The 72,089-nt window shown below is 34.0% G+C and overlaps 4 protein-coding genes and 2 long non-coding RNA genes across 6 annotated transcripts; 3 read left to right on the forward strand and 3 right to left on the reverse strand.

Annotated features, from left to right (window-relative positions):
• Positions 1 to 15,221: 15,221 nt before the first annotated feature.
• On the forward strand, positions 15,222 to 20,009 carry LOC105970443 (polyadenylate-binding protein-interacting protein 8). The gene is made up of 10 exons (XM_012995265.2): positions 15,222 to 16,075; positions 17,357 to 17,467; positions 17,575 to 17,619; positions 18,122 to 18,194; positions 18,286 to 18,398; positions 18,505 to 18,564; positions 18,661 to 18,708; positions 18,798 to 18,866; positions 19,598 to 19,659; positions 19,766 to 20,009. Exons 1-10 carry the CDS (start codon positions 15,719 to 15,721, stop codon positions 19,824 to 19,826), a joined length of 999 nt encoding a protein of 332 aa, XP_012850719.2. The 5' UTR covers positions 15,222 to 15,718; the 3' UTR covers positions 19,827 to 20,009.
• Positions 20,010 to 24,726: 4,717 nt separating this feature from the next.
• Positions 24,727 to 24,996, forward strand: LOC105970267 (VQ motif-containing protein 10). Its single transcript, XM_088821347.1, has one exon. It carries the CDS (start codon positions 24,727 to 24,729, stop codon positions 24,994 to 24,996), a length of 270 nt encoding a protein of 89 aa, XP_088677473.1.
• A 4,359-nt stretch (positions 24,997 to 29,355) lies between these two features.
• Positions 29,356 to 34,635, reverse strand: LOC148768789 (uncharacterized). The gene is made up of 2 exons (XR_016033263.1): positions 34,243 to 34,635; positions 29,356 to 29,628 (listed from the first exon to the last, which is right to left on the reverse strand). It is a non-coding gene; the product is annotated as an uncharacterized LOC148768789 (long non-coding RNA).
• A 2,831-nt stretch (positions 34,636 to 37,466) lies between these two features.
• Positions 37,467 to 38,981, reverse strand: LOC105970266 (stemmadenine O-acetyltransferase). Its single transcript, XM_012995076.2, has one exon. It carries the CDS (start codon positions 38,925 to 38,927, stop codon positions 37,563 to 37,565), a length of 1,365 nt encoding a protein of 454 aa, XP_012850530.2. The 5' UTR covers positions 38,928 to 38,981; the 3' UTR covers positions 37,467 to 37,562.
• A 12,698-nt stretch (positions 38,982 to 51,679) lies between these two features.
• Positions 51,680 to 52,156, reverse strand: LOC105970470 (uncharacterized). The gene is made up of 2 exons (XR_001173953.2): positions 52,033 to 52,156; positions 51,680 to 51,715 (listed from the first exon to the last, which is right to left on the reverse strand). It is a non-coding gene; the product is annotated as an uncharacterized LOC105970470 (long non-coding RNA).
• A 17,180-nt stretch (positions 52,157 to 69,336) lies between these two features.
• Positions 69,337 to 71,289, forward strand: LOC105970349 (polyphenol oxidase I, chloroplastic). Its single transcript, XM_012995158.2, has one exon. The coding sequence runs from the start codon at positions 69,337 to 69,339 to the stop codon at positions 71,098 to 71,100; it is 1,764 nt and encodes a 587-aa protein (XP_012850612.1). The 3' UTR covers positions 71,101 to 71,289.
• Positions 71,290 to 72,089: the final 800 nt, after the last annotated feature.

Genomic DNA, 72,089 nt, shown 5'->3' on the forward strand with positions numbered 1-72,089 from the left:
ATCAAGAAATTAAAATGTGAATACTAAATATAAGCACAAGGCAAAATGGTTGGTGCAGAAAAGAACACATCTCTCATGTATTTGTAATAGTGATGCTTCAAATTAAATCAAGCCACTTGGAATTCCACCCAATTTCCCATCTCACATTAAATCAAGTCATGGCAAAAAGTTAGAGATTTTTCTTCTTTTTTTTCTTTTATATAATTTTATTTTGAGCATCTTAATTAAAATGGTGGTATAGTCATTTAATAAGTCATTTTATGCTACATTAGAGTTATCTGGTGTTTGGCTAAACTTATATGTTGTCTAAAAGAATTTATAAGTTTTTTCACAGTGTTTGATAATTTTTTTGAAAAAAAATTTTAAAAGTTCAAATAAAGAAGCTTCTAGAGAGCTAATAATATATTTTTAAAAAGGTAATTGTAACCCACATTTTTATTTTAGATTTTATAACGAGTAAAAATATTTTATAAGCTCATCATACAAACACTTTTAAAATCTTAAAATATCTTATCTTAGCCAAACATGCCTTACTCTTAAATCGATCGATCGACTGTCGTTTTAGTTTCGAATGCATAGTGAAAAAATTGGAATACCACCAATTGAACTGGTCAATGTTGTCTAATAAATATGGTTGAACGACTTTCATAAAAAAAAATATATTGATATGGCACTATAAAGTTTCAATATTAATACCATCTAACTCTCTTATGTATTAAAAAAAAATTCACCTTATTTAAGAGCAAATGTTATTTGGTGTTAGTTATATATATATGCCTTTTTCTATGATTAAACTTTATTTAATTGCTTTTCTTTTTTTAATACTTCCTCTGTTCCATAATATATTTCTCTTTTGATTTTTTTGTTCCATATTATTTATCACTTTACAATTTCAATGCTGCATTAATTGCTTATTTTTCAATTTTACCCTTATTAACTCTATAGCACTCTGTCTGCATTAATTAATAAACAAGGGTATTTTGGTCTATTAATATCTATTTTCCTAAAATCAAAACATATTTATTGAGATTCTTATAATTTGTGCCAAGGTGAAAAACGACACCTATTTAGAAACGGAGGGAGTAATAAATAAATGATTAATTGAAGTCAAAAGCACAATTTTATTTCCGTAGTAATTCTTCCTTTCCGGGCCTGAATTGGGCTCAAATGCAGACAAGTATTTTTGTTGTCTGCCTTCTGTCTGGGGGCCCACTTTTCTTTCTTTGACCCGACACGTGTCGGACTAGAGCTCACTCTCAAAACACAAGTTTACTTCTGTTTATTCCCACCTGAAACAAATATAAACTTATCATAATTATAAGTAACAGAATCTCGAAAATTCTCGAAAATTCTCGAAAATTCTACATAGTATTCATTTTAAATTTGTAAATCTACTCTTAGGAAAACTCATAAATGTAACATTTTATCTTACTTCAGGAATACTCATAAACTATTCATCGTTTGTAAGTTATTTAGAAGGTATTTGGCTAAGCTTATAAGATGTTAAAAGGAGCTTATAAGCTCTTCCAAAGTGTTTGATAATTTTTTAAGAAAAAGATTTTAATTTTTTTTTCAATAAGCTGTTGGAAAGCAAATAAGATGTTTTTAAATAAGTATATCTACCCAACCTTTTTTTATTTAGGATCTTATAATGAGTAAAAATAGGAAATAAACTAATTATCCAAACACTCTAAATTGATCCTAAAAATAAGATATAACAACTTATCAGCACTAAAAACATCTTATCGGACGTAGGAACTTATCAGCTGTTTAAAATAAGCTTAGCCAAACACCCTCTAAATAAACACTCTAGTTTTATCTCAGGGGATTCGTAGTTTATCGTTAAAAAAATAACGCGCACACACATATATATTATGTGTGAGAATCAATAGTATAAATAATTTATGAGTAATTAGAAAAAAAAATATAATCAAAATGCATATTATTGAAATTATTAGTCGAGTATCCGAATTATTTGCATTATTTAATTAGGAATAACGTTTGACTGATTCTATAGCACGTTTAATAAGTGAGTTATTATGTGAGTGATGTCTTCTTATGGTCCAATTTATGTGGTACAGAATTCATTAATAAGCCAATAGTTCAGTTTGGACTAATAACTAAACACTGAATGATACTTTATTTAATCAATGATGACGTGGATGCATTATGCATATGATCTCTCAATTGTCCAAAACCTTATTGTTGAAAATAGCACACATGTTGGATGTGTTTCATGATTTCAAGAAATTTGCTATAAGTCCTAATATAACAGTTTCTATGTGTGTAAGTTCAAGTAATAAGCTCCAATTTTCAATAAATATATTTATTTTGATTTGTCAAAAATGCCCCCTAATAACTAATGGAATAAACATATCCTGAATAATAATCCCATAATTCTCTCTCCCATAAAGAATCGAATTGTAATTTTCAAATTCTTCGTTTGGTGTTTGTGAATTCCACTTCACAGCCTGAACAAAGCACCACGTACCGAAAACATCAATAATCGCAAAAAATGGTTCACACACGTATGAGCGAGAAATTGCAAACAAAAAACTTCAAATTAAAGTGAAAATTAACAACGGCAAACAATAAAAAGAAAGTAAACTTAAATCTTTTTTATTATGTTTGAATACTTTCAATTCAAAAATACAATACAACATGAAGAAAATAAACACATTTGAGAAAGCAAGACCCACCGTTTCAAAATGTGTGTCTTAAATTGAAAAAGAAAAACGAAAAAGAAAAATCAATTATTTGAGAAGTGTGTGTCAAAGGGAGAGAGCCCAATCAATTAAAATGGGCTTTCAAATATCATAATTAATTTATAATTCAATAATGGGCCTTTTAGTAATCTATATTTAAAGAATAATACATTTGATTCATTATGATTTACGATAAACTTTAATGTTAAAAACTTTAAAATGTTAAAAATGTAATTATCCTCGTGTTATATATTAGTAGTAGATTTTTTGATATCCGTAAAAAGTTTAATCCCACTTTGCATCCTGAAAATATATTATTTTCTTTGAAATTCTGCACCCTCGAAAAAAATTAATAATTACCTTGCATCATCGAAACAAAACAAATCATGCCCCGGATGAATTTTTAAAGCTAGCGAAGCTAATTTAATATTTTTAGTACTGTTTTGTTAGGATGTCAAATATCAAATCATAATTTTTAAATTCATCATTCCTTTTGAAACTATAAAGTTTAAAATAAATATACATCTCACCAACATATTTAAAAATTATATTCTTTTAATCACATAAACATATTTTACAAAAAAGAAAAAGAAAAAAAAAATCATTTAGCTATTTTGTTATCAAATACTTGGAAATTGTATTTTATTCCCAAATTTATCCAAGTATTTCACCAACTACGATAAAAGATCCATGAATCGTATAATTTAATGAGAAACAACTAAATCTTTTTGGTAAGAAAATTTTGTTTTTTTAAGTAATTCAATGTGTTCTTTTTTTTCACACTTACGCTCGTAATTATGTTTGATGTAGAAACATATAAAAAATTTATTTGTTATTTTGCACCCTGGAAATAAAAGAAAATAAATATAAAATGAAGTTAGCCGCATTAAGTTTAAAATATTCAATTAATATTGCATTGTGAATGGTTCATTGTGTTCTGAGGCTGCTGAATGTTATTATTATTTTTAAGGATGCAGAATGCTAAAATGCTACATTTCAAGGATATAAAATTAGATTAAGCCTCTATAAAATTGTTAAAATATTGAATTATGTTATTTCAATCTAAACTTCTTCATCTAATATCTTTATATATAACATCTAATATCTTCATGTATAGAAGAAGTAAATTTTTGGCAACCATAGGGACAACTTTCGTAAAAAAAAATTGTAGCCCTTCGTGTATTTTGGTTAGCGGTGGAAATCAGAATGAAATTTTCGATTTTTGTCGAGTCCGATTTGAGATTTTTAATTTTGCAACAATATTTTTCAATCTGATTCCTAAAATCCGACTTCTTAATTTTTTCGAAATTATTTGGCTCGAAATTGGAATATATATAAATTTTGATTTCCTGTACAATTTAAGTTCTGGAAATAATTACTAAAATTCTGATTAAAGTAGTGATACGAATATGTAGAACTTGTTACTAGACTTAATACGTTACGCGGAAGCAAAAACATGGAACGTCCAAAACAAAAGATTCAAGTTGGCGGAAGTAAGAAATACTGACCCTACAGCTAGGAACCATTATTATCAAGGTGAAATATAATATTGACCCCTTGGTTATAAAGAACCAGAAACCAATATTGTGGCGCTAGAAAAATTAAAAAAGTTCACAAGTAAAATCCCGAAGTTTACGTAGAATAGCGAAGGAGAATTATGTTGGGAATCGGGCACGTGTACGTAACGGAATTTTTTTTTACGTGAAATAAAAAATTTAATTCACATAATCACATGCTCGATTCGAATTAAAACAATTAATTACGTACCTTAACGATTCCAACAAAAATTAAAATTACATCATGCTTATTAAATCGATAATTAAAACACATATCATGCTCGCAACGAAACGTAATAGACATGCATATAATTTCATGAAAACGATCAAGTATAACATACATATCAATTCATGAAAAACATATAACATATAATTTGATCTAATTTAACAAATCGTATTAACTAACGGATCCGAAAGAATACCTCTTGAAGCGTGATGCGAACTAATGAATCGAAGCGAACTGCCATGAAACCAATCCGTGCAGTCGGAGGAGCAGCGGCGGCGCGTGGAGTTTACGCGGTCTTCGGGCGGCGCGTGGAGGCGCGTGCGGCGGAGGCTCGACAGCGGCTTGTCGGTTGTTCGACTCCTTGATCTTCCTCCTCTCGGATTTCACCTCGTATAATTAGATCTACTAAATACGTGGCACTAGACACGCAAAATTTAGAATAGACGGAAGAAAAGACGAAAGGAATGAAAACTACCAACGACGGCGATGGTCGGCGGTGGTGGCGACGGCCGTGGGTGATTCGGCCGTGAGGTGTTAGATCCGAGCGGCTATGGTTTTGTGTAATGTGTTGTGTGTTCTTAAGTGTGTGTGCAAGACCTATAAATCTAGTATTTATAGTGTCTTGTATTAAAGCCCTAACGGGCTTAAGTTGGACCGGACCCAACAACTTAAGTTCGTTAGTTCTTTACTCGCTCGTTTCTCACAACTAAATAATCAGAAAATTGTAACGATTACATTTTTGGAATCATTGTAACGTCCTCGTCATTAAGAGTGCCAATTCTCGATTTCCAATTTCTAAAAGTAGAAAACCTAATTAAGTGGGCTTTCTAAGTTTGGAAACTTCCCAATTTAGAAAGTTCACTAAGATGTTCGCCTATTCTTTTCCTTTTCTTATTTTCATTCATAATTCCAAATTACGAATGTTGGAAGCAATCACATTGGTTTACAGTCATGCAAAGATTAAACATTTTTATCTTTGACCGTTCATTCAAAGATCTCGAGTGCACGAGCAGTGTGACCCTCGATGGTTCAAGTGTAAGCTAGTCGTGGGTCCACATCCCTTTGTGGTCTAAACTCGTCCCTTAGAAATACGATTAAGATGAAGCTCGTTTCACCTTAATCACCCAACGAATCAAGATTGGCGTTTAACAACTACGCGTTATGATTCCCTAGACACAGATAAAGTGTCTGCAAGAACCTTTTGACTAGTTAACGTACAGTACGATCCCTTTGATTCATATGTCCCGATTGAACTAGAGGCATTGGTTCATCGAGACCTCCTTAGTAGTTCAACAACTGTGCGATCGTTCTAAGTGTTGTAATCGGTACGTGCATGACTTAGAGAATCGAATTCTCTAATCATCACTTAGTCAGCTCCGGCCAGAAACTTAGATATTACAAACTATGAGAACACATAGGACATCCAAGACTATTCTAGCGATTGAATCCCCAACTATAACGCACAGACCTTCCACTAGATTTCGGACTACACGAACACTGGCCCTTGGGGCGGTCCTCGGTGGAACTCAGGGACAGGTCACGATACAGCTGATCCTCTAGTGAAGTTACGGTGATGTCTAGGTCATAAGGACTAATGGTGTACAACTATATCATAGATATCTCTACTCGATTATTGAGAACCACTTAGAGATTTCTAGAGTGAGGGAATTCAGTGAACTCGTCAACTTACGAGCACCCATTTATGCATGCCGATATCACAATACCATTTACTGATGAGATGCAGTACACATACACTAAGTGCTAGTCTCTTAATGGGAAAGGCCGATGTCCTCATTGGTGGCGTAACCCTTCGACTAGGAACATGTTTAACAGTTATAATACTAAAGTAAATATCTCACGATCCTAAAAGATCAATTACTAGTACTTGTAATAACTGTAAGGACTATATCTATGTTTGTGACAAATGGACAAAAATATGGAATGCAAATGTGTTTTATCATTAATACGAAAAATGATTATTTATTACAAGAATAAATGGAAAGACCACAGCCACAAGTTGGCTTGTTGGTCACCTACTCTAACAAATTAATCTCACCAAATACTCAAAATATCATTAAATTTGTCCATTATAAAAGGCCATATTGGCAACCTATTTATAAGTGCTAAAAATACTTTTTTCACAAGGAAAATGATTCATACCTAAACTATAATAAGTAAACTTATAACTAAGATAATTGTAACCATAAAATAACTCTAAAATAATAAAAATAATATATCCTAAAATAAAAATGTGTATAATTAAATTAAATAACTTAAGCTACAAGTCGACTTCCGGAACACCCTTCTAAACTCGTGTAGATAATTGTTTGGCAGTGCACGGGTAGAAACTTCAAGATCGATTCCAACATTGTTACACTTCGACTCCCTAGAGTATGGGACGAGGGTCCAGATTGGAAATATCGAGCCGATGATATTTTGGTTGAGAAAGAGATGGAGTAGATCGAAACCTTAGCTCAATGAAATTGACTATACCATCCTTCCAAGTTAAGAGTGATCCTGAGGCGTACATTCAATAGGAAATAAAGGTTGAGCTCATATTCGATTTTCATTAATATTCCGATAAGAAGAATGTGAAGCTCATCGTCGAAGCGTTCATTGATTATGCAATTATTTTGTGGGACCAATTCGTCTTAACTAGGTGGCGTTGTTGCTAGCCACCAATTGATGATTGAGAGTCGATGAAGACGGTTATGAAAATGAGGTTTGTTCCTTCACATTATTATAGGGAATTGAAGATGCAGAGCTTGAGGCAAGTTACTAAGTTAGAAGAAATGAGTTTATCGAGTTGAAAATCACATAGGAGATCTTTAGCGAACCAAACATGAGAACAATTAGAAAGGCCCAAATTCAAATCCGAGGTTCAATTCGAGACGAAAGGACAAGGTAACTCAATTTTACAGTCTCGTAAAACTTATGATACTAAATTTTTTTGGTGTTTGGATTTTGGTCACGTTGCTTCAGAGTTTTTGAACAAGCCATTCATGAATTTGTGGTCGGACTACGAGGAATTGAAGAGAAAGGGTGATTCTTTACCATCACCTGGAAATGATGATACTTGTAAATATTTTGAGGACGAGAACACTCAGGCAAATTTAGGAATTGTTGATTCGATAGTTGACGAAAGAGGTAAATGAGAATCATAATGAGATCAAATTCGAGGTCGTATCCTTTTGAAGAGGTGGAGAATGATATGATCTAGCCATGCATTGAAGCTAGTGCAGAGCTAACCGGATTACAAAATCTATCAATGCAAGCCGAAAAAAATGGTGACATAATGCAAAGAAAGAATATTCTGCATTATTGGTGCCATGAGGATGAAGGCGGTTATTTTAATGAGGGATGTGACGACATCTTTTTCTGAGGGCTAACAATGAACTTGCCAGCAATGATAACTGCTGGTCATGAACAAGGACTTACATATACTCCTTTTGATATTTTGTTCGGATACGAGGACGAATCCTTTTAAAGAACGGGAGTATGATACAATCCTGACAAGCTCCAATATGAAGAATTGGAAGAAGCGAAAGCGTAGGAGTTTAAAAGTGTTAGTCAATTGTCCTTGAAGAATAAAGCCCGAATCAAACATTTGAAGAGTCCATGGTGTGGCATTGGAAGAAAAGAAAGAGAAGAATTCATTGGAAAGCTGAATTCCATGCATCCGAGATTCTCACCTATTTTTGGCATCCTTTCCATTCGAGTTATATTCTCACATCTGATGTCCATTTTAGCTATAGGATCATGATTCTTTACTTCCGCCAACTTGAATCCTTTGTTTTGGACATTTCGTGTTTTTGCTTCCATGTAATTTTTGTATCTCGTAACAAGTTATACGGGGTCGTATCAAGTAGATTAATATTTGTGACATTTGCAAAAACATGCAAGTTTTAGAAATAAACATTTAATTATTTAAAACTTTACTAATAATTCACCTTTTTTGAAAACATTGTTCACGTACACCAATAACATATTACCGTAAATTTATGCATATATGCATGGACAAATGGTAAATAGACACATGCAAGCGACTTAAATGCACACATGTCGAGGCAAAAAACAGTCTCGTAAATAAACTCATCCTCATGTCTTTTGTCTAAAATTTTCCTCAAATTATAATTTTCATCAGTTCCATCCATTGCACTTTAACTTCATCAATATTTCACATTGACCCCGAATTCGAACAAATATATCACATTAACCCATATGTTTCATACTTTTTCGAAAAAAATATTTTTTTAGAAAATAAACTTTTTATGAATTTTGTTTCCGGCAAGATTTCGCCGTTGATTTTTTTTCTTTTTGAAACTTTTTTTTGACGCTCTAAATTATTATGTTAACAACAAAATTATTGTTTGAGACATTAATATTGAATGTCGAAACAGTAATATTAATAATATGAACGTCCCAAATAATAATATTACTAATACTACTTTCCTGAATAGTAATATTACTGTCTCGAACAATAATATTACAAATATTACTGTCATGAACAGTAATATTACTACATGGACAGTAATATTACGGTGGGAGACAGTAATATTACGGTCGGAGACATTAATATCACGGTTGAAGACAGCAAAACTTATAGGCGAAGACAATAAAATTCATTAATATAGTAAAATTAGTGTTTGGGACAGTAATATTACTGTCTTAGATAATTAAATTACTGTCTCTGAGACAGTAATATTGACGCATGCCAGGACACTAATATAATGAAAATATCTTTTTAAGAAAAAAAATAAAAAAAAACAAAATCAACGCATGAGACCGACAGTTGACCTGCCGGAAAAAAAATTCAAAAAAACAATTCGATAAAAAAAGTTAACGCCGGTGACCGGCAGTTTCCCACTGTGGCAGTCAAAATTGGAATAAGGGTCGCAATTGGTTAATGGTTGAAATTGAGCTAAATTGAGGTGTAATAAATCATGAAATTGGAGTTGAATTAGGGTTTTGAAAAAGTTGGGGGTAATTTTGGTATATATAAAAGAGTTTTCCTTATTTGCAAATAAGTTTTAATGAGGTGGATTTATTTGCAATATAAAAGAATTGAATATCCCCTTTTTAATTAAATTCTCTTGTCATGGGCTATTTCTCATTTAACCTATATACATATGAATATTGTTTATAAAAGGATTATTGCATTGTAATTTGTATGTATATGTATGGCTTAATCTAACTTTGCACCCTTGAAATGGAGCCTTTTGGCGCTCTGCACCCTTGAAAAATAATAATAGCACTTTGTATCCTTAAAATATAATAAATCATTCACAATGCACCCTTAATTGAATAATAAATGATAATTTATTTTTTATTGGCTTTTTTTTTCGGGAGTGCAAAATAACAAATTAAATTATTATTTTCTTCAACCTCCAGCCTAATTACGAGCGCACAATGGGTGAAAAAAATAAAAATCACACCGGATAATTGAAAGAAAAAAATATTTCCTCGCTAAATTATTCGATAAATAGATCTTTTATTGTAATTGGTGGAAATATTAGGTAGAAATATTTGGAAGAAATATGATTTTCAGATAACTTGATAACGAAATAGCAGGAGGATTTTGTTTTTTTCGTATTATATTTTTTTTTTTGATAAAAAAATATAATTATTAAGTACCATTAAAAATATTAACCTTTATTAGCTTTAAAAATTCATGTGGGGGTACATTTTGCATGATATATTGTGTTCCGATGATGCAAAATGCTATTAATTTGCTTTGAGAGTGTAAACTGCCAAATTTGTATATTTTAAGGGTACAAAGTGGAAGTAAGCCTATATGTATACGATTAAATATATATATTATTCGACGAAATATAATATCTGATATAGAATAGAATAAACCTAATAAAAAATATATTATATATAAGTACATAATCATATTAGTTATGAAAATAGTACTGACCAACATTGCTTTCGACCCATCACAATACAATACTGTATACATAATGAATCCACCATCAATCTTATCCCCACCAATAACCCCACTTCAACCCTTAAATAGATATAAAAATCAAACGTAAATTCGGATTTCAAATTGAAGTGAGAGAAGAAAAAAGAAAAAAAGAGAAAAAAGGTATAAATATATTATATTGTGTCTAATTAGTTTCTTTATTCTTTGATTAAAGGTGTAAACAAATTGATTCGAGCTGAATACAACTTGTTCAAACTTTTGAATTTTTATCGAGCTTTTAATGAGGTGTTTGAGCTTGGTTTTTTTAAGCAATTGAGTCGAACTCGAAAGAACTTTTATCGAGCCGAATAACGTAACACAAGTCGAGCTAGAATAATTTGAATTTCTTGTGCATAATTTATCATTTGTGTTAAATTGAGTTCGAATCGAGTTTCATGACTTATCGAACACAATCATATGTTAAAGCTTGGTTCGGTATATTAAAAAACCGTGCTCAAATGAGTTTTTATTGAAAGAACTCGAATGGAAGATCAAGTAGTTCGAGTTAATTTCAACTATACTTTTGATATTTGAGGTTCGACCTCTATAAAAAATAAATATTTTTATTTATTTTCTAGGGTAAATTACACCTACACCCCTGAAGTGTGCCAAAATAACTTAAAGATCCATGTGGTATTGCAACCACATTCCTGAAACAATTACCGGAGCCAAAATCTTATGTTCTGGGGACCGATATACACTATATTTATTTTCCACGGGGCCGTTAATGTTACCATAGACGAAAATTTATAAATCTTATATAAAATAATAAGAATTTAAGTAATGTTAGGTGAGTCAAGCCACCCCCTAACTCTATATTGTCTCTACCACTGCCAGAAACTAATAGACCGTTAGAACTCTAACGGAATAACTTATGGAATACATTATTTCATAGGGTTTCTAACAATGTTTCAGGGGTGATTATAATTACCAATACTACAAGGATATTAAAATTAGTTTGGTTTGGATTACATGGTTATTTGATATAGTAATTATTACTTGACAAACGTTAACCATTCATCCATTAGTCATACATATAGCAATGGCGAACCCATGAAAATTTTGAAGGGTGTGCAGAAACTTTAGGGGATGAAATTTTTGGGAGATCGAGATTCTATCTGAACAACCCGACTTTAACCCGTGAGACGACTTTAGAATTTTTTCGCAAAGATTTGGAATGATTAAGAAAATATTGGTGAAAATATTTAGGGATGGTAAATATAGCTCTATCGTCTGTTTTCTTTCTACAAATAAGATATTTTTCGGTTCTTTTTATTTCAATCCTGCACCTTTTAAAATACAAAGGGTGGTCAATTACACCTCCGCCGCAGCATATATATGGAGTAAACTGCAAAAAGTACCCCTGTGTTATCTTGAAATGGTAAAAAAACCCCTGTGTTAATTAAACTAGCAAAAACCCCCCTGTGAAATTTAGTCAATGGCATAAACCCCCCTAGTGCACTTACGTGTGACACACGCGCCCAACTCGCAGGTGGTAATGAATTTTTCAACCTGAAATGACAAAATTGCCCCAAAAAATGTATGAGTATGTATTTTAATGAATTTCTCAAAAATTCTACACAAGCCCTAATTCCATCTTCCTAACACCCCGTCCAGCCGCCTCCCACCACCGCAACACATCCTCCACCATGGGCTGCTTCGCCTTGTTGCTCTCCGAGCACCGCCGTGACCGCCGCCGCTTGAAGTACACACTCGAGCACAAGTGGCCAGACAACCGGAGGAGCTTCTGGAGATTGGGGGATCAAAATCAGTAAGGACTTCGGAGCAACTAATCTTCTTCTTCACGATGATTTGGAAGCTCCTCTAAGGCGGCGGCGGCGGCGGCGCGAATTCGAGCCGAGTCTACAACCCCGATTACAAGCTGACATTCGAGCCTTTAATTATCCGCCCCATGTCAAATCTCTTTGCATACATAACTTTAGGAGGAATCTGCGTTGATATTCGACGGATTTTTGTGGAATTTTTTTTGGGTTGTTGCTGAGTTTTGCAGAAGCTCAAATCTTTCCCTTTTTTCTTTTTTCTTTTTCTGGATCTGGTTAAAGAAGGAGATTAAAATTTTTGGTTTATTGTATTTTGGGATTCAATTTCCAAGTGGGAAGACGGTGGAGGTGTTGTCGGAGATGGAGCGGCCAAGTTATTCCAGCATTCTCATTTTTTGTTTCTTTTTCTGATTTTTAATTTTTTTTTTATTTTGATTGTTTAGAAATTGAAATACTAATAAAATCTGGTAAACATTTTAAACTGACATGTTATTAAAAAATTTAGAAATCAAATTAAGTATGGATATTTAAAAATAATTACAAGATAAAGAAATGTATAATTAATTTATTTTTTTACATAATTTAGTTGTCTTTTTTAATAAGTATAATAATTTAATTGTCTTTTCAGCCAATTCAAGAAGCAAATTTAAAATAATTTGAAATATGCAGAAATTATATCATAGTAAAAAACAAAATTAAAAAAAACTAAGAAATTAATTAGAAACTATTAATCTCATTTCTATTTTTTAATAGCTAAAAAATAATATAATTTAATAACTGAAAAAATCCCCAAGGGTATTACTGTATTTACACAGCAGGTCAACACTCAAATGGGTTATGGGTTGAGTGTGCTCCTTAAAAAATTTCATAGGGGAGTTTTTGCTAGTTTAATTAACACAGGGGGTTTTTTGCTAGTTTAAGATAACACAGGGGTAGTTTTTGCAGTTTACTCCATATATATGTGACATCGATTCAAAAGTAGCCTAGTTGGGAAAGACGTATATAAAGAGCATAATGTAAAGTGATAACAAGATTGGAAAAGGTTGTCAACTATAATTCTATCGCCATCACGAAACAAAATGGGGAACCCGAAGATAAAGAAAAATGAAAACTCTTTAAACTTCGACTAATATAGAATATTTATAAATAAACCAATTAAAAGTAAAATAAAGAGGAAAGTATTTTTCCTTGATACTCCATTTATTTGGTATATATAGGTGTTGACAATTATCGATATCAAGCATAAACATATTTTTGGTATCAATATTCAATAATATTGAAAGGGTATACCTTTGCTTACAAACCTTCTGATTTTGGCATATTATTTCTTATTTTGGACATCTCAACGAAATATACGCAATGAAAAACTTTTGACAACAATACTTGCATTTTTTTCATCTTAATTTGAATTATTAATGAAACTACTATAGTTTGTAAATTTTCAAATATATTATAGGTACTGTTTGGATTAGTTTTGAGAATTATTTTCATTTTATTTTGGAAAATTTTGTTTTGAGGGAATAGTTGGAGAATCAAGTAATGTTTGTTTATATTTTCATATGAGACAAAATACACTGTAATAGTCATATCATGTTTAAATGTGTTGGAAAGAACAAATGTTTTAGGAAAAAAATTTGAAAAATAAAGTGTTTTTTGTTTGTTTTTTTTTAGTGAAGACATTTTTAACTGTAGCTTATAGCTGTCACATCTTTTTATTGTAACAGTCAAATCATGTTCGGAGGAGATATCAACTTTTAAAATTGTTATGATTTTTTTTTTAAATCTTAACAAACATAAATTCATTTTCGAGAAAAAATAGAAATTAGATGAAAACCGAACCGGACCATTTCACTTAGAATTTTCAATAAAGTTTTGGATTTGAAGAATAATGCTCTTAACCTCAATTCCTTATTGTGTCTTAAATTATTAAGTTAATGTCAAAAGTTTGATACTTATAGTTACTAGTTAGATGTCTCTATTTCTTTTACCCCTTATAATTTACAAAATCCAAAATTAAATACAAAATTTTCATTCCCATAACATTTTAATGTCTAAAAAGTGAAAAAAGAAAATAAATGGTTACTTCCCAACCACAACTTGCTAATAACACATGAAAAGTGGGAGATATATTTCATATAAAAAAGATAAGGAAATGAAAATTACAATCCCAACAAAAAGCAGTTATGATTTATGAAAGCCATATCCTTTGTCATAGAAAGTAACAAACAAGAACCCAATCGGCCATAAAGAGTGATTTAATTGGTGGAGTAAACGAGTACAGTATCATATGGTTCAAATTCGAACTCGTGTTACCAACATTTTCTAAATTGATCTTCCTCATTACACATTAATAATCTAGTATAATTTATATTTCTTGGGTGCACTTTGCAAATTATTGCACGGAAGTTAAAATTTATCCAATACACCTAGTATGGAAATTAGAGCAAAATTTTCGATATCCATCAAAAAATTTCCGATTATGAAACAACATTTTTCATTCACAATTTCAAAAATTCCGATCAGATTTTTTTCCAATTTCTTTTATCTGAAATATAAATTAGATTTCGATTTCCAATCTGATTTTAATGTTAGAAAATTATTCCAAAAAATACTATTATTTTTGTAGAATTACACGTACTTGATCATTATTATTAGATGTATTTCCGAGTATTTTAGTGACTGAAAAATCGGAATTTTCCGAATTCCGTTGATTTCAATCCAAAATTTTTTGATTTTCCCAATTTTTTCAGAACATAATAGAAGTTCATTTTTCATTTCCAAAAACAAAAGTATCGAAATTATTTTCGAAAAGTGCTAATTTCAATCGGACACGTCCGATTCCACACCAAATTACACCTATGTAGTTGTTTGCGAGCTCGATTATTAAAAAAAAAAAAAAAAAAAAAGCTTAAGTCATCCTACGTTTGGCTCGCCCCTACCCTACCCCTACCCCACCCCCCACCATTTCTAACGCCCCCTCGCTTTAATACACTTTCAATTCTCTTTCTTCTCTCTCTCTACAAAATTACATATTATTATGCTATATGTATATGCACACAGTCACACACTTCACTGTGTGTAAAAGGAGCCAAAAACCAAGGCCACCTGTTAGTGCCTTCCGTAAACCACCACCCAAAAACCACTGCCACTTGTGATCAAGAATTTGTTACAGAAAACCCTCAAAAAAATTATTTGCATTTAGACCCTTCTCTCTCTATCAATTTGATTCTGTGTATACACACACATACATACATATATACATTCAGAGAATCCGCCAAAATCTGTAACCGAGAAAAAGCAAAACCCTTTTTTTCTTGACTGATCTCTTCATTTATTACAGATAATAAAAATCGGGTCTTTTTTTTTAATTTTTTTTTAATTTATAGAATTGGAATTGTTGTTTGGGTTTTGTGTATCTAATTTTTTTTGGGGTTTTCAATTTTCTGTGGGGTTTTATTTTATTTTATTTTATTTTTATTTCGATGGCTGCTGGTGCGGAGGTGTTCGGTGAGGCGGCGGCGTTGGAAATGGATTCCACCGCCGCTGTTGTTGAGGCGGCACCGCCGCCCGTAACCGCCGCCGATGAAAAGAACACTGAAAAAATCGAGAATTCGGATTCTGAAAAATCTGGGTTAACTAATTCGGATTTGGAGTCGAATGCGGATTCGAAATCGGAGCGGAAAATGAAGGAGTTTGTTGATATGCTGCAGAAACTGAAGCTGAATCCTCTGGCTAAGGAGTTTTTCCCTTCTTCATATTACTCCGGCCAAATTGGTGGTTACAATTTCGTCATTTCTGATAAGAATTCGGGAAATGATGGCCTCCCGAATAATCGAAGGGTATGTTTTCTTCTGCGATTAATCGGTTTTTATTTTTTTATATTCAATCGAATTTGGTGTGCTTGATGATGCTGTTATTAGTTTCTTGAATTTTGTAGAATTGGATTCTGATGTTCGATTGGTTCACTAATTGACTGAATTAATTAATTTGTGGTGTCGTTTTTGTGAGATATGAATTCAGTTTCTGCTTTTGCTGAAATGATCTTTCGTATCGGAATTGTCATAACTTTTAGATGAACGAGCCTTTTGTCTGAATTTTTCGATGAACTGATTCTGTTAAAAGATCGCCAATGCGTTTGTTATTTGTCGGGTTGACAGCTTTTCGTATGATTATGTTTGAAATGAATTTTGGTATGATGCAGATTGGGTTGTGAATTCGTTTTCAAGATTTAGGTTGTGAAAGATTGGATTTTTCTTACGTTTGCTGTAATGTAAATGGATTTAGGTTTTAAAAGAACGGATTTTTCTTAAGTTTGATGTAATGTAAATGGATTTAGGTTGTGAAAGATTGGATTTTTCTTACGTTTGCTGTAATGTAAATGGATGTAGATTGTAAAAGAATGGATTTTTCTTACATTTGCTGTAATGTAAATGGATTTAGGTTGTAAAATAATGGATTTTCTTACATTTTTTGTAATGTAAATGGATTTAGATTGTAAAAGAACGGATTTCTTTTACGTTTGATGTAATGTAAATGAATTTAGGTTCTAAAAGATTGGATTTTTCTTACGTTTGCTGTAATGTAAATGGCTTTAGAGTTTTAGACCTTGGTTTAGAGATGAACTGACGTGCTTTTTTGTTAGATATTTTCAACTTTACGTTGCATTTTAATTTAGTTACATGCAGGATGTTTTCAAATTCATTGATCCTGTTTCGATTGATTCACTCGACAATGTAATTATAAAAATCATTAGCTCTCATTTCAAGTTCGTTTTTTGTTGAGTCGTCACGGTGGATATTCATATCCATTTTCATTTGAAGTCGATTGAAATCACTCCCCAAATCCTTTCATTTCGATCGATTTATTTGACAATGGATTTCAAATTCTTCGCTCGCTTTTCAATTTTTTTCTTTTTAACCCAATTAAGCCTTTATAGCTCGTAACGAGTAATCCGTTTCACTTGCCACATTTCGTGCTTCGCCTACTTAGTCACGCATGTCACTATTTATCCGGCCCTTGTATATGTTTTCATATAAAAGTTAATTTATTAAAAAAAAAAATCTTTCATGTGCATATTAATTCTAATTTTTTTCACGATTTTACGTTTTTGCTTTCTCCAGAGAAGAAACAACTACAGCCAGGGCAAGAAAAGAATGGGTGGCAGATCTGCTAGAGCTCAGAGGGAAGACAGCGTTAGGCGCACCGTTTACGTTTCCGACATTGATCAAAATGTACATTTAAGATTATATATATGCCTCAGAATTTAATATTTATTTTTTTCAGAATTATTATTATTATTATTACTGATGTGGTTTTTTCTTGCCCTTTTTAATATAAGATTACCGAGGAGCGGCTTGCTGCCTTATTTTGCAGCTATGGACAAGTAAGTTATTTCCGATATTTCACTTGAATTATATCCGTTTTATCTCATTAGTTTCGATTCTTGAATTGTTGAAAAGACAATTGTAAGAAATACATATACAGTTAAACCTCTAAAAATTAATATAGTCGGGACCAGGGAAATTCCATTAATGTAGAGAATTATTAAATTACCGAGTTAATAATTTAACACGTTTTTCACCGAGTCGGGACCAGGAGAAATTATTATTTAATCGAGGTTATTAATTTATCGAGGTTCTACTGTAATTTGTTACAGGGTTATGATTCAACATTAGAGACGTTATAAATTCAAGTAAGAAATAAAAAAAATAATTTGATTTGTTTCATCTAAGACACTCGTTACCTAGGATTTTCGTAAGAACTCATTACACTCTATTCCAGAGAAACCTTTGTATTAGCAAGTTTAGTTTTAGTTTTAATATCAATCTTGTAATGTAATAAGGTTTTCAACCATAATAATAATTTATCGATCTTTATTTTGCCAGGTTGTCGATTGTCGAGTATGTGGCGATCCTCACTCCCGTCTTCGCTTTGCTTTCGTAGAATTCGGCGATGAATGTGCGTCGTTTTCTCCTTTTTTTTTTTTTTTGCATTCCATAATATTTTTCTCGATTTTTTTAAAAGTCTCGTTTCTTCTTACGTACGACAGTTTCTGCTAGAGCTGCTCTTAGCCTTTCCGGGACACTCTTAGGTTTTTCCCCGATCAAGGTTTTACCTTCTAAAACTGCCATTCTCCCTGTGAACCCTACGTTTCTTCCGAGGGTAAGCATACCCTAATAAATAATTGAAATTATTTCTTAATTTTATAGTTTATTATTAGCTAATATTAGTGATTTATTAATTTTCGTAATTGATTTTGATTTTGTAGTCGGAGGATGAACGTGAGATGTGCGCCCGCACAGTCTACTGTACAAACATCGATAAGAACGTATACACTTATCTCTTTTTATTGTGATATTATTTTTTTTTTAAATTGAATTTTAAATTATTAATATATTCGTATGGTATTTGTCGTTCTACGCAGTTGTCTCAAATTGATGTCAAGAGTTTCTTTGAAACAAGATGTGGAGAGGTACGGTTGAGTTTCAAATAAAAACGAGTTCGTTTTATGCTAAATGTTTGCTCGAAATTAAATGATTAAATTAATATCTTTAATTATAGGTTTCTCGTCTGAGGCTCTTGGGGGATCACGTGCACTCTACGAGGATTGCTTTTGTCGAATTCTTCATGGTATGTTACATTAGCTAATTTTAATTGATAGATCATGATTTCATTCATACTCGTTTTTTTTTTTCCATTTGTTAGAGCTTATTTTTGTGGTTTCATTAGCCTATATATATGGTGAAAATCATGGTTTTTGTATCATTTTTATTAGTATTTTACGGTTTGAAATCAAGAATAATATAACTTGGGAGTCATGACTTTGACTCGTGGTTTGACGAATGACCACGATATATACTTTCTTGTTATTTAAAGTCGCAATTATCCAAAAAAAAAAATTAAGTGAGGTCAAAAACGTCTTTATTGAGTTCAGCAGTCAAATTCATATAAATTATATTAATAATAAATGTACCCCTATATATATAATCGTATGCATAATTCATCCATACCTCTGCATCCCATACCAAACTGTAAACGAGCCTTGCTTCTTACATTACTCGTCCAGTTGATATATTGACAACTTATTTGAATTACTTATCAATTTTTATTTTACTACGGTCGGTTTTTTTTTTTCTTTTCGAAATTTATTCAATTCTATGCTCAATGTACATGGAAATGTTAGTGATGTGACTGTTACTCTAGATTATCGAATTTTTAGATTTACAAACATGATCATTGTATCACGTAAAAGAGATTGTTCGTACAGTATATATATTACATGTGCTCGATTTGCAAATACATAATTTATAACAATTTAATAATAAAGTCGTTACTTGGAAAAAAAAATAAAAAAATTGCAGGCTGAGAGTGCAATTGTGGCTCTTGATTGTTGCGGCCAAGTTCTTGGATCCCAACGTATCAGGTACGAGTTATCTGAGTTATTGCCATTTTTATTTATTTTTAACTCGGTGAATTGAATTTCTTCTAATTCAATCGAATTTCTTCTAATTGAATCGGCAATTTCTTAGGGTGAGTCCTTCAAAGACACCTGTGAGGCCACGGGTTTCACTCAACCCGGGAGAGCAGTAATCGGATAACTAAGAAACCCCTATTTCGGTTTTTTTTTTTTTTTTCTTTAAATTTTCTTTTCTTTTCTATTTACTGTTATTTTTAATTTTAACTGCATCTGAATTTTAACTTGTTGAATTTGACAGTCCAAACTTGGGTACAATTTACTCTGTTTAATCATGTGACGCTTTAGCTTCAGTACTACATTGGTGCTTGAAACTTTTCTTATGGGGCAATTTGAAATTTATAGGGATATTTATGACTGGTTTGTTGCATTTTGGACGATGCATATAAAATATATCAGTTTATTATTTATCTTCTTTAAATTTACGGCGAAAATAAAAAAAAATATTCTTGAAAAAATATAAAAACAAATTATATATTTTTTTATAGACTAATGTATGAAAATGAAGAATGATTCATTTCATAACATTAATCTATCCATAAAAAAGGCGATGAATAAAATAACAATGAACGATTTAATTATAGGAGCCCTTGTGAAGGTCGATGTTTCCCCGATTGAGATTGATAGTATCCCACCGTAAAAGCCTATATTCTAGAAAATTACTATCAAATACGATATTGCTAAGGCCCGAGCGTCCTCCGGACACTGTCCTAAGTATATTTTGCATGCGCATCATCAATTTTTGGGATTTAAACTGAGCATGTTCCAAGGACCATTACCCATTACCTCGCGTGGATCGGTTAGTCGATGCTACTGCCGAGTTATTGAGTATAATGGATCTCTTTCAGGTGTATCATCAAATCAAGTTGGACTCAGTTGATCAGCCTAAAGTTAGTTTTATTATCCCGGCTAGTACCTATTGATATATTGTTATCCCATTCGGGCTGAAGAACTCATGAGCTACGTATCAGAGGTTGGTAGATGAAGTTTTCACCCATCAACTTGGGCAAATATGGAAGTGTGTTTTGACAACATGCTTCTAAGAAGTAAAGAGCTGAGTTCATATCTAGTTTGCCTGGAAAAAAAACCTTTGCCACTCTAAAGAAGTACGGAATGAAGTTATATCCAACCAAGTGCTCTTTTTGGGTTCGTATGGGGAAATTCTGGGTGTATATGGTCACGAAAAGAGGCATGGAGCTAAATCCTGACAAGGTGCAAGCAGTGCTGGAAATGAGTCCACCTCGGTCGATCAAGGCAGTGCAACCATTAAGGGGGGACATGGTCGCACTTAGTGGGTTTATCTCGAGGTTAGCAGAAACGAGCTTTCCCTTGGTTATAGCGCCGAGGAAGGGGGAGGAGTTCGAGTTGACTAAGGAATGCCACAGCTCGTTCGAAGATCTAAAGAAGGTGATGGCCGAACTATAGTAGTTCGTTATGTATGTTCCAAAGTCTCTTATTTACCAAAGATACCATGTTTCTAGAAATATTGAAATGAAGATACGTAATGTAGGGCATATCTAGGTTTCCAATCAATTAAGTAATGCAAGAGTAAATCTCGAGTTGTAATTGGAGTTGAAAACTACCTCTAAGTCTCTTTTATAAATATCGGGTTACAAAATTTTGAACAATTCACGTTTCTTTCGGAACTCGACTCTCCTTTTCTTTTATGCACCGGAAAACTATTGTCCATATACTTTTTTCCGGTGTATCCATTTGTGAAGGAATATATATATATATATATATATATATATATATATATATATATATATATATATATATATATATATATATATATATATATATATAATAACACGGTTATGGCTCGATTTTTAATAATAACTATTGAAATTTGTAACTGATTTTCAGACTTTTTAATTAGCAACGTAGATCTATTGGACACGTGGCGTCTTCTTAAAACACGTAATCTGTATTGACGCATTATTCTATTTCTAAAATACACCATAAAAGTGTCCTATTTTTTTAAAAAAAAAATCCAACATGGCCAAGAAAAAAAAATGCCCCTCGTTATCAATTACTCCCTCCGTTCCCTCTTAAGTGTCGTTTTTGGCTTTGCACAGGGATTAAGAAGCTTAATAAATGTGTCTTGATTTTAGGTAAAATATATTAGAAAGACTAAAATAACCTTGATTATTTAATGATGTGATAAGAGAGGGTTAATCCTTATAGTTGAATTAATAAGGTTAAAACAGGAAAAAATGCATTTAATGCAGTATTGGAAATCTAAAGTGACAGATAATATGGAACAAAAATATTTTAAAAAAGAGACAGTTATTATGGAACAGAGGGAGTATTATCAAGTAGCGAAGATTCGGTTATACAAGTCCTAAGACAAAACTCTGCGCCAAACAAATAACTTTATGCGGTGCCTACAAAATTGAAAAAATCAACTTAATTGCGAGCTTGGTCATAGTCAATGATTTGCAAGGCTTTGTGCAGGCCCACAAACTTATTGACCAAAGTCAACATATGTTGCGGTGGACATATTGACACGTGGACTTTATTGACCAAAACAATTACGAAACATTACCAACATATGATTGATGTTTGAAATTCGCAGGAAAAAAAAATCTTATCTCGGAGAGGGTAATTTGAAAAATGGTGGTACTTCAACCCTAACCACCGGTTGAATCTTCTGCTGCAACGTATTTTTTTTTTATTTTTCTAAAACTTCTACATGTTAATCGAAGTGGAAAAATATGTTATAATACAAAAAAAGAGTCACGTGGCAACAAAAGACCCACATAATATTTATCACAGGGTGTACTGTACGGTCAAAGAAGCCGGGAAAATGGCGCGTCCTCTAAAATGATTTTTAGAGGTTTATGAATTAAATAGTACAAAATAAGTCTATACTTGTTGAATTTAAATAAAAGTGGTCTTTACAAATAAGCTCATCAATGGATATTTATTCATAAAGAAACGAGACAAAAAACTCATTTACCAATAAGTCGATACATGGTCCAGATTTTTGTAAAGGACTAAAATAACCCCTCATACTTTAATATGATCCAATTTCATCCTTCACTTTATTTAACCTCAATTTGACCCCAAATTTCACAAATTATTCAATTTTGACCAAAATTTTTTTTTTATTTTCAAAAAAAAAAATTCAAAAACTTTTTTTTTCCCGCCAGATTCTGGCGTTGACCGGCGGTCAACGCCGGTCTCCGGCGTTCACTTTTTCGATATATTTGACATTTATCAAGCGGGTTAGCCTGTTGGGCTAGTTATGAGTTTGACCCGGGGTGCGATCGAAAATAAGTCATGTATACGATAAATATGTTACAACGAAATACAATTTTGTTCTTAATGATTAATGTATTGGCAACGTTTAATGTGTTGCAACGGCATATATTCGTTCTAATTAATAAATGTATTAGCAACGATAGATTTCTGGCAACAAAATAAATTCGTTGGTAGTAATCAAAGAATTTGCAACAGTTACAAAATAGAGAGTTTGACCTAGGATGCGATCGAAAATAAGTCATGTATACGATAAATATGTTACAACGAAATACAATTTTTTTCTTAATGATTTTGTTCTTAATGATTAATGTATTGGCAACGTTTAATGTGTTGCAACGGCATATATTCGTTGTAACTAATAAATGTATTAGCAACGATAGATTTCTGGCAACAAAATAAATTCGTTGGTAGTAATCAAAGAATTTGCAACGATTAAAAAATAGACTCGTTATTATTACTTAATGCATTGCCAACGATTAATATGTAGCAACGACATAACAATGTTGTCTTTAATGCATTATTGGCAACGATTTTTACATTTCGTTGCCCGGAACTTTTGGTGACAAGGAAACGGCAACGAAGGTGGCAACAAAATAATTTTGTTGCAAGAGGAATTGGCAACAAAATTAAAGTCTTTTGGCAACAAAACATATTGTTGCCAATTTGACAATTTCTTGTAGTGAGATTTGTGAGTTTTTAATTAAAATAGGGGTTGATTTGGATGGATGGATTTGGAAGAGGGATTTCAAATCCATAATAACAAATCTATTGAGGTTGTTTGAATTGAGTGATTTGACAAGAAATTTCAAATTCATAGCTCTCACTTTCGGTTGTCTTTTAAGGAATTATAGAGGATTTCAAATTCCTTCCTACTTCTAGCCATTTCAAATTCTCCCCGACTACGTTCATTTGAAATACATCAATCCAAAGACAACCTAGAATTAGTTAAAATATAGCATTTCTATAAATTAATTTGATTTATTTGTTCAAAATTGGATTTCACTCGGTTGTGTTTTTAGCATTCAATGTTCAGTACTTTCTTTTAATAATGACGGAACCCATAGCCAATCATATATGTGCACTGGGTAAACATGCACTATCGTATAATAGTTTGTATACAAACCATACAAGAGACGTAAATCATATTAGATTAACCATTATTTCAGTGCTGCGTACTTATTTTATTTTTCTTTTCTTAAGGAGGATAGTTACTGATCCCTCAATTTCCGCTTATCATGGTTGACCGCACAAATCATTTAATAGCTTTTACTAACATGAATAACTGCAAGGGTGATGTTTTACTTTTCTACTAAAACAATTGTTATTTATTAAATTCACAATTTATTAATATATATTGACATAAGCAATAATTGGAAGAAAAAAAAAAAGACCGAAGAAATTATGATATAAGGCGACAAAAAAATATATTAAAAAAATGATTATATATGAGTTTCGTGGGAGATGCAAACACTATATCCAATTGCATGGTTTGACTCTATAACGTACAAATGTTCCATGTAGACTGCACGTAGAACAGTCAACTTATTTCCTTCCCTTTATTTCAAACCCTTATTCATTAATTTATTCTTCCCAAGTTAAATAATATTTAATTTATATTTATATAAATATATGCCCCTTCACTTCATCCAAAAATAAACACACACACTACACACAAACTACTAAAACGGTTGAGTTATATATAGTAATATACTAACTATTACTCAAAAGGGTTGTCGGAAGAAACTAGAGATGTCTTCTCGCCGCCGCGGTAGTAAAGACGCTGTGAAGGTGGTGATAATCAACACGGAGTACGTCGAGACTGACGCCAGGAGCTTCAAATCTGTCGTTCAGAACCTCACCGGAAAAGACTCGACCATCTCCGCCTCTGCCGCCGCCGACCAACAGCCGCTACCCATGCGTCAGCCCGCCGTTCGTAGTAAACCGGTGTTGTCCAGGGGAATGTCGTTCAATGAATTCGAAAGAATGATTAAGGAGTTGCCTCCATTTGATGAACTATGATCTAGGCTTTAATTACTAGCCATATTTTTATTACTATTTACATTTTCAATTTTTTTTTGTTATATATATATTATTGGAATTTTTTCTTTTTCTTTTTTCTTTTCCCTTTGGGTGAGAAACGCCGCTCGCCAGGTTCGTTCGTAATATATATATATATATATATATATATATATATATATATATATATATATATATATATATATATATATATATATATATATATATATATATATATATATATATATATATGTTCTTTTTTAAACATTTAGGGCTCCGTTTGGTTGTCAAGCTAAACCATGATTAATTAGGATTTAATTTGATGTTTTGTATCCCTAATAAATTGTCGGGTCGACCCGCCAAAATTGTATAATCATGGCTTATCTTGCCTTTTAGTGAGTTTTTTTTTGTTGGACGTCCCGAGCTTCAATAAAATAATTGGGTTTGGGTTTAGATTATTTAATCTTTGTCTTGAGTAATCTTATTTTGGCAACCAAACAGGGCCTAGATCTATTAAATTATCTTCATATAAAAATACGTGATCGACCGATCTAGCGCGCTATTTGATTGATTACTCATCAATGGTTCACCAGAACGGTAGCGGATCGGACACTACCAATACGAGCATTAATGTTCCGGTCGATCTTTCCGTCACCTGTGACTTACTATCACTATATGTTCCGGTAGCAGACACTGCTGCTGCAATGTTTTTTTCTTTTCATTTTTGCAGACCATGGATGGGTCCACATTTCTCTAATCGGCACAATTGCAAATATTACTTTCATCGTCTTCCTCCTTTTGTAATACATGCATGATAAGATCAATGAATTTGTAATAATCATCTTCCTCCTTTTGATACATCAAATTTAATTTCTTACTCTGAGTCGCAAATTGTAGTGAACAAAAACTAAGTTTTGCATCTTTGCTTGGGTAAACAGCATAAAACCCCCATGTGTTAAGGAAAATATGTGCCAAATTTCACATGTGTTTTCTTTTTCTTGCGTAGAACATCCTTGTGTTTTATTTTACTTTGCACAAAATTCCATTTTCCTTTAAAAGTTAAGGCCGTTAACTATAGAATGGATTTTATGCATTTTTTTTCATAACAGAGGGGGGTTTAGTACATATTTTCTACAATACAATGGGATTTTATGCAAAATTCATTTATTCGTTAAAATTCCATATGATTTTTTTTTTAAATTAAGTCGAACACATTTATTCAGTTACAATATGAAAAATAAAAATTTAATAGGTGTGATGAATGTTTTTTTTAAATAAACTTTTATGTGATATAATTTATTAATGTATTTAAAAATTTTGATTTTGTAAAAACATATAATTATTTTATTAGAATTATTATTTTTTTGGGCTATATGCCAAACACCCTTTATTAGGATTTTAATTCTTGATAAATCATTTATTTATAAATGATATTTGAGATTAATCCAATGGGTCTGAAAAACCATATATGCCCCCACTAACTATTAATTAGTATAATTATTTAATTTTAAAAAAAATATACCCATAATCTACACCCAAATCTTCTCCAAAAAATATTCCCCTTATAATGCAAATTCACTTTTTTTTTTCCTTTTTTTTTGTTTAGTGGTTTTCTTTATTTCGATTTAAAAGAAAATTTTGTAATTATTTTATTTTTTATTTTATTTTATTTTCGGTTTTTTATTTTAATTTTTTTTCTTATTTATATATTTTCATGTTTTTTATTTTAATTTAAAAAAATGTTTTATTTTTATTTTCGTTTTTTCGTGGTTTTTATTTTTTCTTAATTTCAATTTTTTTTAAATGTTTTTTTTTATTTTCTTTCTAGTTTTTTTAAATAAAAACCACTCTATATAAACATGAAAACCACTTTGTATAACACAACTATATAAACCTGAAAACCACTCTTTATAACAACTATATAACATGAAAACCACTAAATTTATCGAAAATCACTATGAAATTAAAGTAAAATTATTATAAAATAAGCATAAATTTATCGAAAACCACTATGGAATTGAAGTAAAATTTACTATAAATTAAGCATAATCCACATTAAAAATAACATAATCCACTATTAAAATAGTGTAATCCACTGTTACATAAGTGTAATCCAGTATATGTCCATCCAAAACCACTATTAACAAATGTATACAAACAAATTCGACATCACTCCGGTGAACCTAAACCAAAAAGAAAAAAAAGGTAACGAATTGTCAGTTTAATTCATTCAAAAAATTCATTTCAATAGCACAAATTTAAAATTCACTACAAATTTATCAAAATTCACTACATAAGTATTGAAAACCACAATAATTTTTGAACAAATTTTCATAGTGGATTAGGTTAATTATTGAAAACCACTATAAAAATCTATACATGATTATTGAAAATCACTCTAAAATTATGTACATAATAATTGAAAACCCTAATAATTTTTGTACAGATGTTTATAGAGGATTAGGTTAATCTTCGAAACCAACTAAAATTTTAGGGAGACTAAAATTATTAGGAACGGACTAAAAGTTTATAGCAATGTAAAATACGATACCAATTCACCAATAAAATAAAAAATAAAAATACGGGGTAGTTATAATCTAAAAACAGATATTGAAAAATAAAAATAACGAAAATGAAAATGAAGATGTTGTTTACCTGGTACAACAATGCCACTTGTGTAAAATCTGTAAATTTATAATATTATTATAATAATGCTGAGGCAAGGGCAGAGGAGTAATAATCGATGGCGTAATGGTGCCGACCAAGATTCGGAAAAGGGGGAGCTTGTCCACGTCATCTTCATCGTCGAGAGTCTACAACTACAGGCTGAACAAGCGGGCAAGAATCGGGCCGGGTTAGGGATCAGACCCGGAAGATCCAGATCCAGCACACCGGCCCGTGCGTGGAGAACTGCCGCCTTGAGGAGCGCTGTCGACACGCCCAAGTTTTCCCAGAATGGGAAATCGACCCGACTCGTTTCGGCCCGGAAGCTGCGAGCTTCTCTCTCGGAGATGACGAGATGCCTTCGTCGGAAATGAGTGAGGTTGATTCGGAGGTGATGAATCGGCGGCAGCAGCAGAAGCAGAAGGAGGAGGAGGGCGGAGATGGTGTGGTCGTTCGGTGGGGCGGCGAGGGGGTAGACGTGAGTTGAGAGATATGGAGAGAGAAGATAAATGAATGAGACGGCTACGGGATAGAGAGTTATGGTTAGGTTAAAGATATTGAGAAAGGGTAAAATAGGTTATTAATAATATTTTTACTTAATAAAATACAATTGAATTTATCTAAAAAATGGGGGGAAAAAGGGATCTAGTGTAATGATACAATGCATATGAGGGGTTTTCCCTAATAACCCCTATTTTTTTTATAATTTATTACGGATTAATTATATGTGAAAAGAACATAAATAATTTGAGAAGTCGTTCCAACTTCCATCTCGAATATTATATTTTTAGTTTTTATATTTGAAACTGATAGATGTATTCGAAATTAATTTAAGAAAATAATTTGAATATTAAATGAATAAATTAATTTTGCCTAGAGCCCTTGTGTTGCAAAACCACGCACTAAATCCCCCTATATTACAAAAGACTTGCATAATCCCCTCTACAGTTAACGGTGTTAACTATTAACAGAAATAAGGATTTCATGCAAGATAAAATAAAACACAGAGGGTTTTACGCAATAAAAAGAACGCAGAGAAATTTGGTGCAGATTTATCGTAACATATGGGGGTTTTATGATCTTTGTGTGTATTAATGACAATGTACTAAATTATTAATCAGATGATGTACATGTTTCACTTGGGACTCTGGTCCTGATTTTCTAAGTACTATGTTCAACCACCATTCAATTGATATACAATAATAAATTATTATTTTTTCTTCATATTATGATTTGGCAGAAGCAGTATGCTAAAATATAACAAGTGATTTTTTTCGTTTTTCTTCAATGTATACAAAGTTTATATTATGTGTAATCAATAAAATTCATTTATGGATTAACAATTGATTTTGCATTTAAAATAAAATTGCTATAGTTGAAATGAATATAATTTAACTATTTAGAAGGGGGTTTTGCTATGTAGTGTCAAACATCTCTTATTTGACTCGATTAAAATTTAAGCTCGATTCAATTGCTTATCAAACAAAGCTCATACATAATTTTACAAGTTTGACAGAAAAATTCCGACCCCATTCATTTACGCTCCTGATTTATGGTGCAAATGAAAGTATATTTAAATCTGATTATATAATAACAACGTACAACTTTATTTTTATTGCAATACCCGATCCTTTTACACCCCTAATACTAAGGCATAGTTTATGATTCAAATTAAAATATATTTCACCCTTATTTAAATTAATAATAACAAAGTATAATTTTTTTATTTTATTGCAATTAAACTGATATAAAAAAAAAGATAAATATATCAATAAATTCGGAACACTTAAACAAGTACGTATCAGGCTATCAGCATCGGAAATCGGGTTGGACTAAGGTTGTGAGTGGTGAGAAGCCACGTCACCCATCGCTTACGTCATCTTCCAAACACTACAGAAACACACACTCTCATGCGTGTGTCTACTGTCTATTGGTACAAATCTAACCTCACTTCCTAATAAACTAATTTCCCTGAAGAAAAAAAGAAAAACTAATAAAATTTGCAATTAAACACTAACATTTGATAAAATGGGTAATTGGCACTTTACACCTATTTAGCACATTCCACCCTTAAATTAAAAAAATATCACTTTACACCCTTCAATTACTACTAACTTGGCAGATTGCACCCTGCGACGCTGTCCCATTGAAACTTGCATCGGAAAACTATTTGTCATCTTTGGGTTCTGTTGGGTAATCGAATTGCATTCTTAAAACAAAGTTTGAGATAACTCATATAATAGTTGAAACTGATGCTAACTTTTGCAGCGATTGTGGTTGGTGCAAATTTTAGACTAAAACTCTAATTTTGCAATAAATGAAAGATCGCTTAGAAAGTAAGTACGTAAAAATATACATTGTTTGTCCGGTGCAAAAATTAAGTTTCCGGTGAAATCCGTGCCGAAAAGATATTAAGGATGCACTTTGCCAAGCTAGTGGTAATTGGAGGGTCCAAAGTCTCATATTTATAAATTAAGTGAGCAACGCGCAAAATAGGTATATTTGGAGGGTGAAAATTGCTAAATCCCCAGATAAAATACAATCTTAAATACGAGGGGAAGAGGAATAGATAATATTATTGTAGGCACCAGGATAGGATAAAAATGATTAATCCCGAATTTGGATTTTAGTGATTTTGTGAAGACTTGAAAAAATAATATTTTTGAGTAGAGAAAGTAAAATACAAGTGTTTTGTGGATGGAAAAATTACTTCTCTTTTTTGATTTTTTTTTGTCTTTTTGTCTTGCTTACAATGATCTCTAGCACTCCATATTTATAGTGAGGAGTACATTAATCTACTAATAAATTACAAAATAACTCATACACTAACAACTCTTTTAATTCTAATTTAATACTTAGGAAAATCAAAAGACAATTGTCTATACATCTAGACAATAGTGCTTCAAATTCACATTTATTCAATCCTCCACTTCTTCCAACATGAATGCACACTTCTTCTAACATGAATGCCCACTTCTTCTAATATTGAATTGCCACTAATTTCAATATTGAATTCACATTAATTCAATTTATTCCAACATTGCCTCCCGTAAATTGAATTTGCTTTTGACTTCCAAACCTTCCACATTTTTTTCGAAAAAACGGGACCTCAAGTGGCTTCATGAAAATTTCCGCAAGAGATATAATTAAACGAATTGTATCAAGTCTTGAAACGGGAGCAAATACCTCATTGAAGTCTTCTCCTTCTTTTTGTTTGTATCCTTTTGCAACAAGCCTCGCCTTGTATTTGTTGATGGAACCATCAAGATTGGTTTTTGTTTTGAACACCCATTTCACACCAATAGGAGATTTGTGTGAAGGTAAAAGTGTGAGCTCCCAAGTTTCATTTTTTTCAATCGCCTTGATCTCTTCGCTTGATTCCACTTTTCTTCTTTTGAGGCTTCTTCAAAAGAGATTGGATCCTCCCCGGCAAAGAATGCAAAGAAAATAGGATTTGTTGCATTCACCTCCTCCGTTTCATCATAGAGTTCTCTCAAACTCCTCGTTTTTCTTGGCGGGGGTGATGGTGAATTTTGTGGAGATTCATTTTCACCATCATTTGGTTGCATTGCTTGAGAATAGCCTTCTTCGTCTCCAAGGGTCGGCCAAGTTAATGATTCTGAATTTTTTGAAAAATCATAAGAGGATTTTTCATCAAAACGAACATCCCGACTTATCACAATTTTTTTCGTTTGAGGATTGTAAAGCTTGTAAGCTTTTGACCTCTCACTATACCCAATGAAAATGCATTTTTCGGCTTTATCGTCGAGTTTGGTCCTTATAGCATTTGGAATATGTGAATATGCAAGACAACCAAATGTTTTAAGATGACTAACATTTGGCTTCTTACCATACCACACCTCATTGGGAGTAGAATTCTCCAAGCTCTTCGTCGGTGATCGGTTGATCAAATAAACGGCACAAGCAACCGCTTCAGCCCAAAACTCCGATGGAATATTCTTATTTTTCAACATACACCGAACCATATCCATGATTGTTCGATTCTTTCGCTCCGCCACGCCATTTTGTTGAGGTGTATACCGGGCCGTCAATTCATGTCTAATCCCATGGATTCGACAAAAATCTTCAAATAAAGAAGATAAATATTCTCCACCACGATCACTCCTCAAATTTTTTATTTTGAAACCGGAAAATTTCTCAACTTGGATTTTAAAATCTTTGAAGCATGAAAGAGTTTCGGATTTTTCTTTCACAAAATAAGCCCAAACTTTTCTTGTAAAATCATCAATAAATAACAAGAAATACCGATTACCACCGAGAGAGGGAACTTGAAATGGTCCACAAAGGTCACTATGAATGAGCTCCAATGGTGATTGTGATTTCCAATTTGATTTGGAAGGAAATGGCTCTCGGTGTTGCTTCCCCAATTGGCATTCTTCACAAATTTCGTCCATGGCTTTAATGTTCGGCAATCCTTGAACAATTGTTTTGTTTGATAACTCCTTCAAACTTTGGAAATTAAGATGCCCGAACCGGTCATGCCACAACTTTGAAACATCGTCCTTCACGGTTAAATGGCAAGAGGCTTCAAAATTATCAAGTTTGATCGGAAAAATATTATTTCCGGTCATACCGATATTTGCAATGTGCTGATCCTTCTTTTTCAAAACGCAAGTGAAGTCGTCGAAAAACATATTGAAACCTTTCCTCATCAAGTGACCAACACTTAGCAAATTACTTGCCAAGTTAGGTACATAGTAAACCTCGGACATTGTTTCGACTTTTCCGAATTTTGTTTTGAAGATAATTTCTCCAACACCTTCTAATGCGTAGGTATATCCATCTCCAAGCGTAACTGTCCCATGGCTAGCTTCGACGAGATTTGAGAATAATTTTGTATTCCCCGTCATGTGCTTGCTCGCACCACTATCCAAATACCAAGTATTTTCAAAGCTACCGTTAGATGCAATCAATAAAGTCTCCATATTTTCGACTTTATTTTCATGCAAATAACCAACTTCTTGCCTTTTTTCTGGATATTTTTTCCAACAATCATTGATTTTGTGTCCCGGTTTATGACAATAATGACACTCAACGTAAGGTCTTGTACCTTTATATGATCCTCGTCCTCGGCCTCTTCCTCTTTGAAAATTGTTCGGAAAATATTTCTCCTCCTCTTTCGCCTCTTCATTTGATTTGGCTTGTCCACGGTAATTGTTGTAAGAGTTTCTTCCTCCTCTTATTTGGCCACGACCTCGGCCACGACCACGGAACGAGTCACGGCCTCCCGTGAATGTAACTCGGGATTTTAATGCTTGATCCGGAGAAGAAATTTGAGGATTTCTTTGAAGGATCCTTGCTTCGTGCGCCTCCAATCGTCCTTGTAGACTCTCTAACGCCATTGATGAGAGATCTTGTGACTCTTCAATAGCCACAACAACATGATCAAATTTCACCGGCAAGCTTCGCATAATTTTTTCGACAACCCTTTGGGTTTCCATGACTTCGCCATTTGTCGCCATTTGATTTACAAGAGAGGTGATTCTTGTAAAATATTCAACAATTTTTTCGTTTTCTTTCATCTCCAATTTTTCGAATTCAGCCCTCAAAGATTGCAAACGAACCTTCTTTACTTCATTTTTCCCGGCATAGGTTGTTTGTAGAATTTCCCATGCCTCCATGGAACTACTCGCCTTGGTTAGTCTTTCATAGACGGGAATTTCGATGGCTTGATATATTTGGAAAAGAGCTTTTCGATCTTTTTGCCTTTCTGTTCTCAAAGCTTGCCTTTGTGCATTCGTCAATTGATCCTCATTTTCGGGAGTCTGAACACCTTCTTCAACAACGCTCCAAATGTCTTGAGATTCAAGACAAAGCTTCATAAGATTACTCAAATAATCGAATTTTTCTCCATTGAAACGAGGTATAAGAGAAGCAAGGTTGGTGGACATTTTTAAGATGGCTCTGATACCAATTTGTAGGCACCAGGATAGGATAAAAATGATTAATCCCGAATTTGGATTTTAGTGATTTTGTGAAGACTTGAAAAAATAATATTTTTGAGTAGAGAAAGTAAAATACAAGTGTTTTGTGGATGGAAAAATTACTTCTCTTTTATGGTTTTTTTTGTCTTTTTGTCTTGCTTACAATGATCTCTAGCACTCCATATTTATAGTGAGGAGTACATTAATCTACTAATAAATTACAAAATAACTCATACACTAACAACTCTTTTAATTCTAATTTAATACTTAGAAAAATCAAAAGACAATTGTCTATACATCTAGACAATAGTGCTTCAAATTCACATTTATTCAATCCTCCACTTCTTCCAACATGAATGCACACTTCTTCTAACATGAATGCCCACTTCTTCTAATATTGAATTGCCACTAATTTCAATATTGAATTCACATTAATTCAATTTATTCCAACAATTATATCTAAAATATCTACATTATTGTTAAAAACAGCTTTATCCAAATATTAAAAAATAAAAATAAAAATTATATGCACTACTTGACTGTAACAAAATTGATGCAAGTTAAATTTCCCTGAAAAAAAAAAAAACATATTAGCAGCTGTAGATCTTGAGTTCTGAGAGAAAGAATCAAGAAACCTTACTGAATTCGCAAGAAAAAAGATATGAGGTACCGGCGGCGATGATTGAAAGGCAAGGGGCGGCGGCGCCGCCACCATTGGTGGTATCAAGACCGGCCGAGGTCAGTCTGAATAGCCCGGTTTTGATACCATCAACGGTGGTAGCTCCACCGTCAGCCACCGCGTCAACACGCTTCGAAAACTCTGCGGCCACCCAATCTCCGAGCACGCAATCCTGCTTTATAAGGATAAACTATTTTATTTATTTATTTATTTATTTTAAATTAAAGACTTATGTTTGGGTGTCAAGTTGTACTTTTTGATTTTTGCAGTACTGGGCTTTTGCCAAAACAATAGTTCTGCAGTACTCTTGAATCATAATACAGTACAATTATATCGCTGCTCTGAAATGGTGGAAAATAATATAAAATGCCGAAATTATATTATTTTCCGTTCCTTTTCTTTTCCATTTTAAATTAAACTATAGGGCAAATTACGGCCACCCGTGAGTTATGGGCAAATTACGAAAACCTTCCTCTTGGTTGGGTAATTACAATCACTCATCAATTATGTATTATCTACGAAACTATTCTTTTAGGGGTAAATTTAGTGATGTTAAATCGGTAAAATCGAACCGAAATTTCAGTACGCCAACACTTCATGCTGTTTACCGAACGAAATATACAATTTGTTTCGGTAAATAAACTAATTACATAAATTTTATGTCAAAATATTTAAAAGAAGGGTGGCTGCAATTACCCAAACAAGAGGTATTTTTTCGTAGTTTGACTATACCTCAGGGGTGTCTGTAATTTGCTCTAAACTATTTTCTTCCATCCCCAACAGAATTTCGATCCTAAAAATTCGAAGAAAACAAATCACAATGAATTATGGAAAAATATGTTTTCTTACAAAAAATAAAATAAAAAATTAACTACATTGTATGAGTGATGGATTTTTTTTTAATTGTAATTAATGAAAATATTTGGTAGAAATCTTTGGAAGAAAATATAATTTTCAAAAATCTTGATACTAAAATAGTTGAATGATTTTTTTTTTTTGCTCTTTTTGGTTTTTCGTAGAATATTATGAATATTGAAAAATAATTAATTTGACATTTGACATACTAAAATATACTAATAAAATAATTAAATGACTTCATTAGCTTTACAAGTTTAGTTGGGTCTATATTATGCACAGTTTTTTGTGTTTCGATTGCGCAAAGTTCTATAAATATTTTTCAAGATTGCAAAATGCCAGAAAACTATATTTCAGGATGCAAAGTGTTATTAAGCCAATAAATTATATTTTATTTTGATAGAGAAGTTTATTAATTTGATTTGAGTACCGAAATCGGTTTGCTTCACATTGGTCTTGTCTTGTGACTCTTTGTCTAATTGCAATTTGCAATTAAATAACATTCATTTTATTTTATTATTTTTTTCTCTCTCTTTGATAACATTGTGTTAATCGGATAGTATAGACTACTAACATATTTGATTAGAATTTTTTATTTTTATTTCTTAACAAATTTGATCAGAATGATTCAAAGTAGCTCCAACCCCTCAGAAAAAAGGAAAACAAAAAAAAAATAGATTATGCTATTAAATGCTAACATCTAATTAATACTAGTCCCTCAAATACAATTCAGGATCTGTCGAACTTACACGTAGTGAAATACACTTTCTAATTATACTATCCACGACTATTGTAGTGTGACCAGAAACGGAAAATACAATATAATATGTGAAATACTATTTTCATTATTGAAAATATATAAATCATATATTTTTTTTCTGTAGGAGTTACAAATTTACAATGTGATTACCAATGTGTTAATTTGTTTAAGGTTTAGCATGTTTTGTTTGTACTTGGTACTGCATGATATAAAAGCAGTTAGTTGGTAGTATTATTTTGTACTTCGTACTACATGACACAAAAAAGTAGTACTAACTAATTTCACCAATCAAATAGTTACCTAACTATGTACACAAATTAAATTATGTCATATCTCATTTGAGAATTGATTCCCTAATAGCCAATCTGAGATCACCTATGTACTAATTGATTATCACTTATGGGGCCCACCCCGATCTTCGCAGTTCCATGAAAGAGGCTGCGATAGGCGGGATGGGCCTCAAGGTGAAGCGATCCAGTTGAAAGCCCAATCGAGCCAGGCCCAGCTCGCCCGAAGCCCGCGAGATACGAATAGAAGGGAGTAGGCGGTAGCTTGATCAGCGTCTCATAGAAGAAACGCGATACCCCGCTGATATCATAAATAAACCAAGTCTTATAGTAAAGTAGTATCAATTAATATAGGGGTAAGGGAAACAATCGTTATAGAAACAATTTTATATTCTCTTCTAAACTCTTTCTTACATTGATTAAATTACATTTGTTGTCTCACATACGGCGGCGGGTCCAAGATCCGACGTCCGGTGTACATTCCGACAGTTTAAAAGGAATAGAGTTTGGAGTGAGGTCTTGAGGGTGTGGATTCTACACCATCAGATATTATAGTATTTGTACATTGAAATTTTTATGATCTTACATTTAACAGCATTAGTATTGCAAATAGCCGCATACTTTGCACTATTCTCATGTATAAAATGAGTAGCTAGTTTTAGCTCACTTGCGACTGGGTTTTTATTTTATGCTTGCGCGGTGCGCCTAAAGAGTATTTAGGCAGGGGCCGAGGTTGGGATTTGGCTAGGATGGTCTTGAGCCCTCTCTTAATTAAAATGTATTCCATTATATTATAAGCATAATTGTATTCAGCTAATTTCATTTTTATTAATTAGCCCATAAAAACTCAAATCAAGTCAAAAAAAAGTTCTAAATGTTTTGTACTTTTTTATTTTTATTTTTCCATTTTACCTATTTTCTAATTTTGTTAATTTTTATGTAAAATTCCACGCCGTAATAAATTCATGAACTCCCCACTGTGCACCTGCTTCGTGAAAAATGTCCCAAGTAACCGTACGATGAAGAAACTCGTGCGTATAACAACTGAAAAAAGGCGGACCATATGGTACTACTAATTTTTCAATAACATTTCTAATTTTACAAGAAATTAAATATATATATATATATATATATATATATATATATATATATATATATATATATATATATATATTTCCATTAATTTACTATACTTTCAAACTACAAAACAAAACTAACAGAAGAAGAATTAATTTATAACCAAAAAAACAAAAAGAAAAAATCACGAAAGAGTACAACCCAAATTAAAAACCAATTAATTCCACTAGTACACCCAAATTTCAGAATTGTATATATATTATATATAGATTCACATCTCCGGTACAGCTCCGACGATGACGTCACGATGACGAAAAAAGAAGATTATAATTGGTCTGAATGACGTCAGCATCCTCTTGAGCCATATTCAGCCACGCTTCAATCCCATCACCAGATTTCGATCCCATAAAGAATATTAAATTCTTCCTCGTCGGAACTCCGATTATCGAAACCCAGACGGGCTTACCCCACCCGTAGTCCGCCTCGTAAGCCGGCATCCTGCACCAGCTCGTGAAACAGCATATCTCCAGTGTTTTACTCCCATCCTTAAAAGATGGATCGTTCTCCTCCGTGCCGGAATAATGTTCGAGGAATTCGTCTCCGTTTTCGAGCTTTCCAACGTATTCGGCGTCGGCTTTTCTTATTGCCTCTCTCAGCTTCAATACGACGTCGTAGTAGCTGTAGTTTCGTTCTTCTTCCGCCGCCGCCGCCGCGGCGGTGGTCATCGCCATTGACCTCGCGCATGCGTTCCCGAAAACCTGATTTGGAAGCGGAGGGTTCGCTCGTGATCTTATATCCACCGCGTGGATGGCGGCGAAAGCCCTGTTTTTTCCTCCGTTGTTATTCTTGCCACCTTCCGCCGCCACCGCGGCGGAAGATGCTCCGATGAGGTGTTTCCATATGAAGGCGGAGACGGCCTCCACCCTGGTGGGCTTCTCCACCTCCGGCCCAGCGGCGGCTTTTTTCAGGGCGGCGAGTTTTTGCTCGTCGAATATCAACCTCTTCGTTACGATCTTTTCCGGCGGCGGCGGCTGCGGAGATGGTGCCTCTGGCGGGAAAGACCTGGAGAAATCCGCCGGAGGGAAACGGGTGGCCAAATCGAAGGTGGGCTCGATAAAATCAACAGTCTTCGCATCCCGGCGGCAAACCGCCGCCCATGCATTCACGAAATTCACCAGCGACATCGCATCCGCCACCCTGTGCGACATGCAGACGCCGACGGCCACTCCCTTACACCCGAAGAAGCTGAGCTGCACCGCCAGAGGCACGTCTCCGCCGCCGTACGGCGCCGCCGGCACGTACTTTGCCAGCTCCTCCACGACGGGATTCTCCACCACGTCGGAGATTCTATCCTCGCTAAACCGGGCTTCCGAGTACTCAGCTCCGGCGTCGTTGCATTCAACGCAAGATTCCTCCGGCCGGATTCTCCCGGCGAGTGGATAATACAGAGCTAAAACATCGGAGAGTGATCGTTTCAGCTTTCGAGAGGTCTCGTCGGAACCCTCATGGCAGTTATTATCATTAGCTTCGAAGTAGAGAATTATGTGAGTGTACGTTGGCGGCGCTAGTTGGTCGAGAAACGATAGCCGGAGATTTTTCCGGTGCGGCGGAGTCGGAGAAGATGGTTTAATCATTTCCACACCTATATTTATATTTTCTCTCACCATTTTTATTTATTTTAATTTATGTTTTTTTTTTGGATCAAGAGAGTTAATTCTTGAAGTGGTGAAGAATGTTGTACTTCTTTGTTACCTTTATATATCAGTTGGTTGGTTGTTGGTTATTGGTTATCTGACGTGTATCCTCATTTGCTTACTTTAGTGTAACGTTTATATTTCATATTACATAGTTTATTATACTAATTAAGTTGGGTTAAAATAATATTTCATATATTATGAATTTTAATATAAAAGATAATGCATATATTTAATTTCCAAATGGATAGTGCACACTTTTTCGAGAGCGGCTAAGAAGATGGAGTATTATGTCAACGTGGTAGGTGAAATAAAGAATTTATCTACTTAGTATTTTTTTTCTTATTTAATTTCTTTACGTGTAACATGTGAAAATGAAGGCGTCAACTAATTAATGAGAAGTTTTCAGACAATGATGATACAAAAGCAACTTATCTAAGTTTAATAATCATTAAACTCGTATTTTTTTTTTTTTTCGAATTTTTTTTTTCCTGAAATTTTTTTCCGGCCGGTCAACTGCCGTTGACCGCCGGGTCTCCGGCGTTGACTTTTTTTTTTTTTTTTTTTTTATAATTTTGTTTTTTCTGAAAAAAAATATTTTAATTAATATTACTGTCTTGGCTGCTAAATTAACGTCTCCGGCAGTTATTTAACTGTCGGAGACAGTAATTTAACTGTTAATTGACTTTTTTTTTTTTCTTCAAAATTTTTTTAATTAATATTACTGTATTTGTTGCTAAATTACTGTCTCCAGCAGTTATTTAATTGTCGGAGACAGTAATTTAACTGTTAACTGACTTTTTTATTCTTAAAAAAAGTATTTTTAATTAATATTACTGTATTCGTTGCTAAATTACTGTCTCCGGCAGTTATTTAACTGTCTGCGGAGACAGTAATTTAACTGTTAATTGACTTTTTTTTTTAATAATTTTTTTCCTTAAAAAAATTATTTTAATTAATATTATTGCCTTGGATGTTAAATTACTGTCTCCAACAGTAATTTAACTGTCTTAGACAATAATATTAATAATATTCATAATATTACTGTCTCAAACAGTAATATTACTGTCTGAGACAGTAATTTAGTAGCTAAGACAGTAATATTAATTAAAATATATTTTTCTAAGAAAAACAATTCAAAAAATAAAAAAGTCAACGCCGAAATCTGTCGAAAAAAAAACAGTTCAGAAAAAAAATTATTTTCTGAAAAAAAAAAGTTTTGGGGGTTAATGTGATATATTTGTTTAAATTCGGGGTCAATGTGTAATATTAAGGAAGTTAGAGTATAATGGGTGGAATTGATAAGAAATATATTATTGAGGGTATTTTAGACTAAAGACATGGGGATGGGCTTAATTGAGAGACTTTTTTTTTTGTGGACCAAAATGCATTTAAGTCCCATGTGATGGACCTTTTTGCCATTTGCCCATAAATTTATATAGGATTCGCTATTTGTTATACTAAATAGGGATTTTATTATCAACTAGTAATACACCCGTGCGTTGCACGGTGAATATAGTGAAAAATGTTGTGTTATATTATGGCACATAATCGAATAGAGTGGGAAAAAATAATTTTAAGAATTTTAGAAAAACCCATGGAGTTTTATCCGGAAAAAAAAGGATAATCTATCGAGTGAATTTTGTTAATGATCATTAAAATAATAGTTATATGAAGTAAAACAAATTATATTATCTCCAACTGAAAATACAAAATAGGTTGCGGCTATATGCAAGACTAATTCTACTTGTGCAAGACCCATTTATGTATGATCTTCGTTGATTATAGAAACAATTGGATGCAGAACACTACCTGTTTGAACAAAGAAACTTAATAAGTGAACTTTTGGTATATATTTCTTAAAAGATAACAATGTGGAATTTAGAAGCCGAATTTGTAGAATTCATGTGCTAAATTAGAGATTGTTACCCTTCTTTTCTTTTGCAGGGAATGGAGCTGTATCCTCATATTGGCAAGAAGTTTAATATCAAAGTTTTTACAAACTGCAGATTTGGAATAATGTCGTGGGCTGTTCTTGCTGTGACGTATTGCATTAAGCAGGTAGATAGCAATAAAGATTCTGATACTTATCATATGTCTCCGTATATTTGGTCTCCAACATGCTTGGTACAAAGTCCTAAATGATCAATATGTAATTTTTAATCTAATTGGGCAGCAACCAAGTTATCCACTTCTTGAGCCAAATGATGTAATCTTCAATTTTCTGTAATCTTCAATTTTCTGTAAAGATTTCTATGAACGATGCGTTGATGCAGTTGAGGAGATATGTGTTGTGTAGATAAGTTTTTTTTTTTTTTTTTTATGAAACGGTGTTTTTTAGATTGGACATATGAAAAACCGTAAAAAAAAATTACAAAATCACTCCATAGGACTATAATAATTACAGAAAATGCCCCTAGGGTTTGAAACCCTAAATGCCACGTGGCAGCATATTATGCCATGGATTGTCTTTTTATATATATATAGATTATGCACGTTAACTCATTTATGCATGTCTTAAAGCTTCTTATAACAACTTTCTCATTCAGTGACATGCCCTCGATAGTTTGTAGAAGTATTTAAAGAGATTAGCAACAAATTAAATAAGTATGCATTTATAAATGAAAGAATTTATGGTCCCGAATTCGTTTAATACAGATGTGTTATATTAAGTGTTATGACACTTGTATAAACATGTAGCGGAAATATAAAAACAATACTCAGATTTAAAAATGTTCACAAGTAAAACTTGTGAATTTGCCCTTTAAAGGACGTAAAACTTATATTAAAACAGTATTACAAGAATACAAAGAGAAGAACTACAAAAACTTCTTTATTATGAATGAATCACTATCTTGATCATTCTTACATTCAAATCTAGAAACATAAAAACTATATACTAAACAATCTAGACTACAAAGAATGTACTCACGAGGAGTACGTACAACAGATTCTAAAAACACATTAAAACTCTCATGTATTCTTTTTAGCTCTCGGTTTTTGTTTCTTAGAATCGATTTACTTCTTTGAGTCTTGAAGTCGGTATTTTTAGACATTCCAAGCTTCCACTCCTCAGCCCATGATCTACAAGAAAACCGACTACAAGAACACTCAAGAACATGAGTTAGTGGGTTAGTTTAGTAGTTAAGATAATATCCTCAATTTAACCCACTAAGCATTATACTTAGCCCACTAAGCACTACTTATTCTATAACTAAAATTTAGTTTAAAAATAAGAGAGTGAAAAACAAATTGTGGAATTCCACGTGTTTCAATAAATTTAATAGTCTAAACTATAACATAGAAGTATTTTAAAGAGAATAACAACAAATAAATATGCATTTATAAATTTAATAGTCTAATACTCTAATTATAACATTATGACTTTCACAACTCCAACAAACGAATCGTGGTTGATGTCGAAGAAGAGATTCGATATGTATATATTCGTGCTATTCAGTTAGAATCAGAAATCGTGGTTGATGCCGAAGAAGAGATTCGATATGTATATATTCGTGCTATTTAGTTAGAATCAGAAATCAGGTATCTATGGTTGAGAAGAACTTCGTATTTTCCAACCAATCGTAATAATGCTAAAAATTAACACCCTCAAGATCTCCGTGATTAGGGGTTTATTTGGAGGAATTCACTGAGGTATTTTCATAATTAGGGGTTTTTATATGGGGGAGTTTAGGTAGAGACAATTATTATTGATGCAAAATATGACCGTGATTAGGGGTTTATATAGAGGAATTCATTGATGTATTTTCATAATTAGGGGTTTGTATATAGGAATTTCTTGAGCTATTTTCTTCCTGTGATTCGGTATTATCTTCTTTCCTTGTATGAGTTATCTTCTTTCATTACTTTCTGCTATCTGCATCTTCTAGCCGTAGCGACCTCATATAGATAATAATTTATTAAATGTATTTTTGGATGATTACAAATGAATGAGATTATCCTATTTATACAACTCCACCTTCTCAATGGATGGTGGTGATCATCATAATCTAATAGCTAGGATTAACTCCTGCGATATCCTACCAAATATATACAAAGGAAGATCCTCTAAAGATTTTTATAATAAATGAAGGATTCTAGAAGATCTGCTAGAGCCTTTTAAGAAACTCTACTCTTAGACCTAGTTGGACCATCGTCCATTGAGCTTGCTTGCTGGGTCAACATTAGCCCCTTTACTTCATGGAAAAATGGGTGACCCGTGATAAGTGTTTATTTTGCATGATTTTTCGCTTATCAATTTTTCGAGTTTTGGTCTTCGTTCATCCGAGTTTTCGGCTTTATTTGTATATATTATGTTGTTTTTGTTTTATTTATATTTTAGGTAAAGAGAAGCTATTTTTTCCGATTCGAAACGATTTTGAAAGCGAAGCCGAAAATCAAACCAAACACGTGCAAAAGTGCATTTTCGCGGATTGTGGCAATATTTGGTATTTCAACCATAACTTTCTCATACAACCTCCGATTGACCTGATTCAAGTGGCCATAGAAAGCTAACTTCAAGATCGACAACTTTTGCGAAAAGCAAAATTGTCAAGTTCGGGATAGAAAATGGTCAAAACAATGTTTGAAGTTGGCGCAGAAGCCCAGATCGCGATCCAGCCTTCCTGTATCGCGATCTGGGGGGTCTCACGGAACATTTTTCGATCAAGAACCAGACCGCGATCCACCATTCCCGTATCGCGATTTTGAAAGGCGGTGCACAATTTCCAAGGCTGCCAGATCGCGATCCAAGAATTCCAGATCACGATCTAGGCACATAATTCGAGACGAGATATTTTTCTTTGATTTCTTACTATAAATAGAAGGTCTCTTCATTTTTAAAGATCAAGACTAAAATCAAGACATAACTCTCGACCTTTTCTTCGGTTTTCTCTTCGGTTTTCGCCAGTTATTCGGGAAGCTTCGACGAGGGTTTCAACGAGGGTTTTTCATAAGCTTTTCTTTACGTTTAGTTTATAATTTCTCGTGTTCTTCATTTTGATGTTATGTTTGTAATGAACTGAGCATTTTCTTTTAGGGAAATGAAACCTTGTATATATTGATTTTGATTTCCAGATATGTGATCTATTTATCGTTCTTTGATTCTGCTTATGTTTTCCTATATTAAATGCTTTCGATTGTTTGGCCAACAGTTGAATTGATTCTAAATGGTAATGAACTCGAGAAAGGATTTCTCGTTTGATTTTAGGAAAACATAAACTCGGGTTGTCGAAACGGAGACGTAATGCACCTCGGGTAGCCCTTATGATCGTTATGATTGAATAAATATCATTGAATAGATAGCAGTGATGGAGATTTATGGAGATGCTCTAAATACTTGCAATGGTTCATTAATCTATTTTCCTAATGAGCTAATAACTATATACATACACTTCATAAACACACTTTGGTATAAGATCGAATCTCTTTTATTTGTTTTTTTATTATAATAACAATAATAATAATAATAATAATAATAATAATAATAATAATAATAATAATAATAATAATAATAATAATAATAATAATAATAATAATAATAATAATAATAATAATAATAATAATATTTATTATTATTATTATTATTATTATTATTATTATTATTATTATTATTATTATTATTATTATTATTATTATTATTATTATTATTATTATTATTATTATTATTATTATTAATTGTTTTTTTTGCGTGCAACTCAAATTGCGGTAATATTGACACATGTTAAATATGCACATTTCAACTACTTTTTTTCAAACACCATACATCGCATATATAAAAAAAAAAATGAACCTAGTCATATAGCATGTTTCAACAGTAAATCACTTAATTGCTTCGAACAACTATTAACTATGGAAAAGCAATAGCGAAAATGTCTATCATGTACTAAGCACTCAATTTATATTAACTGGAATTGCACGGCGGCAAATTAAAGGATGACCTAGTAGATGAAATAAAAGAGTAATTCATACATGGTTATATGACTGTAATTTACATTTACCGCGCCCGCGATTTGAGAGTAGTTGCACAAGAGTGAAAATTTACTTACATCTATAGTATTAATTGCAGGTACCTTTATTACCAAACATACACGAATACAATATAATTTATCACGTGTGGGTTCTATAAATCTGTATTTGGTGTGCGTTTAAAAAAATTAGTGGTGCATAAAGGGGTTTGCTAAACAAAATTGATGGGTTATAAAATAAAAGTACATATTTCCACTATTTATATTTTAATAATCATATATTAGAATAATAAGTGATCTTGGTTGCGCTTATCTAAAACACTCTAAAGTGTATATCCACTCATCTTCGTAAGTGGGGAATCAGAATTATGTAGTGTGTATTTTATTTCAGTAGTAGGTCTCATCTACTAAATCCATCTTTAAATTAAGACAAAGTATTTATTAAACTATGTTTAGTGTGTCATAGCACTTGATATTATCACTTTTATTTTATGTTAATTTTAGAATTTCTAGTTGAACTTTTTGACCTAGAGAAATAGTAAATTGGTTGTTGACTGGAGGCGCGCATATTTTTTGTCTAAACTTCAATTTAATGGCGTAATTCCACTTTGCACCCTTGAAATACAAGTTTTTGGCACTCTGTATTATCAAAATTATTTTTATTGCACTTTGCACCTTCTAAATACAATGAATCGTGCATAATGCACCACAAATGAATTTTTAAAGATAATAAAAGTAATTTATTATTTTTATGGTATTTTTTTAGAATGTCAAATGTCAAATCATTTTTTTTAATTCACCAATTCTTTCGAAACTACAAAGTGCAAAAATAAAAGTACATATCATATATTCATATTAAATATTTTTTTTCACAAAAAAAAAATATTTTATAAAAAAACAAAAAAGAACAAAAAATATATTTAAGCTATTTTGGTATCAAATTATTTGAATATATATTTTCTTCCAAAGATTTCTACTTACAATAAAAAATCCATCATGTAGAATAATTTAGTGAGATTTTTTTTGGTAATAAACTATAGTTTTTTCAGTAATTCGTTGTGATTTTTGTTTTCTCACATTTTGTACGCCTGAACTTATGCTGGGTGTAAGAAAATAATAATTTAATTTGTTATTTTGCATCCTGTAAATAAAAAACCTATAAATAATAAAATTTACCCTCACTAAGTTTTAAATATTTAAATCAAAGTGCATTGTGAATGATTTATTGTGTTTTGAGGGTGCAAAATGCCAAATACCAACATTTTGAGGATCAAGGTGGAATTAAGCCAAAAATTAATAAAATACTCTTTTGCTAATAATAAAAGAGAAGTTCACCTCTTTTGTTGAATATTTCGTTAAAAACTTTGTTTAAATGAGGTGACGCAATCAACTGACTCAATGTCAAGATAGAACGGAAATTGCGTTTGACATTAATCTTCTTCCACAAACTAATAATACTATGTTAAATAATTTGACTATCAAGTTGACATAAACAAATTAAAAGATAAAGAAAAAAATTAATAGAGTTTTTTGAGCATAAGTCCCAACCATGTTTATTATTTTAGGTTTAGGAGTTATATTTATTTCTACAATAAGCCCACCATTTATTATGTATTGTAAATAAAAAAAAATTAATCTAAGACAAAATTACCCTCAACCATTTACACCTAATTGTAACCTCAATTTAATTTCGATTTAATTAAATTTGACCAAAAAAATCCAATCTTGACTTTTTCTGAAATATTTTTTTTCCGCCGGTCAACGCCAGACTCTAGCGTTGCATTTTTTTTTTCTGCCGCCTGTTTTCGGCGTTGACTTTTTTTTTTTCCTTTTTTTTCTGTATGCTTTTTTCGCCGCCAGTTTCCGGCGTTGATTTTTTTAGTGTTTTCTTAATCCATTTTTTTACGACCCTGCTGAACGTTGACCGTAATTGTACTGTCATTCACAGTAATTATACTGTCGCTGACAATACATTTACGCAATTGTACTGCCAGCGACGGTACAATTACTGTCAACCACAACAATATTATTATTTTTTTGACATTATTTTTTTATTTTGTTTGATTTTTATATAAGTCAATGTAATTATATTACTGTCGTTGACGGTAAAATTATCGTACCTCGAACCAAAGAGCCTAACAATTGAAAGCCACAAAGCCCAATGATCCCAATAGCTTAATGTTCGATATTAGTAGAGTGGAATAATTTGGTGAGTATTTGGAGTCAAACATATGCATGTAAGTATAAATTCTTTCTATCTTTAATTTGCAAATATTGGATGCTTAAAGCAGTTGTATGAATTGTGGTTTTTGGTAATGATGAGTGACTAAGTGTTGTTGAATTTTGAGCTTGCGAATGTCTAAGAATTGTCATTATAATTACAAGTTCTGAAAACGTGAAGTTGATCATTGATCTATGTGATGAGATGTTATAGTTGAGTTATTTGCTTATTGGTAGATTTTGCTTGAGGACAAACAAAAGTTCAAGTTTGGGGGTGTGTTAAGTGTATATTTTTACACTTTATCGTATCTTTTTATTTGAGCTTTTGGTGTGTTTTAACGATAATTGGTGCTTAAAAAGTTGATTTATTGTATTTTAGGTACAAATTGAAGAATTGGAAAAGTATGGGGTCAAAACTGCAATTTTGAAGAAAATATGGGTCAAAAGTGAAAAAATCAAAATTCTGAAGATTTAAAGCTCAGACCCCCGTCCGAGTTTTAGTTCAAATTGTGGGACCCCCGTCCGAGACTCCGAAGCTACGCAGTAAAGTGATTTTAATTGCACAAGGAAACCGCCTTCTTCCCCAAGTTCTTTACCCTATATAAGACCAAGTCAAGCACACAATTGGGGATCTTTTTTACGCAATTTGGAGAGCAACAAAGCAATAACGAAGACGAAGAATTCGAAGACTCTAAGCATAGATTTATCGTTTATGACTTATTTTATTTGTGTTTTTGCTTTAATCATGAGTAGCTAAATTTCTTATTCCTAGGATTTTATTTGGAACCCTATGTGGGATTTATGAACCCTTTTCTATGATTTTATGCAAGTTTTAATTCCGGATTATTTCTTCTACTTGTTTTATTAAGTGCATGAACTTGATCAACTTATGTGCTTCTATGTTATTGTTAATCGCATGAATCGAAAGATCGGATTAATAATTAGAACTGAGGTAGAAGAGCCTTTGTGGTATTAACATAGGAATATAGTTAATCTCTTAGGTAGCCATTATTGAGATTTGTGCTTAATGTTGTGTTCTAGAATTAATTGCATAGGAATATAGTAATTGAATCTAGAGTATTAGAATCGTAATACACGCGGAAGCGGGTTATGACTATTTTAGCATCTCAGGTTAATAATCCGGGTTAATTGCTTGCATAATTGAAGGAATTTTTGGAGTAATAATCACATATGGGGGAGAATAAAATCATAGGCTTGCTTATCTTGATTAAATCTTCGTTTTAAATTGCTTTCTTGTTTTTGCTTGCTTTTAATTTAGTTTAATTTAGTTAATTCTCTCTAAAATTCGACGGTGTAGGGTGGGCTTGATAATAATTGGTAGAATTTAGCGTCTAGGATTAGATAATTAAATATTCCCTGTGAGTTCGATATCTGGACTTTTAGTCCACTATATTACTTGTACGATACGTACACTTGCGTGTAGGTTTTCGACCAACAAGTTTTTGGCGCCGTTGCCGGGGAGTATTTTAATTATTTATTTTATTCTAGCTCTAGATTTGAACAATTTTCACGATTCACCCATTTAATTTTTGTTTTATTTTATTTTTCTTTTTAGGTACTGTGTATGCGCAGGAGACTCGATCTTGCTAGAGAACCGTTTGATCCCGAAATCGAACGTACTTTTCGAGCCGCTAGGAGATTTCAACGCGCAAACAATATAATGGAGGACGAAGAACGCAGGGGAGCGGGTAATTTACTCAATGCCAACGGAAACCAAATCCAAGACCCACCCCCTCAACTCCCGTTACAGCCAGCAGCTAGGCCACGGGCACTTCAAGACTACATAATCCCCACTCTCGACGGATTCCGCCCGAGCATCCAATATCCACCCATTGAGGCGCACAATTTTGAGATCAAGCAAGGCCTCTTGACGATGCTCCAAAATAACGGGTTATTTAGTGGATTGGCAGGTGAAGATCCCCATCTTCACATTGTCAATTTTCTAGATACCTGTAATTCCCACCGTCAAAACGGCGTTTCCCAAGAGGCGCTACAATTAATCCTCTTCAAGCACTCCTTACAAGGAAGAGCTCGCCAGTGGTTGATGTCCCAAGCCCCTCACTCTATCTCGTCGTGGCCTCAACTGCTCAACCTTTTCATGAAAGTTTATAGCTCACCGGAGAAAGACGAGAGAATCCGATGAGAAATTCATAATTTTGTCCAAGAGCAAGGCGAGCAATTATACGAGGCATGAGAGAGATTTATAACTCTTTTGAGGCAGTGTCCAACACATGGAGTCGAACAATGGCGGCAAATCCACATCTTCTACCAAGGGATCAACGAGAATGCACGAACCGTTTTAGATGCCTCAACCGGAGGTAATTTTATGAGTCAATCGATACCGGATGCATTTATCATGTTGGATCAAATTGCACAAAATCGATTTGCCAAGTCAAGCGAAAGGACGGTTAGTGGAGCTAAGAAAATTCCCGGAGTGTTGGAGTTAGATGCAATAACGGGCCTTCAAGCTCAAGTGACCCAAATTGCTCAACAAAATCAACTCCTTCTGCAGCACATCAAAGCAAGTCCACCACAACAAGTCCAAGCAATCGATTCTCCATGTTGTGAAATTTGTGGTGGAAATCATTACACGCTCCAATGCCAACAAGATGTGGAGTCGCTGAACTACGTCAACAACGCGCCTCGTCAATTCCAAAATCAAGGGTGGAGATCGCAAGGGCAATATGGAGGAAATCAACAAGGCCAAGGATATCAAAGACCTCAAGGCCAATTCAAAAATCAAGCCCCTCCTCAACAAAGCTATCAAGGCAACAATCCACCGGCCCAAAAATCAAACACGGAGGAGATATTGGCCCAATTCATAACCGCTACCCAAGCCTCGTTGCGAAATTTGGAGAATCAAGTCGCTCAATTAGCTTTGAATCAAGAGAACCGTCCGCAAGGAGCATTGCCATCGAATACGGAAGATCCTCGAAAGCAAAAGTTCGAGACATGCCAAGCTATCGATTTCAAGATCGAGAAAAAAGAAGAAATTCAAGTCAAACCGCAAGTCACTGTAGCCGAATGGGTCGAGCCAATCTCATATCCACAAAGATTGCTTCTGAAAAAGATCGAAGTCGAGACGTGCCAAGCCGTCACCTTGAAAAACGGTAAGCAATTGGAGGAAGCCCCACGAAAAGAGAAGAGGAACACGGTAATCGAGAAGCCGAAAGTGAATGAGGAAAAAGAATCAACTCATGAAGAGCCACCATCAACGGTGCCTTCACAAGTCCCTCCAATTCCTTATCCTCAAAAGTTTATAAAGAAGAAGTTCGATGCCGAATATCAAAAATTTTTAGACAAGTTGAAGGAAATTCGCATAAATATTCCTTTCATTGAAGCACTTCAAAAGATGCCAAAGTGGGTGAAGTTCCTTAAGGATCTCGTGAAGAAAAGTAAGAAATTGCAAGGGAACGAGATGATCCAACTCACGGAGCAAATTAGTGCAATTCTTACTCGGCATCTTCCACAAAAACTCGGCGATCCAGGTAAGTTTACTATTCCTTGTACTTTAGGAGGTAAAAATTTTAGATCGCTCATTGATTTAGGTGCTAGCATTAATCTTATGCCGTACTCTACTTTTAAAAATCTTGGGTTAGGAGAAATTGAACCGACGGCTATAACTCTTCAATTAGCCGATAGATCTTTAGTTTACCCAAAAAAGATTTTAGAGAATGTGTTAGTGAAGGTTAATAAATTTATCTTCCCTGTAGATTTCTTTATACTTGATATAGATGAGGATAGGGAGATACCTCTTATCGTAGAGAGGCCGTTTTTGCTAAGAAAGTTCATATTTCGTCGCAAGGTCACTGAATTTTTTAGCGACCAAATAGTTTTTTCGTCGCCCGGATTTAATTAATTTGGCGACGATAATGGAATTATATTTCGTCTCAAGTACTCATTTTTGTTTGTGACGATTTTTTTTTCGTCGCAAACGGTTTTTTTTTTTTAATTAATTTGTTTATTTTAATTATTTTTTATTATAAAATAAAATCAGCTGTTAAAAAAAATTAAAAAAAAAACCAAAACCATATTTACTCAAAATATTGAAAACCACGATTACCAATTAAATATTAAAATACAACACAAACATCAATTCAAAAATTACATAAAAACTTGAAACCATAAATGTATTAGTTCAAGAGGCACACTAATTTCATCTCGTTTTTATACTCCACTATTAAAACGCTCGAGCAAGGTGTTCAAAATAGCTCGGGTTTCCTGCAATTGCTCTTCTAATCGATCAACTTTTTCATCATTAACTTTATTTTGTTCTTGCATTGTTTCTCGGGTTTCCTGCAATTGTTGTTCCAATCGATTCACTTGTTCGTCTTTCATTTGCATTTGTTCTTGCATTGCCTTCATTTGAATCTCCATTTGAATCTCCACGTCTGATGGTGTTGAAGAAAATCTCGACTTTCCAATCCTTGTGCTTGAACTTTTAATTCAAAGGCCTTTACTCTTTCCCAAAACCTTTTCAATTGCAGTCGAGTTGGCCGTGCTTTCGTCACTTCCATCACGCATGGTCTCATCATAAACTCGCTCCAAATCAGCCTGAAAATGATTATGTACAAAAGTTTAGCCAAAAATTCGACAGCATAACATCTAAATACGAGCATACCCAAAAAAAATCCTTACCAGTACACAACAACTTGACATATTAACAAACAAATCCGTAGCCACACATCTAAACTTCGTACTTAATTAACATATCAAACAATTAACATGATAAACTAAAATATCCATATAATAAACCACAACAGCATACCCATATTCATAGATAAAAAACACATCCATATCCATATATCCCAACTAAACATATAAAGAATTAACATACTACCGATTGAAGAATATAATTACACTTTACTTACCGAAATGAGAAGTTGTTCAGGAGTTGTTGTCCCGTTATACGGCTCTGTCTCTCCTTCCTCACTAATAGATGGTCCGGTTTCCCTCAACGCATCAATGCCCATGTAGGCTTTCTTATACTTGTCAACCACGGTAGGATTTTTGCCAAACTTTTTAAACTAAAAAATAGATTATACAATAAGTATGTATTTTATATAAACTTAAATAAATTAAAATTATAGATTAAGCCACTTACATGATTATATGACCAACTATTGATACTTGTTCGATCCCAATGGTGGTCTGTCGACACTTTCTTTCTCGAGTCCTTGCATTTAGTGGACTTGGACTGTGAAAAATATTGCACAAATTAATACACATAAATATATGAAAATATAATCATAAATTAAAAGCATAAAATTTACCTTCCCATCATCACCCGGAGTAGAAATAGAATGAAACTGATCACATAGCATCTCCCAAGTTTGAGCGCTAATCCTATTCGGACGATTTGCCTTAGCAGCTGCAAGGTTAGGCGCTTTATCAAAAACCGCCTTCAATCTTTTATTTTTTGCATCTTTCCAACGACAATTGGCTGTCTCGTTGAACCATTTCTTCGTAGCCTCATTTTCAGGAAGTTTCCACGTTCCCTAAAAGGCATACAAAAATTCCATAATTAATTGATAACAAAATAATTATAATAACCAAAATAAATAAAATAATTTGAACTTTCATATACCTTAAATGCTTTCCACAATCCTTCGACACGACCCTCTTTCTTGTGCTTAGGCCATGAAATAGACGGATCAAAATTGTCCCAATGTGTAACCTCGTTACTAATTGCCACCGCCAACTTGTACCTCCCGGGTGCAACGGGAATACCCATACCGTCAAACTCCAAATCAACTATATCGGTACTTGTAGACTCATCACCTATAGGATCAACAGAAATATCTTCCATCGACATTGCTCGCCTGAGAAAGAAAATAAGATAAATATATACAGAAATATATATACAAATAAATTGAAAACAATAATAAATTACGGCAAATAAAATGATAACATTAAAACAAGTACATTACAATCCAAACAAGCTAATTAACAAGACTTCAAAAAAATATTAGAACAACAAATAGAATTAGTCACTCTTCCATATCATCTATAGCATTTATATCATTATTTATAGGAAGTATCTCATAACATTCATGTTCAACTACATTGAGATCATCAGGAGTCAAAGCAAAGTTGTCTCTTGGTTTAATAATAATCGGAACCACCCATGGCCTATCACGTGGATCATCAACGTAAAAAGCTTGCAATACTTGACATGGCAGAACAAAAGGACTTGCTTTTATATCTGGCTTTGTTAAGTTCACAAGTGTAAATCCCAAACCGTCCGTCTTGTTCATGCGAATATTAGCCCAATCACATTCGAATAAAACTACCCTCTTTGTACCTACGGCGAATGAAAGTTCAATAATATCTTTTATTACGCCATAGTACCATACGTCTTCTTCTTTCGGAGATTTATCCTTGGAGTTCGCGAAAGTAGTTGTCTTTGCTTTGACAAAAACACCACTGTTTTGAGTTGAAAGAGACTCTTCAGATGACTTTGTGCGGAACATAAACCCTTGCACTTCAAATCTCTTGAAAGTCTTTACTCTAAATTGAGGAGAACAAGCTAAAGCTTTGATATCGTCTCTCAGTTCACTCTTTCCTTGCACCTATGTAGTCACCAATTATTCATTTTTACGTTTTAAAAACATTTACAAATTAAGTTCACGTTAAATCAAACACTTACGTAGGATTGGAACCAATGACGAAATTATTTGTCTTGTAATTGCTGAATGCGCCATTGGTAAGCAGGGTCACTTGTCGAGATTTTGTTCTTAATGGTCTCGAAGTGCTCCCTAAAATAATTTGTGTTTTTTATTGGATGAAAATCAAATGAAAATAGTAGTAGTTTTAAGATTTTGATAAGTAACTTACTCAATGTACGGTTGAATTTCATCAGAGTTAAAAAAACAATAGTTGTGTGCCTTTTCCATTTCATCATAAGTAACGGTTTTGTACTTAGATCGCAGTTCATTGCCTTGTCTATCATCGACAGAAATGTTCATAGATGAACTTTCTGTGTACAATGAGCAAAAATTTAAGCACTCCTCAGTGATGTAGCATTCAACAATTGAACCCTCGGGGCACTTTTTATTTCAGACAAATGACTTTAAGTGACCCAAGTATCTGAGATTGAAATAAATATTTATTAAAAAATATATAACTATTTCAATAATTTACGTAAAGAAATTAGATTTTTAAATAAATTAAGTACCTCTCTATCGGATACATCCATCTATAATTCACCGGTCCAGCAACCATTGCTTCATGAGCTAGATGAACCGGCAAATGCATCATAACAAAAAAGAATGTCGGAGGAAACAATTTCTCAATATCACACAAAATTTTCACAATGTCGGAGTGCAGTTTTCGAAAATCTTCAATTGAGTTAGTTTTGGAACACAATTCTCGAAAAAAACTGCACAACTGGATTATGGTACTAGCCAACTTTTTTGGTAAGTCCACGTTACGGATTGCTAATGGAAGCAATTGTTACATTAGTACGTGGTAGTCATGGCTTTTTAATCCCCCTATTTTGTCTCACAAAACAACGGGCTATATTAGATGTATAGCCGTTAGGAACCTTAACATTTGCTATAACATCACACACGGCCTTCTTGGATTGGGAAGACAACTGGTGATACTTTCCTAATTTTGGAACGAGATCGGAAAATCGAGGACCGGGCTTGCCTGACGGTGGCTTTTTAATTTTTCCAATGTCCTCCTTAGCATTGTCAAACCCGTCATTTTTGCCAAGAATATTTAATAACCACCTAAGCAATAATTCACCGACATTTTTCTCAATATGCATGACATCAAGATTGTGCCGAATGAGATTATCTTTCCAGTACGGCAATTCAAAGAATATACTCCGTTTTCTCCATTGGGAAGCTCGATGCACTGTTTGGCCTACGCCAAATGTAACATTTATACCCTCCGTTTTTTATAACACCTCATCTCCTGAAGGCGGAGGTGGAGCCCCGTCTTCAGAAAAACGACTATGACCCATATAGCACTGTTTGTTAGACTTGTACAAACGTTCAGACACGGTATTTTCGGCACAACTTGGGCAAGCAAGATAGCCACTTGTACTCCACCCCGACAAGTTACCAAGCGCAGGGAAGTCATTGATAGTCCACAAAAGTGCGGCTCGCATATTAAAATATTGCTTGGTGTACGCATCAAAAGTTGTTATCCCAGAACCCCACAACTCATTAAGCTCGTCGATCAACGACTGTAGATAAACATCAATGCCATTTTTCGGGCCTTTAGGTCCAGAAATAAGCAATGACATCATCATATTAGAGCGTTGCATGCACATATTTAGTGGTAAGTTGTAAACCATTAGAATTACAGGCCATGTGCTATGTTTGCTGCGCAATGATCCAAAGGGATTAAAACCGTCAGTAGCCAAGCCAAGCCTTACATTTCGAGGGTCCAAAGAGAGAATGACTCGTGCTTCTTGTCAAACTCTTTCCAAACATCAGAATCAGCAGGGTGCCTGAGAACGCCATCGTTACATCGAGACTCAGCGTGCCATCTCATGTTAATTGCTGATTTTTGACATATAAATAGCCACTTGAGCCTCGGAATCAATGGAAAGTGTCGCAAAACTTTTTTCGGTACCCTTTTGCGCTGAGAGGTTGAAGAACTCGGTTGGTTTTCTACTGGATTCTTTCATCTTGAAGCATTACACACTTTGCATGCATTTAAGTTCAAGTCATCCTTCCAAAACAGCATGCAGTCATTCTCACACGCATCAATCTTGACGTAACCACACCCCAATTTACCAATGAGCTTCTTAACTTCATGAAAAGAGTCGGGTATATTTAAAAAATCAAGTTTTCTCATTAACTGAAGGGTTTCAGTAAATGTATTATCACTCATCTTGCCACGAGACTTAATTTTGTAGAACTCCATGATAAAGAAAGTTTAGTATATACCCGGCATCCATCATAAACGGGGATGCACCACTCTTCAATGAGTTTACGAAAATCATCAGTTTCGGGGTTGGGTTCTTCGTGCAGATCTTCTTGATCGTGATGATGATCGTGATGAAGACACGCATGCAGTAAGTCTTCTATGTTATCACGTACATCAACAGGTTCATTTAAAATTGCAGGGAATTTCTGTATGATTAGTATTGTTCATTTCCTCGCCAATATATTCTTCTTCGGACTCTCCATGCAGAGTCCATCGGCGTTGCCCATACAGTTTATCCCAACCCCTCCAAAGTAAATGTTTATGAACGAATTCACGATCCGCCATTTACGACACTTACAGTCTCTACATGGGCATCTTATTTTACTATCAACGTCACATCTAGCGAAGGAAAAATCCATAAATTCCACACAACCATTTTGATATACTTCTAACCGACGATCATCTAATAAAACCCAACTCCTATCTTTTGGCATGCTTTAATTAACAAGATTACCTAGAAATTGGGAAGGGTCACAATTATTAAAATCACAATTATTCGATCAAGTCAAAGTTACATTCATAAACTAAAACTAAATTAAGGTGGTAGTCACAACAGGAAAGCTTTCAATTTTTAATTGACATCAATTTTCAATTTTCAAAAATCCCCCCTCATTAGTAAGTAAATTTGACTCCGTAAGGATGAACGAAGACAATACGTAGTCGAGGGATTGTTTTAATTACCCAAATATTATGATTTTTTTCATAATTTAGCTTTACCTTGGGGTGTGATTGTAATTTACCCTAATTTAAAGCAATTTTTCAATATTTTTCCGAAAAGGTTTTTTTTATTTATTTATATATTTTAGGGGTAATTTTTTATAAACCCTCCACTCTAAGATTGTATAGGTCCTAGTCCAAGTCATAAGTCCTATTTTTCTAAACCCCCCTATTAATTTTTTTGGCTGATTTGCCCTTTGCAATAAAATAGGAAAATTTCTTTTAAAAATAATTATTCACCAAATCAGATTTTTTAGCTAAAAAGGAGGCAAAGAAATCTCGTGAGATTGAAACTGCAAAATCTTACCTCTCATTTCTTTTAATTTATCCAATAGCCCCAATAGCCCTAATTCTCAAATCGACAAAAAATGTTGTATATCTTCACACCGCCATCGAAGGGAGAAATTGCCTCGTTCTCTTTCAATTTACTCACTTCTCGTTCTCTTTCAATTTACCCAATAGGCTTACTTCTCAGATCGACGGAGAACTGTAATTCTGCAAACTGCCACGGAAGAGAAAGATCTGCAAATCTGGTCAAATTAAAACATGCAAAAACTCTCCTCCATTTCGTTCAACCAAAACTCTGTAATCATAGTACCTTATTGCTGAGATTGATGTAGGTTTTGAATCCGAGAAGATGGCGCAAAATCGGAAACGTACAGGTAATTTGCTATATATTTCATTTTTTTGTATTTTTTTTTAAATCGCGATTCATTGACGAAATACAATGGGTGTTTTTATGAATGAAGTCAAAGACAGAGATTTGGATCCTACGACCTCAGGTAATAACTTTGTTTTCTGCAAATAATATTTTTTTGTTTGTTTTTTATTTTGCTGTTTTTATGTCTATTTTGCACTTTGATGTTTATTATGTGTTTTGCACTTGCTGTCGTATTGTATATTGTATTTTGTATATTTCATTAACTTTTGGTGCCATGTCAATTTTTGCAAACCTATTGAATTGTTGGTAGTTCTGTTGCAATTTTGAATCTGTGTATTGCTATTTGAAATTACAATTGGCACATTGGCACTTTGTTGTTTATTTGAAATTACAATTGGCACTTTGGCACTTTGCTGTTTATTTTGGGTATTGCCCTTGATTTTACTGTTTTTTGTATATTTTGCACTTTGCTGTTTATTTTGGGTTTTGCTTATATGATGCGTATTTTGCTCTTATATTATATTTCAATTCAATTTTGTTGTTATCATAGTATAAGTTGCATTTTACTGTAATATTTGCAGTTTGGTGTCTTAACAAATGGTTTCATCTATCATAACAAAATACTTGTTGAAAATAACTTATTATCATTGATCGTTTGCATTTTGCAGTTTGTTGTTGACAATTGCATTTGGATATAGTTATTTTCATACTATTATTTGGTTGTTGTTGCCACTATTTTGTTGATGTTGTTGAAGTTTATATTTTTTATGTTGTTGTCTGCAACTTGAAGTTTGTTGATGTTGTCCCTTTAGACGGTTTTCATTTTCACTTTTGCAGCTCGTTATTGCAAATTAATATTAGTTTTTTTTCTTCTTTGGAAATAACTATGAAAGGTTTCACATATTTTTTGGTTATCTTCCTAAACTCATATTAAAGTTAATGCGTGTGTGGCTTTTTTTTTTCTTTTGTATTTTCCCGTTTCATAATGTATTGCATATTGCGAGTAATTGTATTTTTTTTTGCATCTCGTTGTTGCAACTTCGAACATTGTATTTTTCTATCGGGATTCTATGATGCGTTTTGATATTGTAATATGCATTGATGCAAATTTGTGCATATTTTAATTGGAAGTTTTTTTGGTTGAACTCGTATTTTACCGTCGCTGCAACTATAGGCCAGAAGAAAACAAACAAGAGATTCATTAGAGGTTGATGCTACTGACACGATCATGTTTCTAGGAGATCCCCGATTACGTTTGGAAGTTGTGAATTCAGTCGGACGTCGAGACTATGTCCGTTATGACATCAACCCAGCCATAATCAGTTATGATAGATTGTAGTTTGTTTATAGACTATATTTCAACACTGCTTGTACCTATTGATTTGTATCTTACAAGATTTTGTATTTAATGTACTGCTTTATTCCTAAATAAAAATGGTTTGTTGGTTTGTTATATCATCTTTTATTTCATATTTTATATTTTAAAAATATCTTATATTGTTCGAGGAAGAATAAACTTGAACCTCTGATGTTTGATTAAATTATCATTAGTTCCATATTGTGTTGTTGTGAAAATACAGTTGTAAACAAATATTTTTGACATATGGTAGGTGATTCCGTATTATATTTATTTTGCTATTTATTTTTGCTGTTATAAATTGCAGTTTGTAAGTTGCTAATTGTATTTTGCAATTTGTTGTTGTAACTTGACACAAGTATTTTGCAATTTTGCTATTTATTTTTGTTGTTATAAAATAGAAAATAAAAAAATAAAAAAATAAAAAAATAAAAAAAAAGGAGAGAGATAGACGTGATTGAGAGGAGAGAGAGGAGTTAAAGAAGAGAAAAGAAAGGGAGGGGGAGACGTAAGGGAGAGGAGAGAGAGAGGGGAGTTAAATGAGAGAGTGAAATGTGGGATTTTATTCATATATTCAATAACTAACTAAATTAATATAAATAATAATTAAGGGTATTAATGTCAATAGAAAAATAATTTAATTTAATTTATATTAAATTTATTGGTCAAGGGACCTATAGCTATAATCAACTAACAAAATGGATCCCCAGCCATATAAGTTTCAAATAAGGGGGTTCCAGCTAATTATCCCTATATTTTATAGTCATAGTTAGGATTTGGGTGTTTCGGAAAATTTCCGATTTTTTTCGGAAGTCCAAAACACTTTCCAATTTCGATTCTGATTTTTTCGGAATTCAAAAATTGATTCCGATTCAGATTTCTTCGGAATTTTCGGAAAATCTGAATTTTTCGGAAATCTTCATTTTCGTAATTTTCGGAAATTTTCGGAAATTTTTCGGAAATTTTCGGAATTTTTTCGGAAATTTTCGAAATTTTCCCAAAAAAAAAACCAAAGAAAAGAAAAAAAAAAAAAAAAAAAGGAAAAATTGATCACCGACACAGTAGCCAAATTGCAGAGAAACATGAAATAAGTAATCTTCACATATACAAAGATTCACACAAATAACCACAACACACAACAGACTCACCAAAACACACAACAGACTCACAAACACATAATTCCGAGCAAACACGTAATTCCGAGCAACATAAAACCCAAGAACAGTTCACATAATTCCGAGCAACACAATTCCGAGCAACACAGGCTCATCAAATCAACATAAAACAAACAAACACATAATTCCGAGAAAAAACCCAAAATAGTTTGCAATAATCAAACACATACGAAATTGTCAACATAAACAAACAAAGATTTAAAAAAAAGGAAAATTACCTTGAAATTCTTGACGGAGGAGGGCAGACGGAGGAGGGCAGACGGAGGAGGAATGGCGGCAGACGGTAACGGCTGGCGGCGGAGGGCTGTCGGCGACGGCAACGGCTGGCGACGGCAACGGATCGGCAGCGGAGATTGGAGGCGAATTAGGGGGCAGCAGGCGGCGGGATGACGGCGAACCGCGCGGGCAGCAGGTGGCGGGCAGCGGGCGGCGGGCGGCAGGCGGCGGGCGGCGGTGGCAAATCGGAGGACAAAGAGAGGGGAGAAATTTTGGAGAGAGAGGGGGATAAATTTTGGTAGATCGAATTAGGGTCTGATTGAAATAATAAATCAACATTTGCGACGTTTCCTGTTTTCGTCACAACAAAAAATTTTTTTACCCGAAACCTAGCGACAAAAACAAAACTTACGTCGCAACTAAATTCGAAAAAAAAAATTGAAAACATTTCTTGCGACGCTTTTTCCCAATCCGTCGCCATAAGCTAAAAAATTTTTTTTTAACTAAAACTGTGGCGACGTTTTTTGTCTTTCCGTCGCCATATTTAAATTAATATTAAATAATTGGCACACCTAGCGACGTTTCATATAAAACGTCGCAACGTATCTTATTTTTTCTTTTTTAAAATAATAATTGCGACGTTTCCCAATGTTACGTCGCGAGATGTGAAATATAAAATCACACAAAAAAAAATATGCGACGAAATTGTATTTTCGTCGACGATAATTATTTTTAAATTTTTTTTCGTTATTGCGACTGTAGACGCATAAAATTAATTAATTGGTTAATTAAATTAGCCAATTAAATTGTGTCTAAATTAAATTATAATTTATCTTGCAACATTAGTTATGGAGATAATTATCAATTAATTATTGACCAATAGGATTATTTCTTCTCTTCCAAGTTATAAGAGATAAATATCAATTTAAAGAGAGCCAATCAAATCGCGCCACGTCATCAAGCAGACTTTAAGTAGGACTCTTATTCTACCACTATAAATAGGGACCCTCCCTACACAATTCAAAACACAACTCAAGAAGAATAAAAACCGTAGGAGAAAATTCTCTCTACAATATTCAAGTCGTTCTTCATCAAATTCAAGGCGTTCTTCATCAAATCGAAGGAGTTCATCAAATCGAAGGTGTTCTTCATCAAATCAAGGCGTTAAAGCGTTTAATTCGAGATTACGGTGCTAAACCCTCGAATTAACGTTATTAACATCAAATCAAGATCGAAGGAAGATTGAAGGGCCAAATCCATCAAGAACTCCAAGATCTTCAAGTCAAAATCCGTCAAAGTTCAGCGTTCGATCCGAGATTCAAGTCGCAAGACCCTCGGAAGACGTTATTCAAATCCAAATCAAATCCGGAGAAGATCAAATCAACGACTCGTCTCCGAAATTCAAAGTCAATCATATATTTTTCTTGAGAGAATAATCAGAGGATTAAATTAGAGTTTGTAACCCGCAATATTTTATTTTAATTCAATAAATTATCTTTGTGCAAGTATTTTCTTGTTTGTTAAATTCGCAGATAAGAATTTGTTGCTACAAATTTTGGCACGCCCGGTGGGACATCTCTACCTCTCATCTCTTCTCTCTCTCGAAGATCCTCGAAGTGTTGCAGCTGCAAGCATCCTCCGAGACTAACTCGACGCCTCAAACCATTCAGAAAGGCTTACCACCTCTTATCAACACAAGCGCATACATGGAAGGTTCAAAACGAAAGATTTCACAGCCCACGCCTCGTTCAACATCAAGCTACTCAGAGGTGGCATCCGTCATGACAACAAACGCTACAACCATGGATGAGCAAATTGCAAGTTTGACAAAGGCAATTGAGGGACTCACAAAGCATGTTCAACAACGAGATTCTCAAATTGCCGAGTTGATCAACAAGATGGACAAAGCCGATGCTAGTCAAGCTATGGAGAATCAGATAGAAGTTCAAGATGAAGTCGAGACATCCACAAAGCAACAACCAGTTGAAAACGAGAAGGCTCCAGCTCAAGAACTTCAAGTTTCTCCAGAAGGGATGATTCATGTAGATCAAGTGATAACGCTGATCAGTGGAACCATCAAAGACAAGTTGGAAGGAAGCTCGAAGTCTCCATCAACCTATGTCAAGCCATACACGCAAAGGATTGATGATCTAAGGATGCCAATGGGCTATATACCTCCAAAGTTTCAACAATTTGACGGCAAAGGCAACCCCAAGCAACATGTGGCACACTTCGTCGAGACTTGCAATGATGCCGGGACGTACGGAGATCACCTCGTCAAGCAATTCGTCCGATCGCTCAAAGACAATGCGTTTGATTGGTACATTGATTTGGGGGCAAACTCCATCGATAGTTGGAAGCACTTAGAGGAAGAATTTCTCAACCGCTTTTACAGCACTCGAAGAACAGTCAGCATGATTGAGCTCACCAATTCCCGCCAGTGGATGAAAGAACCTGTCATCGACTACATCAACCGTTGGAGAAATTTGAGTCTTAATTGCAAGGATCGACTGTCTGAGACATCAGCTATTGAACTGTGCATCCAAGGAATGCAATGGGGACTCCGATATATCCTTCAAGTAATTCAACCTAAAAGTTTTGAAGAGTTGGCCACTCGAGCACATGATATGGAGTTGAGCATACTTGCAAATCAAATTGAAGAACCACCATTCCAAAAGCCGTACCAGCTCAATGAAGAACATATTGAAGAAGAACAAGAAGATCATAAGGATGGGGGCAAGTCTTTTGAAGAAACAACATCCTATGAAATATGACATGTCCAAATCAAACGAAGCACTCCTTGACACGAGTTTAAAAGGTCTACATGTCCAAATCAAACGAAGTACTCCTTGACACGAGTTTAAAAGGTCTACATGTCCAAATCAAACGAAGCACTCCTTGACATGAGTTCAAAAGGCCTACATGTCCAAATTAAATGAAACACTCCTTGACACGAGTTTAAAAGGTCTACATGTCCGAATCAAATGAAGTACTCCTTGACACGAGTTTAAAATGTCTACAAGTTCAAATCAAATCAAAGCTCCTTGATACGAGCATAAACTATCCAAATCAAATCAAGGCTCCTTGATACGAGCATAAACTATCTATATATGCAAATCAAGTCAAGGCTCCTTGATACGAGCATAAACTATCTATATATCCAAATCAAGACAAGGCTCCTCGATACGAGCATAAACTATCTATATATCCAAATCAAGTTAAGGCTCCTTGATATGATCATAAACTATCTACATATTCAAATCAAGTCAAGGCTCCTTGATACGAGCATAAACTATCTATATATTTAAATCAAGTCAAGGCTCCTTGATACGAGTATAAACTATCTATACATATCAAGTCAAGGCTCCTTGATACGAGCATAAACTATCTATATATCTAAATCACGTCAAGGCTCCTCGATACGAGCATAAACTATCTATATACCGAAATCAAGTCAAGGCTCTTTGATACGAGCATAAACTATCTACAAATCCAAGTCAAATACTCTTTCAGCACGAGTTTAAACTGCAAATGTTCTCCTTGTCCACATGAGTATAAACTGTGCACGACATCCCTCAAAAGGACATATTTTGAACTACGTTATGACTTGATCCCTTTATAGGGTACGTAGGCAACTTAGAATCTCTCTAAGTCCAGTCATGATTTCAAAAGATATATGTGCTTTGTTAGATCGAGCTGCAATTGAAGTTGAGCAATTATCGAGACTCATTCACTCCAAGATGCATTGTCCGTGAACAAGTCTCGAGGGGGCATTTGTAGACGCATAAAATTAATTAATTGGTTAATTAAATTAGCCAATTAAATTGTGTCTAAATTAAATTATAATTTATCTTGCAACATAAGTTATGGAGATAATTATCAATTAATTATTGACCAATAGGATTATTTCTTCTCTTCCAAGTTATAAGAGATAAATATCAATTTAAAGAGAGCCAATCAAATCGCGCCACGTCATCAAGCAGACTTTAAGTAGGACTCTTATTCTACCACTATAAATAGGGACCCTCCCTACACAATTCAAAACACAACTCAAGAAGAATAAAAACCGTAGGAGAAAATTCTCTCTACAATATTCAAGTCGTTCTTCATCAAATTCAAGGCGTTCTTCATCAAATCGAAGGAGTTCATCAAATCGAAGGTGTTCTTCATCAAATCAAGGCGTTAAAGCGTTTAATTCGAGATTACGGTGCTAAACCCTCGAATTAACGTTATTAACATCAAATCAAGATCGAAGGAAGATTGAAGGGCCAAATCCATCAAGAACTCAAAGATCTTCAAGTCAAAATCCGTCAAAGTTCAGCGTTCGATCCGAGATTCAAGTCGCAAGACCCTCGGAAGACGTTATTCGAATCCAAATCAAATCCGGAGAAGATCAAATCAACGACTCGTCTCCGAAATTCAAAGTCAATCATATATTTTTCTTGAGAGAATAATCAGAGGATTAAATTAGAGTTTGTAACCCGCAATATTTTATTTTAATTCAATAAATTATCTTTGTGCAAGTATTTTCTTGTTTGTTAAATTCGCAGATAAGAATTTGTTGCTACAGCGACGTTTATACCTGGTTCGTCGCGAACTAGCGACGACCACGCTGAATCGTCGCTAGAGTTTTGAACTTAGCCTGGATTTTCCACTTTAAGCGACGATTATAGCTCTCAAACGTCGCAAATTGGCAACGAACAAAAAACCGTCGCGAAAAAAAACGTCGCCAGTCTTGCATTTTGGCCTAGTGATATTGTTTAGTTTTACAAAAATAAAAATTAAACTTAGGGGTTCAAATTATAATACACATAATTTAAGGGGGTCTAAGTATATGAAAGATAGTTTTAGGGCCCTAGACATCCGGCTAAGTTACCTATGCTCTAAGGCCAGGCCTGCGTAATATTAGTCTACCCAACCTAAAAAGACCAACTATCATTGATTATAATATAATAATTCTTAACACTTTAACATTTATAAAATTTTTGAAATAGTGCACTTGAATGTGGAGATTGTTTTTGTTGTAAATATAAGAGTAAAATATTAGTAATTGTAAAAGATTTTAAAAAAAAATATTTGATATTAACGGGTCTAGCCAGTCATTAAGTTCGGGTATAGGGTGGGTTGGGTTTGGGTTTTTCATATTTTTCAAGAATCGGTCGTGTCGCAGATGTGACCCACCGTCATTCCTAATAATTTCCATTTCTTGTGACCTGGCGGTTATGGCAGTGTGTTGGTGACTTTGGAGCCTTCAGGCGACTACAACAGTCTAACCACCGCACCAAAGCCGCTAACACGCTGCAATAATAGCCGGTCGATCATACAATGACTCCTGGGAAGGCAAAAATAAAATGATAGTTGTTTCGTTTCTTCCCATTTCTATGATGGATGTGTATTTGTCTTTCGATCATATCAAAGAAAAGCATAAACTAGATGAGTTTTATAGATTGGTTTTAATGTACTGCCTTGTACTATTTCCTAATTGCAGTACTCATGATTGAAAAATATTAAAGTATAGTTTTGTCCATAACAAGAAGGATAAATAGCATTAATCCACCTCAACTTTTTATATTTTTGCGGATCACTCCCTAAATAAATTATTTGCACGAGTTCACTTGTACTCAATTAATTGTGCCACTTTGCCATTTTTTGCCCGTTTTCAGGTTAAAATAACCGGTTCTGAACCCACGCGCGCACGTTGCACATGCGAAATCCAAGGTCATTATTGTCTTTTCCAATTAAAAAAGCCCTAATTCCTTCAATTTCCCCTCCATTCTCTCCTATCTCCATTATATTCCCTCCATTTTTCCTCCTTTAGTTCAACTTTATAAACAAAAATTTATTAGTTATGACTTAAGACTTATGAGTTCCCATAGGCTCCGAATAATGCCAAACCAATATTTCATTAATGCCCAAGAAAAAAAGAGCGCCGATTTCAGATATTAATATTCCAACTGTTCCACAATAACTGTCACATTTATAAAAAAAATTGTTCCATATTATCTGTCACTTTAGATTTCAAATACTGCAATAAATGCATTTTTACTGTTTTAACCTTATTATTGCAGCTCTAAACATTAATTATCTCTTATAAATCATTTAGGCTCTGATTGGTTCATGGATTTCAAAATAAGGAAAATGAAAATGCAAAGGAAAAGGAAATCAAGGACTTTCGAAATCCTAATTGTGTTTGGTTCCTAAGAAAAATGGTGATGAAACTAATTTTAAGGAAAATCATCTTCCTTAGTTTTGTTTGGTTCTTAAAGGAAAATAATAGAGAAAATTATTAAGTAAAATTATATTATTACTAAAAACTAAATTAAATTTCAAAATTATATTACTCCCTAACCCCAGACCCCCTCACCCCCTAACCCCACCCCCACCACCGACCTAACAATAAAAATAAAAATAAAAATTAAATTAAAGACCACAATAAATAATAATAATAATAAAAATAATAATAATAATAATAATAATAATAATAATAATAATAATAATAATAATAATTTTAAAGCAAAAATAAGAAAATATAAAATTAAAATAAATGAATCTCAATTTCCCACTTCACACACACACGATGGGCAATTTATAGTCGGAAGAGGAGAAATCATCTGGGCGGATGACAAGAAAAAGTTGACGGCGGCGGTGCAGCGGTGGTGGTGGGCGGAGCGAGAAATTATTTTGACGGCCTAGAGTCGGCGATGGCGATGGTGGTGGGTGGGGCGGAGAAATCATCCGGCGGAGAGGAAAACTCACATGTTCTAGACAGCGACGGAGAGGTTGCAGGCGGTGGTTGATGGTGTTGAGGCCTTGAGGATCTGGTGGTGGTGGAGGCGGCATCGGAGAGGTTGCTGGTGGCAGCAATTGATGATGTTGAGGGTCTGGTGGAGGTGGCGGAAAAGGTGGTGGTGGTGATAGTGGTGGTGGTGGTGGCGGCCAGCGGGGAGATGGCGGCGGAGAATTCAAGAAATTAAACAAAAAAAATAAGAAGAGCAGTAGAGAAGAAAGGCCCGATCATTTTTTCCCTCACATTTTCCTCACTTTTTTTGAGGAAAAGGCTTTTTCCTTATTTTAGGTTATAAATTTTTTCACCTTTTTCCCCAAATTACTTTACTCAGTATTTTTCTTTGTATCCAAACAGGAAAAATGAATTCCTTAGACTTTTCACCTTTTTACATACAGTTTTCTGCAAACCAATCAGACCCTAAATGATAAATGTTGTTAAGTCATTTTATGTGATTTTCCTAAAATCAAGCTACATTTATTGAATTTCTTAATCTTTGTGAAAGTGAAAAGCAACACATATTTATGAACGGAGTACTTGGTAAAGTCTAAAGCGGGAAACCAGTGGAATATTCATACAATTTGCCCATACACGCTCACATGCTCTCCCTGTTTCCCCGCCAATACCATTTGCACGTCTTACTGATTGCTTCGTAATTTGTATTCAGTTTGTTGCAGCTTCACATGCATTAACTTAGTTGTGATGTAATGACCATTTTCTCTCATCTACAATATATATATATATATATATATATATATATATATATATATATATATATATATATATATATATATATATATATATATATATATATATATATATATATATATATATATACATTAATAGCGGAGCCAGGGTTTTAAGTTCGAGGAGCCGAATGCAAATTAAAAAAAAAATATTGGGAGGGGCGGGGCGTTAATGGTATTGTATACAAATTTTTTATCTTTTATTTATATAAATTAATAGAGATTTGAGAAATGTTACGGGGTCATGGCCCCCCTGGCCCTATGTTGACTGCCACTGTATATATATAGTCATGAAGCCTGATTTTATACGAGGGTGAATTATAAATATGCAGGGTTTTCGGGCAACGCACCGACTTTTTTCAAAAAAAATTCATGTAGTTCAATTTTCATATTCATTCAGTTCAATTTGAATAGAACTTTTTTTTTTAATTATAATAACATTTTCTGAAATGTTAAATGTCGTTTCAATTTTACTAATGTCGTTTTGACTTCGAACATGATTTTGACATATTTCTATTTCGATTTTGGCAAAATTCGAAACACGAAAACTGTAGTCACTTGGGTTAGCTTTCTAATTCAACTTAAATCCGCTAGATTGGATGCCGTGTGACAAAGTTATGCATGAATGAGTCACATTTTGAATTTTAGATACCTCAATACATCAAAGTTGTGGGCAGTATCCATTGATTCATGTATATCTTTCTCGTCCGACATCCAATTTTGGTGATTCAAGTTGGATTAGAAAACTAACTCAGAATGCTACAAATTCTCTTTTTTGGGTTTTGCAAAATTTGGAATAAAAGATGATCAAAATCACGTTTGAAGTCGTAACGGTATTATTAAAGCTCGAACGACATTTATCACATCCCTGACATTTTACGTATTCGATACTTCTCAAAAAATAAAAAATAAAAGATTTTACGTTTTCGATCATATTTTTAAATTGAAATTTGGTTGGTGCCTTGCATATTTAAAGGGTATATGTAAGGATGGCAACTTAACCCACCTCACCGGGTACCCGCCCCGCCCTGCCAGATTTATCGGGTAATCCCGTTCCGTTAGCTAATGGGGCGGACCCTTACCCCCTCTGTATACAACCTGTTTATATATTTTTATTAATTTTATATATTTCTTATATTATAAATCACTAATTTTTAAAGATATTAATTAAATAATTATAGATGTAATATAAATAATTATAAACGTAAAAATATTTTTTTTACGGATCCAGGGGTGAGCCGGTACGTGTGAATTTTACCAAAACCCGCCCGGTAATAAGAGTAGAATTATCACCCAACTTTACCTTATTATATTTGAGTTATCCAGAATTGCCATTTTATTTTTGGGTTCAAAATATTGCCAATTTGTATACACTAAAACCATTACCCAAAATAGAATACCAGAGCTAGATTTTAATAATAACACTACTAACTTATATGCATTAAAATATATATATATATATACTACCATCAATAGCCCAAAGGTCAAATTTCCAACAATTAATCCATTATAAATAAGCAAGATCTTCTCTTGTTTCATCACAAACATAACAAACCACAAAAGCCATTTAGCCATGGCATCTCTTCATATTCCATGCACCACCACCGCCACCACCCCTTCCTCCGCCACCCGCCCCTCCTCCCGCCACCACTTCGCCAAGCCATCCCATCTCATCACACACGCAAAGCGAAACAACCGCCTCCAAATTTCTTGCTCCGATAGCCAAAAACAGAAAGATTCATCCCAAAATGCTGACACTCCCCAAGGGAACGTCGACCGGAGGAACGTCCTTTTGGGATTCGGCGGCCTCTGCGGAGCGGCCAACCTGATCTCAACTCACACCGCTTCGGCCAATCCCGTGCAGGCACCGCAGATTGACAAATGCGGTGTCGCAACGAACTTGAACACCGGCAAACAACTCGATATCAACTGTTGCCCGCCGATGGGGAAAAACATCATCGATTTCAAGCCCCCTCCTCTCGTCCAAATGAGAACAAGGCCATCGGCTCATAGAGTCTCCGCAGAGTACATGTTCAAGTACAACACCGCGATCGACCGCATGAAGCGTCTCCCGAAGGACGACCCTCGTAGTTTCATGCAGCAAGCCAATATTCATTGCGCTTACTGCAACGGCGCTTACGATCAACCGGGGCAGGGCACTCTGGATTTACAAGTCCACAATTCATGGCTATTCTTTCCGTTCCATCGATGGTACCTATATTTCTACGAAAGAATCCTCGGGAAATTGATCGGAGACCCGACATTTGCCTTGCCGTTCTGGAACTGGGACAATCCCAAGGGCATGACAATCCCTCCCATGTTCGTCGATCCGAAAGCCGCGATCTACGACGCTAAGCGCAATCCGGCCAATATGCCGCCGGCGGTGGTGGATCTCGGCCTTACCGGAAACAAGGACCCTCTTCAGGTCGTGTCGAACAATCTCACCGTGATGTACTCGGAGATGGTTCGTGCTAACTCGGATATCTACGACTTCATGGGGAAGCCTTACCGCGAGGGAACCCTAGTCAACCCTGGCCCCGGGGCGTCGGAGCGTGGGTCCCACGTTGCCATCCACGTGTTCGTGGGGGACCCTCGCGAGCCGAGTGGAGAGGACTTGGGAAACTTCTACTCGGCCGGGCGGGACCCGCTCTTCTACTGCCACCACGCGAACGTCGACAGGATGTGGACATTGTGGCAGTACTTCCTCCCGAACAACAAATTGATTGACAAAAAGATCACCGATCCCGATTACCTCAACGCCTCGTTCCTATTCTACGACGAGAACGCCCAGCTCGTCCGCGTGACCGTTAAGGACTGTTTGGACAACACAAAATTGGGGTACGATTTCGAGAGAGTCGATCTCCCGTGGCTCGACTACAGGCCGCCCCCACAGACGGCACAAGCCAAGGTCATGAGAACCGTCTCGACCACTCGGAAGGCCGACGCGGTCTTCCCTCTGAAACTCGACGGGATCGCTAGGGTTTTGATTCAGAAGACGAAGAAAGGAAAAGCGGACGAGTTGCTCGTGATAGAGGATATAACGGTGGACACGAGCAAGTTCCTCAAATTCGATGTGTTCGTGAACGACGAGGACGATAACGTAGGGGAGCTAGACAAGGCGGCGTACGCCGGGACGTACGCGCAGGTCCCGCACAAGACGAACGAGAAAACGGCGACGACTACTATTAGGTTGAAGCTGACGGAATTGTACGACGACATGGACGTGACCGAAGACGACACCGTGTTGGTGACACTGGTGCCTAGGCATGAGGGTGAGGGTGTCACCATTGGTGGGATCAAGATAATCGAGAACCCCACGCCTGCCAAAACATCATAGGGTTTATTTGAATGTTATATAACTTGGCACTTATCTTTCATATTTATTTATATTTGTTCTATCTTTAATTTGCATTTTGTTGTTTGGTAATTCCGGCGGTGGGATCAGGAAGTTGTTTGTTTTCAATTTAGCTTGTTGATCGACGACTGGTTTTAATTTGTCTTGTGGTTTAATTTGCAATAAAATAAAGTTTCCCTGATTTTTTTTTTTATTATTATTATTTTTTAGCATGATATCTTTGAATTAGGGAATTGTTATTTGCAGTTTGAAATTGCTATTTGCGGTTTATAACAAAAAACACTTTATTTTTCTAAAACCCCAAAACTTCCCAAAAAAATCCAAAAATACCCCCAAAACGCGTAAAAGCCCAACTTGGGCGCCTATTCATGCAGTGCACGCCCAAGTTGGGCGTGCAAGCTGCATTTGGGCACTCGAGTTGGGCGTCCAGTGCAAATTTTTTTTTTTTAAAGGCGATCTTGGGCGTTCGAACATTTTTTTGCGAAAAAAAAAGCTCTACAAATCGATTTGTAGGGCTTTTTAACATGAAATTGGTTCCGTAATCGATCTACCCAATGCATATTACACATAAAAGAGTCGAAATTACATCAACAAATCGAAGCCCAACCCTTCTTCAAGCTTGATTTTGAATATTTGATTTTTTTGCTATTTGCAGTTTGGGGGATATTTTGATTTTTTTGAAAGTTTTAGGGGATTTTGTGAAATACCGCAAATAGCAATTTTGTAACCGTAAACATCATTTCATTTGAATTATGACTGGTATTAGTCAGCAAATTAAAAAAAAAAAAAAAAAAAAAACTTAATTAATTTATATGATTACGAGTTCCGAGGCTGAATCTTAACGGAACTGTACCGCTAAAATGGAAATATGTAATCGCCCATATTGACTTTTATCATCTATTCACCTAAAAATAGAAATTTATAATCTTACGTCGGAAAATTAACTTGGTCTAGGTTAAGTTTAATCATGT

This window comes from Erythranthe guttata, chromosome 8, assembly GCF_056151865.1.
Source record: "Erythranthe guttata isolate IM_541 chromosome 8, IM_541, whole genome shotgun sequence".
Taxonomy (NCBI): domain Eukaryota; kingdom Viridiplantae; phylum Streptophyta; class Magnoliopsida; order Lamiales; family Phrymaceae; genus Erythranthe; species Erythranthe guttata.

What these genes read in the sequence shown, in the direction of transcription:
- LOC105970443 (XM_012995265.2), top strand. Translation starts at nt 15,719, where the DNA reads ATGGCTGCTGGTGCGGAGGTGTTCGGTGAGGCGGCGGCGTTGGAAATG. An exon ending in GCCTCCCGAATAATCGAAGG is followed by an intron (nt 16,076 to 17,356) that starts GTATGTTTTCTT and finishes TGCTTTCTCCAG; the next exon opens with AGAAGAAACAACTACAGCCA. An exon ending in ACCCTACGTTTCTTCCGAGG is followed by an intron (nt 18,399 to 18,504) that starts GTAAGCATACCC and finishes TTGATTTTGTAG; the next exon opens with TCGGAGGATGAACGTGAGAT.
- LOC105970267 (XM_088821347.1), top strand. Translation starts at nt 24,727, where the DNA reads ATGTCTTCTCGCCGCCGCGGTAGTAAAGACGCTGTGAAGGTGGTGATA.
- LOC105970349 (XM_012995158.2), top strand. Translation starts at nt 69,337, where the DNA reads ATGGCATCTCTTCATATTCCATGCACCACCACCGCCACCACCCCTTCC.
- LOC105970266 (XM_012995076.2), bottom strand. Translation starts at nt 38,927, where the DNA reads ATGGTGAGAGAAAATATAAATATAGGTGTGGAAATGATTAAACCATCT.